Consider the following 68,676-nt stretch of genomic DNA (forward strand, 5'->3'; position numbering starts at 1 on the left):
TTGATGCGTCGTGTTAAAAAAGGAATTGAAACCATCTTGAATAGGAACATAATAGAGCATAATCCTGTGGGCAGTGTTCAAAGGAAATCGATGTGATTGCTTTGGTCGTGCAGGTTAGGATCAATTCCTTTGCCAAAGATCAAACGGATGTTTGTGGTTAATCCTTTGGAAAATGTATAAAGAAGCAATATAAATGTATCGGTGACATTCTTTCTTTGATATTGTTATCTTGCAACAGTTGACCCATAAAAGATCGGAATAGAAAATTATTTTACTTGTAACATATTTGACCTTTTTCCTGATCGAAAATTTCCTACAGCATAACCCGACCAAAACATTCAGCTTAATTTACAAAACACATGTTTAATTCCTTTTCACACTCTCGCTTAAAAGTTTCCAACTGTATTTATCCAAATTCCATTGTTTACCACATTTCGAAACCGATGCCCAAAAGCGTATTCGCTACCAGTGAATAAAAATAGCAAGTCAAATATTTGGCAGCACGTTACAAAAACAAACATTTTCCACCCCATTTTCCACCGGAAAATTATGCAAAAGAAACTAAGGGATGGAATTTTTATTTCCACTTTCGCGACCGCGAAAACGTTTAACAACAGTGCGCACACGGACCTGGAATGAGCTTGGAAGATTTTCTTGTTTTAAATAAATGCTCACTCCAAAGTTCCCGAATTTTTCAGCATAAATAACATAATAGGAATTATTTGAACCACACACGTACCTTTTTGTTGTTTTGCTTTCCATTTCCACTCCAAACAACATACCGGAGGAAGCTAAATACTCTCCAACCACAATCCATCCACCGGCCAGTGGCGCGTAACAGTGAGAAAGAAAAACCATTTCCCAACAAAAATGTTTGAATTTGCTTACCCTGTTTTTCGTCTTTCATTTACCCTAATGTAGTTTCGTTGCCTTTTATTGTTTCATTTTTAAAACAAAAAATGCTGAATCCTTGGCTTCGTTCTCGCGCCTTTTCGCCAGTTATTTATGTGATCGGTTTCACAAAAGCCACCGTCGTAGCGGTAAACACAGCGAGGGAAAATTCGTTTTCATCGAAATCGAAAGAATCCTTTCCGTGCCGGTGGTATTTTTGCACGCATCACCTTATTTTAACCGAGTCAAAACAAATTTCAGAAATGTTTCCTTTACCACGAGGCTGGCGAATGTAGTTTTAGGGAATTTTTGCCCACTCCCTTATCGATGGCTGCCCTTTGTGGAGGAATTTCGGAATAAAAATGGCAAATAGAATATGTTGTTAAAATATTTATTTTCTGTGGCGTTTAGGGATTGTCTCGGAGAGATTGTGACTTTATGGGAATCCTGTATTGTACGAAAACTAAATATCCTCGTTAGTTTATCATAACGGGTTGTTTTATTTTTTTTCGTATCATTATACATTCCTTGTGTAATTTAAGCGCTAAGAAAAGATCGGAATAATACTAACTAATAGTTTTTTATTCATTTTTTTATTATTATACGATATAAATGTACGGAAAAGGAAAATTATTATTCCTCAGTGTCTATCCTGAGCAATTTCTGCGAGTTTTGAAGCCAATAAAAATGATGTGAATGTTATTTGAATGATGATTTTTTTTGTTTTTATAATTTTAAGCAACGTAAAGATGCTTGGATCAAAAGCAAAGACATAATTAAATACCTAAACATACACGTTGAATATGTTGCATAGTTGGCTGGTTTATGTCTTGAAATATTTGATTATTTTAATTAATTAACTAATTTATATATTTCAATTCCGAATAAAATAAATTATCCTAAAAGCTCAAATTCAAAATCCTTCGTAATCTGTGTCGATGGTTTCAAATAATAATATTTCAATGTTATTTGATCAGATCTGAATTGCATCAATGTATCATCAAGTGAATGTAATATTTGGCAAAATTTCACTATATTACTTTGAAACACAATTCATTTTGAATGATTAAGTATTTTGCATGTTTTCCTACGAAAGTTTGCCAACCACTGCCCTATATTATATACGCCTAAATGTATGCAATTATTTTTGCTGTTGCTGTATGTGCTGTATATGCTGGTACTTAGCTACCGTGCGGTATTAAAATTTAACGTGTATATTATCAATTGTAAAATATTATACACCTTTCCAGTATTTGATGCTCTTAAGCGTATTTTCCCCATATCATCGCAAAACATCAAACCGTGTACCACTTCATTCGAAAAGCCATGCACAAAACGAACTCAACGCAATCAACGTAGGCAGCGCACCGAGAATGTGCACACTCCCCAAGATCTGCTGTTGCACGGGTAAAGATATTTCACTCCACCCGGATCCACTTGATTTTTCATTTAAAATGTCCCGCTTTACAAACCGCTTAAAGACGACAGCAAACAGTGACAAAACTGGAAACGATCTTTATTCGAACCCGACCAACCGTTCGTGAAGCACTTGCAGAATCATTGCAAACGACACTGCCGAATGTTTTATTTTTACTCGAGGGGACAAAATAGTGTATTTCCCTGGGAAAAGCCATGGAAGAACTCGGTGGAAGGATGTGTGAAAAGGGGAGTGCATAGTTAAGTGGATTTAAACGAACGGAGTCAAACCAGGCATGCACACGTTAAAAAGCATCGTAAGTATTTGTTTATCTCATCTGCTCGGAAGGTGCCTGGTGCCTGGTTGGATAGTTTTTCGTGAAGGCAGTTTTGTGTCCTTTTTTTTTTGTTCCCGAAACTGATAGTGCGTCCCCACGTATTGTGGGTGCAACTCTCAAAGCCCCTTTGCTACGGTGGGTGAGCAACAAGGCGGAAAAACACACACACACACACACACCACCCGAGTATCCAGTTCTCATTCCGAGCACATTTCACAGGATTTATAGCCCAAAGAGATAGGAAACGTTAAGCTTCACTGGCATCACAGGAACCGCAGAATACTTTTCCTTGCTATTTCGGTACACATCCGGCCAGAACGTATACATCGAGCCCACCGTACGGCAAAAGCAGCATCAGGTGAAAATTTGATAGAGTGATTTTTACCGAAACTAAATAAACATTAATGATGTGTGTTTTTTCGAGCATTCACGCCACTGGCGCGTACCATCAAGCATACTCGTGCAGTGAAAGGCACACGTGCTGATGATGCTCGAACTAAATCGCGCGCGGCCTTTCAGGGTAGTCGCAGCGTAACAGGAAGCACTTTTCAAAGGCAACCCCAAAAACTTATTTGCCTGCACACACACACACACAGAAACGGGGATGGGGATCTGTTTTGTTAGTCGAAAGCGACTTTTGCAGCAGCCAGTGGAACAGATAGTCTTAATGAGGATCAAATGCTGCCTCGGAACAAACAAGGCAGGCGGCTAGGCTCTAGTGTCTGACGAGATCCGGCTCCAAGGGCGGATGTTCTTCTGGTGTGGTTTTGTGGTGCTAGTGAATTTGATTTTTCTAGTTTTAAATTATTTATTCTCGCACGCGCGGCTTCATTTGAACGTGGACCTGCATCTTGGGGGAGTTTAATGGATTGATAAGTTACCTACATTGATGGGGAGAAGAACAACTTGTTGGAAAATAGGATTGGGAAAGGAGTTAGTTGGGTGTTGGTTGGTACTTTTGCAGTGTATTACTTAAATTCAATAACTCAATAACCCATTATGCCGAAAATCACACAAAATTCTCAATCCTCATCATGTAATCCTGTGTGCTGGAAATCATAACCATTCTTTCATAATTAAAAGCATTTTGCTTGTTGAAAGGATTCCTCCATTAATCGCACATTCTTTCCATTCAGCCCAAAAACTAGCTTCGTGCTGAAAGTTGAATAGAAACACGCCCCCTCTCTGTACGACTTCACGTTCGCTACCCAACATCCGATTATAAATCTTCACAATCAAACAGCACACCGGTATGGTGGCTTTTCACTACAAAATTCGGCAACCAAGACGAGATCTGTTCGTGAGATGCGAAAATGCTTTACCTTATTCCTTTTTACAGAACAAATTCGGAGGAATGGCTTTCATTAGCGAAGCGATTCAAATCCGGACGAGTTTGTGCACAGCCTGTAAAGTGGAGTTGTGATTGCGACTGGCAGCATGTGGAATTGACGTTTATGGAGTAAATAATTGGATGTGTAGTAAACGTTGCACGGAAATCCGTTTGATGGAAGGAATTAAACTTCAACTCGTCTTTAACTTATAAAAATAATTTAAACTTTAAATTAAGTACAAGTTATATAAAGTGGATACTATTATACAAAGAGTTTAAGCCTCCTAAATTGATCTAAATGAATAAAAATATTACAATAATCATCCAATAAGCCAAGTCTTTTACATTGAAAATGTACTCTCAATCTCTACAAAAAAATCACTACATTTTTATATCTAATTCGTACTCTCATTTGTCCCCAACATTTGCGTCCAGAATCTCAATAATTTGTCCACCACATTTAATTTGTGTTCTTTGTTTCAGCAAAAATCCTTTACATTTAACATGTACTGTGATTTTCTCCAAAAAAACCCCTTCACATTTAATTCATATTCTGTATTTCTCCAAAATTCTAGACTGAAATTCACTTTCTTTCTGATCAAAACTGTACTTTTAATTTCTCCAAAGCTCCTTTCACATTTAATTTGTATGCTCAATGTCTCCAAAAGTCTTTCCACTTCACCAACAATACCTTCACTCCAGCCGCTGCTGCATCCCTTACGTTAAATTTACGCATCTCAAACAGACAGGCCGGACAAACGGTTAACGGTTAGTGTAAATAATTTTGTGTATAAATTTTATTTTATTCCCCCAACCCCCAAATGTGCCGTTTCTCGGTATTTTTTCGGGTTTCTCCCATAAACCAAATAAGGTCTCCTCGCGTCGAGTGTTATAGAATGCAGCGCTTGTTTGAAGCGTTTCGGGTTTTTTTTATGCAGGAAGTGGTGCTAAAATCTGCGCCAAGAGAGAGAAAGAGTTCACTGTTTAAAAAAAATCAAGGAAAAAGGAAAATGACCCACCTCGCCCAGGTCAACAGGCAACGGTCTTGGCATGTTTCACTCATGCTTCCGACATGCCTGATCCTTTCATGCGGTAGAGATCTCCCGTCCCAAATGGAAACCCCTCATGGGTGAAAGCGGTCAAAGATAAATCGAGAAAAAGTCCGCCCGTTCTCACACACACACACATATGTGTGTAGCCGTTTAATTAAATATTTAACCTTTTTTTGAACCATGGCCATCCATGGCGTATTATTTTATTCCATTTATTTTTTTTTCACCTTAACTCCTTAACCAAGCTCCACACTACGGGCACGGGTGGTGTGTCTCACATTCTAATAAAGTACAGGCGCTCAAAACCCCCAACCGGGACCGGAATAAGCACCCGGACGAAAATGCCGAAACGCCCCACATGTGGGTGTAATTTTCCGGATGAAAGGCCACCCTGGCCGCGACCTCGTCAGTACGGCCAGCGTACGATTTGCGGCGCAGGTGAAGTGAATGAGATTTTGAGCACATATTTGCATATCATTATGAGAAAATAAATTGTATACATTTTATTCACACATTTTTATTACTGAAAACCGTGTGCCCCGTGGAAATGCTGAAGCGCCCTTTGAAAGTTATGCGAGGCAACGATCGACTGCAGCGTGCAAAACAATAAACCCACCAGAGTGGTCCACTCCGTTGCTATGCGTTTGTACGGATTCGGGAACACTTATGCTCAGGAAATACAATCCCATCCGGATTACAAAAGGTACCACGCGCTTATACTTTTGGAGGTCCGGAAGCCTTGCTAGAGTTCGTCCAGGTCAACATTGACATTGCGGAATGCGATAATTAGTCTTGCGGTGAATATGAAAGGCATTCTCGGCAGCATATAATAGACCAAAAGTAATACAAAATCTACTTGGGAATTCCAAATATTCCCAATCTCCCAAACACTGCATATGTTTACATTCATTAGCTTATTCTCTAATTTTTGCAGACTCTTTCTTCGTTTTGACGATTTTACCAGTGTTCCAAATAAATGTTTAACTTCCATAAATAAACTTTTCATAAAAATAGGAAATCAATTTTAACTTTCCAATGCGAAACGAAACAATTATACGCCATGTAAAACGATGATAGTTCCAAAAGAAGCCCATAAATTAATACCATTTTAGTCATCATAGTTTAGCCGACCCTATTCAATTACATCTCCAAGGTAGTGGCCATGCACCAAGGCCAACCAACCAAGTGCAGCAACATTTTCCTCGTTGTACCTACTACAAAGGATGAATTATCACCAGCGCTAGCGAAAGCTCCGACAACAGTCTCTAAACGGTTGTGCATTGTTTTCTGCCACACCATTTCCCAAAAGTTCCGTCGTGTATCAAACTGTACTGGCACAACCGGAAGCCATGCGACACATCAGTAGCCGTCGGAGTAGCGGACGGAAAACTGAGAGGATGAAAGTTTTATTCCATAATATGCTTACAACTGCTTGCCCATGCTTTTGGGTTAGTTTTTTCCCTCCTCCCAAAACTCCATCGCACTACGCTGGCAGCCTTCGGTAGGAACTAATGAAAAATCGCAACAACCCAACGTTGCATAACTCTCACATCCTGCTGCAGCTTTTTGCACTAGCCGGCACATGGCACGTTTCGGGCAGGATTCTTCCGGTCCAAAATGTTCTGTGACCCAAACACTACCGACCCGAAACTTTGCTTCCCGAACCGAAAAGTCTTATATGTTTTATAGTTTTGTACGAGATTGTTGATATAAAACAATATTTTCCTTTATCTGGAAACTAATACGCTTACTTGCTTAATCGTGCGATCGAGGAGTCCTCAAAATCTCTGGAAATCCGACTTCAAGACTTTGTTTCATATTATTAAAGCGAATTAATTCTAGCAAATTTGTGATACGTATACATGAGCACCCCCAAACTATAAGACTGTCACTATCAAATACCTAAGGAGCTACTGAGGATCCTAGTTGAGTCCTAGTTGAATAATGATATTCCTTCTATTACTAGGAGGAATCAGAGGAGCGTTCTATATCGCACCTTCGCACTGACCTTTTAATCACCAAGCATTCTTATATTCAATAAGAAAATAGATTTATTCGAAGTATTCTTCCACTGAACAGAGGTAGATTATCCTTTCTTCACCGTATGACGGTATGCAAAGCTTTTGAAATGCAATTCAATCCTGTCGACGAACAAACTTTCATGTTGTGTATCACAGATATTGTAATGTTTCATGAAGACGACAGCAAATAAAGCAATGCATGATCGCTCTAAAAACAAACGGGTTTCACGTGCTTTGTAATTTGGGTTGATTTTTTTCCCAAATAAATATATCCGTTGCTGTGCACAATATGTAACAACTAGACACGTTTTATCTCGGGAGACTGTTATGCTGTTACTAGCAATGTTTACAGTGTTTTCGTAACAGGTCTATTGTTTTGATGTTGAATGTCCATTTCGTTCATTCGCTGTCGCATTAGGAGTATTGCTTCCAACTGGAACATTCGTTTGAGCTTGCATTTCTGCGTTGAAAGTTGAAGGGGTTTTGTTCGCCGTACCATAGTAACTGAACGACTCCCGTGGTAAATATCGATGAATGACGGGTGAGATGAGTTCCGGATCGATTTGCCGAAGGTCCCGAGGTCCTGTGATGAACGAGACGATCGTTCCGACGATCACGACCGTTGTGACACCGATCGGTGTGATCCAGTGGTAAGACAACCGATACAACGGGAACACACCACTCTCATCGGGGTAGACTGGATTCACGTTCGTCGTGTTGGTGATAAGCTCCGCGATGCATCCGTCCACCGAGACAGGAAGCTTGTGTGGGACTACCTTACCAGCTGCGCTTGCAAATTGACTTCCAAGCGATATCCAACCGGACAAAAGCGCCCCTGCTATACCACCAAACAACGCGCCTTTGGTGGTGCTCCATGGGACCAACATTCCCAAGGTAAAGAGACCGCCCGTCGTACCATTACCAATTGCCGCCAAAGTTGCGGATACAATCAAAATTCCATCCAATTTGTCGACGATAAACAAACATCCCATAGCGGCAAGGCCAAGCACAACTACACTACCACGAACTACTACATTTGCTACGAACGAGCTTGGCGTGACCCGGAACAATCCTTTCAGTATGTCTTCCAGCAATACTCCGGAGGTGGTGTTGAGAATAACTGACAGCGAACTTAGTGCAGCACCAAACACACCGGCAATGAACAGTCCCGGCATGCCCCGAAGATGTCCGACCGACTCCATCACATAGTGAGGGAATAGTTGATCGCTCGTATTGACCAGTTCTACCGAGGCCGGATCACAGTCGAAGTACTTGCCGTACAGTAGCAGTCCGGTGTAGCAGCAAACCGACACGAAGATGGCCGTTCCAATGACAAACATGTAGATGGATCTGAAAAAAATGTGAGAAGAATGGGAATTATTATTTAACGGAATGGAAGATGTAACATTACGCACATTTTCGCTGTCCGTAGGTTCGGTAGTGACATGTATCGTTGTACCATGGTTTGGTTAACTGCATTGTAAGACGTCCAGTAGAAGAAGCCACCAATAAGAACTGCCCAGAAGGTTTGGCGTTCATACATGGAGGGATTGAAGCTGTGTCATGAAGTATTACAAGAATATAAATAGAACATTAAAAATCTAACTCCACTCATCATTTATTTCTAACATACGAAACGTCAAAAAATGTCTTGTTCTTCTCTAAAGGCTCCTCAAACTATCCACATGAGGGGGAAATGATAGACAGTTCAATGGATGCCATTTGCTACCGATCATCGTCGCGACAGTACTTTGTCTTATCGTGACGCTTTTTGTCTACATTTCAAACATTACATTCCCTGATGCACACGGGAGAATTAGAGATAATGTGGAGCAGAATCTTCCGCATCTGTTAACTGCCTGCCACAGGTCAAGTATAAATGAATGACTTACTTGAAGAAATCGATCCGGCCACCTTCTATCGACCGATCCCAGATAACGTCTGGACCACCAAGTGCAATCGTGCCGATAATTACAACCACAACCACTGAGATGAACATCACCACCACCTGCCAGGCATCGGTGAACACGACCGCCTTGATACCACCCTATAGTGTGTTGGAAATAGAACATGAATGATTTAAACTCTCTTTAACTAAGTGCATTGGAAATAGTTTACCAGAAGCGTGTAGAATATGCAGACGACACAAACGATTGCTCCAATTACGTAGAGATTAAAGCCAGTTACTAAATTCAGAGGAGAAAGTTGGGTTAAAAGTAAATCTAAGTTTGGTTTTTGGAGGTTGAGATGATCCGTCCTTACCTTGATTAAAAGCTAGCGCAGGAACATAAATAACCATCGGTAGAAAGAGCATCTGGAAATTGAGTCAAAACGTCTACATTGTGTATTACATGCACACGAGCTTCAAGCTCCACATCATCTTACCTGATTAATTACAAACATAACTGAAGCCATCGATCGGACGTACGGATTAAATCGTAGCTCCAGATATTCGTACGAGGAATTCAGCTTTAAGGAACAAAACACCGGCAGATACACACTGCACACGGCGACTCCCATCAACAGGATCGGTACTACGATCAACCAATATTGTGTGCCAAAGTTGTAAATCTCGGCCGGGGTTCCAAGTATCGTCACACCGGATATGTATCCCGCCAACAGGCTCATTGCCACCGGGAATGCTTTCAGTCTGCGTGATCCAAGCAGGTACTCATCGATCGTGGCTGATCCGAACGAATTCGAAGGCTGTTTTGTTGCAGTAACAGCTGCAGGTAGATGGTCCTGTTCGTCTTCCGGGTCGCTGGTGCTATTACTAGCAGTAGTTCGTTTAAAGAATCCGAAATAGATCCCACAGGCGGCCGACAGGATCAGCATGCCGCCGAACATGCAATAATCGACCACACCGAACTGATACATCTCACGAATCGAGTCGGACATTGTGCTTCTCGGAGAGGACATCTAAGTGGAACAATGGATGTTTAGTAGCAGATATTATTTTGAAAACAATTTGAGTTGGAACTTTGGTGTCTGAAAAGCCAGATCTGCCAAATCGAGTTTCCGACAAAGTGGCAAAAGTCTTTTAGAATCTAGAGATAGAAATTGACGTTAACTGATGTTTCTATTCCCTTTTTTGCCTTTTACAAAAAGCTACTTCCTATGCACATCAGTGATCTTCTGTTCAATCTTTAAGAGCCGTCAATTGCGTTAGTTTCGATGTACATTTCTTTATTATGTATCAATGCTTTATAAAGTATCGCGGGTTCCTTTGAAGTAGATCAAAAGATGAACGAAAATCTGGAGGTACTGTCCTTATCCGACAGGTTCCCTTCATCCTTCATCACCCTTTAGCGTCACATGCTCAAGCATGGAGTTACAGAGATGAATATATCCAGCGCGGTCTTGGTAACTCACATCACAAAAGCGTTTATGACTATCATGGCATGTCTTGCGCGAAGGACGCATTCGTATTGAACTAAAATGTCTTAAGGCCGGTCTAGAGTTCTAACCGTGCATGTTACCATTGGCTTGTTCTGCTCTAAAGTACAACGGCAGACATTAGACAATTAGCGAAGCTTGAGCCTCTTTAGATGAAACTGGAATACGTATTTTCTTGCAATCTCTAGCTCAACTGGTTCTAGGCTACGAAGAATATTCGGCAAACGCCCTCATCAACTGATTGACAGAAATAACATTAAAAAAAAAAACAAGTTTACTCTCTTTTCATTGACCTTCTTCTTTTTTACTAGCACAATATCCTCAATTGGTCTACGCCTGCCTTTGCTGGCCTTCTTAGATTTTATTTACCCGCTGCTGGATAGTCAACCCCTTGTAGGGGCGATTGGACCGAATGGAATTTTGAACCGGTCCTGTTGTGCAAAAACTGGCCCCGCTATCAAATACACCCTTATGATCAAGGATCAAACATAATAAAATGATCGTAGAACAAAAATATCTTAATTCCACCTCTCATTAACATCTACCTTTAATGAGCTACTTGTACTAAACTTCTGTTTTTATCAGGCTATTATAGGTTATTATCAACCTTACATAACTTTGAAAAACCCGTCACCGATTGTACCTTGCCAAATCTATAATGAAGCGCTAAAATTCTTGTCCACACGAGTGGTACCGGGCTTAAAAGGAATATATCGTGTGTTTCACATTAGTACTTTCTAATGGCGGCACACGGTTGAAGGTGGTAGAGAGAAAAACCTTTGATTACAAAAAATTATTCAGGAAACTGTTGCCCTAATAAATAAAACCCAATATATTCCAGTTAAAAAATTGTTAAGCATTCTTCGTTGAGAATCACATCAATCCTAGTTTAATGTAATATTCAATCTTTCATTCAAAATAAAACAATCAACTGGCCAGTTTCTATGACCTACAGGCCCACTGTACAATTATTCCATGTTGTGAAATAATTGGAAATGCTTACAAAAAATCCATGTTCCCTAATGACCACAGCGCTGTTTGTGATAAAATTAACCTCAACTCATACATCCCACCTGCATTCGGCACTACACGATCAGTGTTTGGTTCGATGGATTGAACTCGCACTTATTGTTTCTTAATGTTACTAGTACTAGTACAACATGGCATGCGCATTTATCCGTACCAGCATCCGTTAGTGGGTCACATTTCTGAAACTAAACCATTTTCTAATTATATCCACTTTTTTGCTATGTTTCCTATAGTCTCCAAGATTGCGCATGTTGTACAGGAACGCCTACAGGCACACACACCACACACTTATCCATCAGTCCATCCATCACATATTGGCGTTTTAGTCTGCTTTATTTGATTTTTTATTTATACCACAAAAATAAACAAACATTAGCTTAAAACGATATAGACCAAAAACATTCTTCACTCATTGTCATATCTCCAGTACCTTCCCTTTTATTATAAATTACTGTTTAGCTACAACAAAATCGCCTTCTCGCGTTAATATTGCGCGATCCTCCCGGCTCAACAGCACAATTAACACTGAAAAGGGAGCGTGCATTGAGCGATCACAGACCATTCCACGTCACTGTAGCGATCCAATTCGTCGCCTACCCAGCATCTTAACCGTGACGAGTTTTTAGTTTCCTCTCTTTTCGGCTATCTTTCCCGTTCAATGGTAATGGTAAGCCCTACACTGCTGTAGTTGCGTATGGGAACCGGAATCGTTTGGCAACAGTCGACGTTACTTTGCAGTTTGGACAAATCAACCAAATCAAGACAGGCCAGAACTGCATAACGTGTTAAGTGCAGGTTCGTCATTTTGTCTTTCGGTGTTTCGTGTTTTCTTTTACGGCGGAGAATGTTGCAGCAGCATTTGACTGATGGATTCGGCGTCTCATCTTCTAACAAAACAGGACACTGCAGTATTGTGCAATTCGATTTCTGAGAGTGATATCAACCGAAACCGCTATCTTATCACCTTTTAAACAGATGAGTATGTTGCTCAATTCGTTATTCATTTACAGTGAAGAATATCTTTATATATGGGCCTTTCACTTCCCGCTGAAATCTGAAAATCTGAAATCTAAAAATAAATTATAACCAAATATAACACTTAAAAAATCAGATCAAAATTGCAACAATCACACATTTTCTAATAAAAAAAAAACACTTTGATCATCTTTGAACCTTTCGTTGCAGTGTACAAAAACCTGACACTGACCGATATCACTCACCGATACTGCTGCAGCTATACCAATCAAGAACAGGATGGATCACACTAGTACGTACCGCCCGTTTAAAAGAGCCATTCCAATTGCATGTACGCGAACAGATAGCTCACGTGTACAAGGCGCCCCCATTATCCTGTCATTTATTTTGACACGTTTTTTTCTTATGCTGATAGACAAGCTGTGTATGTCTTATCGGCGAGACTGCGCAAAGCTCGCACCAGTTACAATAAAATTCACAAACATTATTATTTATTATTCATTTACTCATTTTTATTTATTTGTTATTGGCTATTAAAGTATCTAAAACGATCTAAATACATCACCTTTATTCTTAGTATTTGCCTTTAGAAGAATAGTGTACAAATTATTACAATAGCACTAATCTTAAGCTCGATAAGTAAGTAGGTTTTTAGAGACATTTGTGAAATCAGGAATAAAAATACTCAAAGGACAGAATGTCTATTCCAGCATTTCGCAATATTGGCACCTCATTAGGTTATGGTTTTAACTATCTATTCGTTGTGGTTGATTGGTGAGCCATTTGGCATATTATTACCATTTTGAACATTGGTTTGAGCTTGCATTTCATCGCTAAAAATTGTGGAGTTCTTGTTCGCCGTACCATAGTAGCTGAACGATTCCCTCGGTAAATATCGATGAATGACGGGTGAGTTGAGTGCCGGATCGATTTGCCGAAGTTCCCGAGGTACTTTCTTCAGAGGCCCCTTGTGATACACTTCGGAGCCCCTCTAGTATCCGGAGAGGGTTACAGCGACGCTTTTCGGGCCCATTTCTGACACAATTCATGGACAAGGACACAAGGAGCCCTCATACGGCAAGGCCCTAGGCGGCCGCCTACTCCGCCTATCATTAAATCCGCCACCGGATGTTGGCCTTTACCGAACTTAGAATCACACCGAACAAACCCCATAGAATATCTTCCAACAGAACGGCAGAGACAGAGTTCAGTATGACGGACATCGAGCTGAGGGCAGCCCCGAACACACCGGCAATGAACAGTCCCTGCATGCACCGAAGATGTCCAACCGACTTCATCACGGAAACAGCTGATCGTTTGTCGTCACCAGTCCTAACGCAGCTGGATAACAGTCGTAGTACATACCGTACAGCAACAGTCCAGCATAACAGCAAACCGACACGAACACGCCGATCGGTACGGTAAACTTTGCAATAGACCCAAACCGGAGGGAAACAATTAAATTATCATACGACAACGTACTGATAACCGGCATCTACAACTTAGAGCTTCGCTGTCTTTAAATTCGGCAGTGACATGTACCGCTGCACCATCGTTTGATTGACGGAGTTGAATGATGTCCAGTAGAAGAAGCCACCAATCAAGACGGCCCAGAACGTTTAGGCTGTAAACGAATAACGTTTGTATTGCACAACATTCGAAATTCAGAAAGTGTAACTAAACGTGTGAGTTATTGGGTTTTTAGCGATCTGTCCCGATTATGAGTGACAAGTTAGCTTTTGCCTACTTTAAAGAAGATCTACCATACCATATCAACCGATCATTTATCTCTATAAACGTAGTTGTAAATCAAGCCCGATAATGTTGAGTTGGGCAACAACATTTCACAACGAGAATAAATATCATCTTAGCAACTCCTTATCGAAAGTTTCTTGAATGTTGTGGACATCCATGATATCCATGATATTTGTACTTGAAGAAATACAAATACATATTTCAGGACACTATTCTATGCCTTTTTGTACCTAACAAATATCATACTTGCAGAAATCTATTCGTCCACCTTCCACCAACCGGTTCTAGATTACACCAGGACCACCGATCGTGATCATGCCAATATTGACGACAACAACTACCGAGAGAAACATTGCTACCACCTGCCAATAATGCGTTCGATTAGTTCCAACAGTGTGTTCAAGTATTATTTTATCTTCACCTTGATTAAAAGCCAACGCAGGAACATAGATGACCATCGGTAGAAAAAGCATCTATAAACAGTAGCGCACATTACGCTAGATATGAGAACGTATTAAATCTATTCACCACGATCTTACCTGATCGATAAAGAACATCAAGGAAACGATCGAACGGACGTACGAGTTGAACCTTAGCTCCAGATATTCATATGAAGAATTCAGCTTAACCAGCAGATAGACGGTGCAGACGGGCGAAAACAGTTGTCAGGATCGGTACTGCAATCAACCAATACTGTGTTCCGAAGTTGTAGATTTCGGCCGGAGTTCCAAGTATAGTCACACCCGATATGTATCCCTCCCCAAGGCTCATTGCAACTGGAAATGGCTTCAGCTTTCGCGATGCTAGCAAATACTCATCCATTGTGGACGAACCAATCGGACTGGTGATCTTGTTCTCTACCGGTTCTACCGTCGGTTGGTTATCACCAGCGGCATCAGTACTTGGTTTCAGAATGTCACCACCTTTAGCACGCTTAAAGAATCCAAAATAGATCCCACAGGCGGCGGAAAGGATAAACATTGTGGCAAACATACAGTAGTCTGTCACGCCGAACTGATACAACTCAGACGTAGACTGTCGAGCTGAGTGCTTTTGTCAGGAGGCATCTGGAAGGGGACAAAAAACAGATTGAATGTAGGAATTTTAAAAGCATTCTCAAGCCGTGGGCATTGAGATAATCACATCGCTACACAGAAAACTGCAATTTTAAGGCAACTTACCTTTGCAAAAACCTAAGAGTTAATACCTCCAACATGCGAGGATGGAGCCTGCAACAACAAAATAAAATATTTATTTTAAATCAAATTAGAATTAGAACGTTGTCAACCTAGTTTTAGTTATATTAAGGTCAAAACAATACAAAGGACTAACTCTGCTGTTACATTTGGGTATCTGCGATCCCGCTCGAATCACATAACGTGTATGTCAGAGACTGCCTGAACACGTGAGATCATTTCGGCGTCGTTTTCTCCCGAAAACACGCTACCGTTGAGCTAACAATGCTGAACATAGGGAGCGCAAAGAGTTGTGATTTCTTGCCTCAAATTAGCATGACACCATGCGTGACTCCTTGATGCCACGTTGTCACGGTAATAAATTGAACACGTTTTACATCGCTGCTCTGTTCTTTTACAGGTGAACGGTTTTACGATTCTGATCTGCATTTATTCTCTTTTGCACGCTAATTTATTTTGTTCGTATTTGATTCTCCAAGAAGGGAAAAAACATATCTTTAGAACAATACTACGATTTTACCTTTGACGGTTTCATCTGCAAAACTTCACAATATTCCGAAGTTCAACAATATTACGATATTAATTTTAAAGCTATGAAATAAACGGTTATACGGTTCTGCTTGGTATACGAGATGCTGTTGGACAAGGAGTTACGTGGAAAAATTATTTAAAAAGCTTTCGAGATTTCCTCGGAAGATCTTTGGAAGTTGACTGACAATTTTTGGAATCTTTCATACAACTTTTGCTGATAAATTCGCGAAGAACTCACTAAAAAATCGTTAATAGTGTTATAAATATACGCCAACGAAGACAATGAGAAACTTCAAAGGCAGAAATATTCCGGGAAAACTGCAAACCTTGAGAAAACCTCAAATAAAAACTAAGCAATATTGAAGGAATGTTCATTGGGAGAAATTTTGGAAGAATTGTAAAAGGACTCATATAGAAATATATTATTTAAAACAACGAATGATAACTGGAAAAAGGTTTTATGAAAGTACAGGGAAATTCATGTCAATGTTTGAATGTGATAAAACACGTGTGATAAACCTATTTGGAAACCCGTGGAAATAGGATATCTTTCGTTAATATCTAATGGTAGTCTATAAACTGAAGATTTTACGGAATCTAACAAAAGATCTTTTTGAATTAAGAATCTTCTGAATTAATCGGCGATACTCCTCAGATATTGAATGATGTACTGAATATTTCAGAGTATTTGGAGTCTCTTACAGTCCGGAGCAATCGGAGCAGTCCGTTGTAATCGAAGCGATTTGGTGCAGTTCGAAGCAATTCGAGTAGCTCGGGGTAATCTGAGTAATCGGAGCACTCCCTTCACTAGGGCTTGTGACGTTATAGCGTTTCTGCAAGTGATATGACTTAACCTCGAAAATAACCGCCCGCTAATCATGTTCATAAATTTGATTTATTTTATTCGTTTTCGTACATACTACTATCGTCCATTTTAAGCACTCAACATCAATAAATTTCCACTAAGCACATCATTTACACTAGACAGCCCCAACTTGCAACTACTTCCATGGCAATCAAACACCAATAATAACAACAACGATAACAAACAAACAAAAAACAGTACTCAGCCAACGCGCTGTTTTTCATTCACATTTTGCACCAAGGTCTATCACAGATTGTGTAACGATATGGTGGGACCCCGAGGAGGAAGAGTGGTTGATTAGAGGGGTTCGTTTGTGTTTGTTGTATACATTACGCTTACAATCTCGTAAATCTTACACATGTAAAACAAAGAGCAAAATACAAGTACAAAGCCTTACAAACTCTTTGCAAACTACATAATAATTTTTGTTTCCAGCGTCCCACCAAAAGCCCCAACTCACTATAGGAAGCTGATTAGACACACGATTGTTTTGTACACAGTCTTTCTAGTGCCAAAGGTAAACTACTCCTGGAACGGGTTCAATAACCGTGCCCTACGCCCTAGTGTGGTTGTCTTTGCGCTGCTTCAATACTCTCACTTCTAAGTCAGTAGTGGAAAAGATCCATTTGGTGACCAAATTTGGCACGGAGCTGCCGCGGATATCCCGGGCACCGCAGCGGGAATCTCGTCGGGATATGTGTGTTTTTCGATTACGAGTCATTTGCAACACGATCTACAGCTTCATCATCGAGATTTCATTACCTAGAAAGAATGAAGACAGGTTTAGTTTTCCTTTCAATTCGAAGCACACCCGTACATACCTGTCCATTTCGTTCCACCGTCGAACCGTATGGGACTGAACCCGTTGATGGGGACAAATTTGTGTGTGGTTGCATTTCTTCACTGAAAACCGCTGGTCCCGCCGTTGAGTTCTTGCTTGCCGTTCCGAAGTTACCGAATGATTCCTGTGGCAAGAATCGATGGATCACGGGTGAGATGAGTTCCGGGTCGATGTGCCGCAAATCCCGAGGTCCCGTGATGAACGATACGGCTGTGCCAACGACTAGCACCGTCAGTACACCGATCGGAGTAATCCAGTGGTAGGAAAGCCGATACAGCGGAAAAACATCCCTTTCGTCGGGATAGATCGGATTTACCAAGGTAACGTTTGTGATCAAATCCTCGATACATCCGCTCACCGAAACGGGCAGCTTGTGTGGTACGATCTCACCCGCTGCACCAGCAAATTGACTACCAAGCGAAACCCAACCGGACAGCAGCGCACCCGACACACCTCCGAACAGTGCGCCTTTCGTATTGCTCCATGGAATTAACATTCCCAGTGTGAATATTCCACACGTCGTCCCAGCTGCAATCGCCGACAGGGAGGTAGCCACACTCAGTATACCACCCAGCTTCTCGATGATGAACAAGCATCCCATAGCGGCTAGTCCAAGTACAACCACACTGCCGCGCACGAAAACATTCGCCACAAACGGGGAGGGATTAACCCGAAACAGTCCTTTTAAAATGTCCTCTAGCAGGACAGCTGAGGTAGAATTCAGTACAACGGAAAGTGAACTAAGTGCAGCTCCAAATACACCAGCAATAAACAGTCCCGGGATGCCTTTCAACTTTCCAACCGATTCCATCACGTAGTGGGGAAACAGTTGATCGTCCGTCGTCACAAGGCCAACCGTGGCCGGGTCACATTCGAAGTACTTGCCATACAGCAGCAAACCAGCGTAGCAACAGACGGACACAAACACGCCCATTCCAACCGTAAACATCGCAATGGAACTGGAAGATGCACACCAAAGGGAGACGATATAAATTAATTGCACTCAGTAAAAGATAAGCCGAAGATCACGTACAGCTTTGCTTTCTTCAAATTTGGTAGCGACATGTACCGTTGAACCATCGTTTGGTTTACGGAGTTGAATGACGTCCAGTAAAAGAAGCCACCGATCAGCACAGCCCAAAATGTTTGACGCTCGTACATGGAGGGATTGAAACTGTGGAAGAAAAAAACAATATAAGAAAAAGATAATTATTGTCAGCTAACTAGCAAGATAGATACAAACAGTTGTATGGGCTTTCATCGTGATCATTATGAACTATTTACAAACACTATAGTAACAATAGACTAAGGAGTAGCCTCTACAATGACGAACTCTAAAAGTTATATGGTGAACTCTAAAGAAATACGAGATCAGGTTCATTGCGATCCGATAGGCTGACAATGTCATTAGAATGACACCGGACAACCCAGTCCGTACAGCTTTTTTACACCGAAACGGGATCGTAGGTCTAAATTAAGATGGAATGATGGCGTTGATATACAAAAAAAAAAACAAGATAATGAATTTGCAGACTTGAACGTAAGAAGATTCCTGCAGTAGGCCACGACCAAGAAGCGAGTGTAACGCCTGATAAGTAAGTAAGTATACAAGCTAATCTTTATACACCGTACCGCAATAAATGCAGAACCGAATGATAATCGCATCATAAAAATATCATGCTCTTCTTTAACTAGCTGTTGTACTTTACACCGTGACTGTTTCGCGAATTCTAGACATTGTCAACAATAAACATCGCTGAACGTTTCTTGCAGCGTAGCTGGTTCTATCGGTCATTTAAAATTAATTATTTGCAAATGTACCTATCATATCGTCTCATCTGTAAGATTAGTTATACAGCATCTAATCTAACATACTCTTTAACAAGATTCATTTAGGTCTGTATGTATGAAGCTGAATTCTTAAAATGCTTACTTGAAAAAATCTATCCGTCCGCCTTCCACCGACCGGTCCCATATGACATCCGGACCACCGATCGCGATTGTGCCGATAATGACGACGACAACGACGGAGATGAACATCACCACTACCTGCCACGCGTCGGTAAATACCACAGCCTTAATACCTCCCTGAAAATTAAAATTACAAAAACAAAAGCATTAAAATATATCTGTAGCCGACTAATTACGATCGATATGACTTACCAGAAGGGTGTAAAATATACAAACGACGCACACGATCGCGCCAATCACGTACAGATTGAAGCCGGTCACTAAAAGAACGACAATTTATTAAGTTTTAAAGCTCTTGCTACTTGCCGGAAACTGCGACGAAAAGTCACTCACCTTGATTGAATGCTAACGCCGGTACGTAGATGATCATCGGGAGGAAAAGAAGCTGAAACAAGCGACCAGATGCATGAGTAAGCTACCCCGTGTTGAATACTGTTATCAGTTCGAATTCGCTACCTCATCAATGACAAACATGATCGATGCTATCGACCGGACGTACGAGTTGAACCTCAGCTCCAGATATTCATATGAAGAATTCAGCTTAAGCGAGCAGAACACCGGCAGATAGACGGTGCAGACGGCGACACCCATCAGCAGAATCGGTATCACGATCAGCCAATATTGTGTACCGAAGTTGTAGATTTCGGCCGGAGTTCCAAGTATCGTCACACCCGATATGTATCCCGCCACAAGGCTCATTGCCACTGGGAATGCCTTCAACTTCCGTGATCCCAGCAGATACTCATCCATGGTCGATGATCCGAAGGTGGTCTTTGCCTTATTCTTCCCCGTACCGGACACTACCGTACGATGCCCACTTTCATCATCGCTGCTGCTGCTTTCGGGCGTTTCCGCCTCTTCGCTTTTGTTTCTTTTGAAGAAGCCAAAGTATATTCCACAGCTGGCCGAAAGGATTAGCATCGCACCGAACATGCAGTAATCCACCACGCTGAACTGGTACAGCTCACGGAGACTTTCGGCTAGTGTGCTTCTCCCGGACGCCATCTGGAAACGAAATACGGACATCGGTTTTCATTTTCAGTTTGCAACGATGACTAATGCGTGTTGCTATCAAACAAACAAAAAACGGTGGCGATTGCCTTCATCGCCTCCCACCTTAAGACACCTTTCAAAATTTAAAAGATAAAGTACGCTTCCATTGCGCCCCACCGTGATATCTTACATCCGTATCGCTCAGGATGACAATCGAAAGCGCCATTGATTTAATTCCTGGACGCACTGAACGCACACACACGTCAGGGAGCGATTTTAAGGAACTTTGCCTGAACTTTGAGGAATAGCGAGGAATTGGGACTTTGAACTCGCGTCGTAGACACGCGATAACACGGCGGCGGTGGCGGTAATAAAAAAATAAAACAAAAACATCGTGAGTGTTTATAAAGCGCCTGTGATAAAGTGCCATCATTGCCCACGATTGGGGGCACTCGGTGTACGGGGAGATTTGGAATGACTGGGCGAATTGCACCGAACACCACAAACGGCTTCCGGGAGCAATCAAGAGTTCCGAGATCAGTAAACGAGATGGAACTTCAAGCTTTTAGAGTACCAATAACACAGCCGTGCTACAATCCAGTGTAGCTGACTGACGCAAACCGCATCGGACAGCACGAGATACCAGCTTTAGCTAATTGTTTGTGGTTGTTGCGAGAATTCCATTCTCGATGTGTTTGCGCTTTAGCAACTTCAACTGCTTGACGGAATTTAGTTTATGGATATGGAAGACTTCCACAAACCTCTTCACTCATTCAACAACAATTACAAGTGATGTCTTGTTCTCAGCAATTTTTTTCCAAGTTTCTTAGAACACGCGAATTGCAAACCTTACAAATGGTACGGTTGTATTATTAAAATTAATTTACATAACACACATCGACCGGTTACTTTTAAAACAAACAACACGCTAACGACGACCAGCCACAGTGGTGAACCACACTGGAAATCGGGGTGTCTCGAGTGCCATGTTTGTGGTGCGACGGGGCTCGAACGTCTGGACTTTGACCCGCAAACCTCGGGAGGCGCGTGTGCGCGTTTCTATTAGCACGCGTTAAGTCCGAGGTGACGTTGCGCAGGCTGTCGATTGATTCGCGTCTCCAATACAGATTAATGTGCCCACTTCTCACGGGACCCCATTAACACATCTCCCAGTGGCCCTACAAACGGGAGGATGGATGGTATGCTTCGCGCGTTGTTGTTTAGTCGGACCGCGCTAACTAAAGTGCACTTTCAAGCGATAAACAAACGACGCTGCGCGTCCCATTATAGCGTGTACAAGAGGCGGCGATGTTGTTGTTTTTTGTTTCTTCATTTGGTTGGCCTGCCTTCGCTAAAGTACGATCGGCACGAGCAAGAAGTTACACTTTTTCTTCGGTTACGCATGCATTGATACCGTCACGGGGTCAAACCCGTTGCCCAAGTGAAGGTTGTCGCTGTTTCAAATAGATGCCTTGTGTCGGTATGTGTTACGATTTGCGTTTTCAGCTATTGAATTCGATTGTCTCTTGCTCGTCACCGATCCATAGGTGTTTTTGTTTCTAATGAATTGCTGCACTAAATCAGGGGTATTTATAGTGGAGGCACCTCACATCGGCAAACGAATAAGGAAAATAATAGAATCCACCGCTACCACGAAGGAATGCAAAAGCTTCTGAATACGATCACTTTGAGCGCTGTAACCTACGGTGATCTTCACCGATCACACTATTTAAACACAATGTAAGGAATGCAAAACAGGCCTGAGGATCATGCTAACTGCTTGATCATGCACTAGCCCTAGACTTCTGTTCCATGCACTGCATATACGACGATATCGAACTTTATCACAATATTAATTTAAATCCGTCCATCGGTGTGACGCACCGGTTCGATGGATAAATCACGCCACTCAACCGCAACTCCACCTTCACCTTTCCGTGGAAGATTATAAGATAAGTCAGAAACACGCCAACGCGTTGGTGTAATATATTCCACGCGGAATGAGCGTAACCCTCTCACGCTAGATAACGCAACGATCAAAAGCGACACAGCGAGACATCATTATGTTATGCTCGTTTTGTTGCAATAAACGATTTCGATATCAAAGCTGCACATCTACGACGCAACGAGTGACGTACGGGAGTGTAATTCAATTTAAGCTATTTAAAAAAAGGCTAACAACCACTTCATAATTACTTTCACTAATCAACAACTGTGAGTAGTGCGGACACCTCGCTACTAATCGAATTAATAAATTGTCCGTGTACAATTAGAACAAGCCTTACATTTCAATGTTTCCCCTTTCAATGAATGCACTTCAATGAATATTGCCCAAGGACACACGTTTTGTGTTCCACTCTTTTCCGGGTGCGATAACGCAGTTCGCGAGATTCGATCGTACTACCGCACACTGACCGCGTTCGAAAGTACACTACCTTGAGAGCACGATAAGCGCGAATCGCGACCTTTACCTCCGCTCAACGTTTCGTACTCGGTTGAGTCGAGCCGGTGTGTTTTGTTCGTCAACTGACTGGCTCGGCAGCACAATCAACAATAGCGCGTTAAACGACGCGCGGACATCGATCGCCGTCCCGTTCGTGGGCGCGTAACGTTCGCAGTTGACGCGTTTCGCCACGTGCTCTGGTAGTAGTGATGTGAGGAGGCCCGATGCCGCGTATTACCTTGCATCGCAACATTCGTGTGCTTCACCGTACGGGACACAGATTATGCAACGTACAACGCAAACCATGGACAACACACGGTGCTTGCGGGGACAATTATATGTTGGGCAGCGTGCATGGATTTCGAAAACAAATTGCTTTTTTTTACAGAAATCCCTAAAATTAAACACAGTACAACCTTCAAACAGACCGCTGTGATGTGGCATCACCACTTGCTGGAACGAGAAGTAAACTTCGATACACTCCGGTACTTACGCCAATATAATTGTGATGAGCCGCAATTATCCTCTTCGATCAACGGATCGTTTGCCAATATTTACACCTGAATAACGACAATGAATTTCATTACATTCGATAGAAACGGTCACAAAAGCGAGCAATCAAAACCGTGCTACCAATTTTGGAAAATCTAGCCAAAACAAACAAACCGCAGATGTTTTGACAGGTTGTACTTTTGCACTATGGAACAGATGCTGTCTTCAGCGGGACAAAAACCGTATTCTAGCAGTTACGGCACAAAATCAACAAATCCATCTGAAAAATATCGTCTAGTAGGAAAATTTTAGCTTTTTTATAAAATGCATAGGAAAACTTCCCCCACCGAGTAAGCTTTTGAAATTCGGTGTTAACGGAGAGAGAACCAAACAAAACAATGGGAGTTTGTGCTGTTTTCTCAAAAAACTGCTCGACAAAAAAATATTGCACGAATTTATGCCTGCACGACACGACTGCTCTATGCGCAATGCCGAAAAACTAGAAAACCTCTTTTTCTATTCAAAAAATAGCCTTAACTATAAAAAGTGTTATTTATGTGCCTTAAGCAACGAAGCACGAAATGCTCACAACTCAAAACATAATTAGAAAAAATCATTCTTACTGCATTTGGGCAGCCAAAGGCGATCGCAAGCTTTGACGAGAAAATTGTTCGCGGTCGCAGCTAGGAGTGTGAATTATTCGTTCAGCATTCATTTCTTTCATGATCTATTTCCACACTCCATTGAAATTTCATTAATTAAAATATATATTTATTTATTGTAGTTATCTGATGCATAAAACAAAAAAAAACACTCATCGGAACGCTAATGCGCTCTAAGCGAGATCTGGAGGCTTCCTTATCACCTTTATTATTTGTTTCCTGTTTTCTGCATGTAGTACACTTCAGTTCAATGGATAAACTAATACGTGTGTTTGTTTTTTTTTGCATTTTCGATACCTCATGCAACCATTTTGTTTCTTAAGTGAAACCTCTATGGTACACTATGTACAGTTCAAAGTACTTTTCTTAGCAGATCACACATGTTCTATAGCGACACAACTAGCCAATCCAAACCGCTAACCGAGCATCGATTAGGTGAAGTTGAAAGGAACGCAATAAATACTATTTTGAACATTGTTTTTAACTCAATCATTCAAGGGTTTATATTCGCTAATCTCCAAAGTATTGCCTCTAGCCAAAGTCTGTGTGAATATGTTACATGCTAAACATACTATTTCCCACTTGCGCAAAGTTTACAATGACTTTCATGGCTTAAACATTGCATTTAATTTTACAACTCTCTGTCGGACGGTCGGTTCCATCAAATATTTATCCGAATTGTGTGGCATATTAAGCAGCGAACACGAAAATACATTAACAACAACAAAAATCTACACCGTCGAAATCTGTCGAATGCAATTATAGAACACAATACAAACACTTATATTACCATCAGTTCAGTAAACAATGCTATGCAATTCAAACACACTAATTGCACTGTTCAAATTCCTCTGCGCTGGACCGTTATCCCTTTGAAACAATTCTAAATTCAAAGCTTAAAGCAAGCATCAAAGGAACGCATGCCAACCGACCGTCCTAAAAGCCTCTGGTTTATCGTTTACCTTCTTCCACCATGTACTCATCGATCGTCTTAACAGTAAGGAATTGATCGCTCAAAAACACCAAATCACGTCCACCGTTCCAGTGGCCTGCGTTCAGTATGCGTTCGCGCGGGCGGTATAGATCACTGCCACCGTCGTTACTGCGCAGTCGGCTGTAAATGTGTAGTGATCCATTTTCCGCACGCTGCAGATCCTTGTGCAATCGTTGATGGTTCGTCCAGCAAACGGTAGGATCATTCAGACTGACCATCAGCAATTCTCCACTGTCGAACGTTAAACATTGTCGATGACAGCCATTGTTTTCGTCCAGTGCCCACTGTTGGCTTTCACTGGTAATACTGAAAAGTTATAGAAAGTTAATTACATTTGTTGCTTTTTACAGGATTGTAGACGTTAAAAGGTTAAGATAGAATCATTCCTGGATTCTGGTTAAGTTGAGTTCAGAAAAGCGTCTAATTCTTAATGGAAAGAGTTAGATTCGAACCCCTATATTACTCCATTAAGCAACAACTTACCTCTTCGATGCCAGTGCAATCTCATAGCTGTGCGCAATGTACCATGTCACTTTGTACAGGTTGAGGGCAATCACTTTCAGCAGTCTGCGATTATGGCTCGTTCCAGGATCATCCGACTGGTGCATTTGCAGCATTAATAGCGTATTGTCATTGTTCTTTGAAACGAAGAATCATATTGGTAAAAACGAATTCAATTTTGTACTGCTAAAGATTCGGCAGAGAGACCTTACCTCTTCAATGTGTAGGAAACAACAAATGTTTATTCCCAGCTCCAGCTTCAAATCGACCGTGTGAAGGATGAAACCGCTCTCGTAACACCAGATGTGTATCGTGGTGTGTCCCATTCCGACCAGCTTTTTGTCGTTGATGCATTTAATTGTAGTTAGCTTTTGCTTGACGGGCATAAAATCTCGGATGCAGGCCAACGTTTGCAGATCCGCTGTCAGACTATACTTGCACAGTCCCGTGCGTGATTCTAGCTGTGACACGTGCTCGTGCCAACTGATGAGAAAGTCGCGGGTGTTCGGTAATGGCAAAAACCGAATATCATCCAATGAGCTTGAAAAAAGAGGAAATATTGAACGGTGAAGTTTTCGAATTGGTTTTTTGAGCGGAATAAGTACCTTTTGACTGTATCTAACTGAAATGATTTCAACCGCAACAGTTCGTCGAATTCATCTGCACCATTCTCGTCGACATTATCGTCTCCAGCTGCGATTGGAACGTTACCATCACTAACCTTTGTCACCTTTGGTACGGCCACGGTATCAAGAAAGTACGCATTCACGTAGATCGACGCTAGCGGGCATATGCGAGACTTGTCTTCACTCAAATTCCTCGCCCTTGGTTCGAGGTAAATGGGATCTTGCTTGTTTAACACGATACGACGAGCATTCTGCATATCCACCTCCGTATCTGTAGAAGGAAGGAAAATAGACAAAAAAGCGATCTTTAACATAATTATAACCCAAATAAGGGGGACAAACGTACCATGATTCCAGCGTCGAATTTGAGCGCGACGTTGCCATTCCTGCTTCACGCCCAGAAATAAGCACAGTCGCGAATAGCGCCAAAAGCTGACGAGTTCCTTCTGCACCACAACGAGCTGCTCGCCGAGCAGGAACAGGTGCAGCACGTCACCTTCCGCCCGATTCAGAGGGTTTCGCATGCGCTTGCCTTCGTTGATAATGGGTACGGGGGCCGGTGCCTGGTCCGGTGGGATGGTTTCGATCGTTTGACATTCTTTCGATCGGTTACCCACCGGCTGTTGCTGTTCGGCATGCATTTCGGCACTGGTAGAGCTGCTGACCGCACTATCCACGGAACAGCGGTTGCGTTGCGTTGCACTTTTCCCCTTCTTGCCCATCAATGTGGAAGATGACGTCGAAGGTAGTGAAGCAGCGACCTGCTGCTGCTGATCAATTTTGCCATCCGGATGGCACTTTTCCTGATTTTCCACATCTTTCTCAGTAGAAAGAGAAGGTTGGGTTTGCTTCTTCTGAACGGACGGAACGCTGGAGATACTCTTCGGTATTGGCCTTCTTCTCGATTTGGCGACATGTCGTTCATGTGAACGGTTGTTTCTGTAGCGTATTACTTTTCCGCTACGCAGCGAACTACTGAGAACGAGCCGCCGAACACCTCGCAGCCCACTGCTGGCAATTATCGACGGATGGGCTCTATGTTTGGAGGTTGGTTTCCTCTTGGTTTGTTTCACTTTCGGCCGCGATTTCGTCTTTGGTTTCGACGAGCTGACGACATTGGTGGGGTTTATCATGTTTGCGTTGGATTCATTCGTCCCGGTCACTCCAGCAGCACTACATTTCTCCACCGGGCCTCTGATTCGCGTTCCAGTCGCCACCTGCTCATCCGTACGAAACACTGGACTAATGCGTAGATACTGCAAAAATTTCTCTCGTTCCTCCTCATCCCGACTCAGCAGATAGGCGTACGGGTTGGCTTTGTAGGACGGCAAGCTGGTGCCAGCAAGGTCCGATTCTTCTATCTGATCACCCTCCCGCTCGCGCTCCATACTAGCACGATAGCGCGTAGGTAGTTTGTAATAATTTTTCCGTACCAAAACTTGACTTGAATCCGGCGCTACTCCGTTCTGTTTGGTTGGTTTATCAATTTCCGGATTAACTTGACTTTTCCGAAAATCCAAACCTTTACCGTCATTGTGCCCAGCGCCGTTCCAAAGCTGCAATGTTGCCGACATCGGGTTAGCTATGGCAGTGTTGGGTGATTCTAACGGTGCGCCACCATCATCAATCGGACGTCTCTTTTTAACGCTTCTCGCTTGCAGTCCCGCACTGGTGCAAGGTCCTCCGGATGCACCAGCCGCTCCAGCAGTATCTTCCAGTGTGTCCGAATCTTCATCGCTCGATCCGTTGGTGGCATCGTAATAGTAGGGACGCTTGGCACACGACCAAGAGGAGCTGGTTTCAATCTGAGCCTTGGTCGGGATCGAATGTAGCAAATCTTCCGGCGTTACGCGCCACTGGTCGATACGATCCAGGTGCGACATGGGTGGTACGCTTTGGTTGATCTTTTGCAACATTAGATCAAACTCGCTGAGTGACGTCGGTTGACCATCGTCCGCCGACGCATGGCGACGGTGTGCCATACTGTGTCGGGTGGAGAAATGCTTTGACCAACCGGAACTATCTTCATCACCGTACGAGTTGGCCATTGAGCTGGCCTCGACCGCTTCTTCTGCATTGTACGTTACAAATTCTTGGCCTACCGGTTCTTCACCAATCTCCATATCTTCGGCGGAAGGTTGTTCGCATTGAACTGTTCCGCTTTCTGAGTTAAACGTTAGTTGCGTCACCGGGCGATCCTTCTTACCGTAAGAATAACTGACACGTTTGCGACTTCCATCTTTACCACCGTCCGAGCGCGACGCATCCTGCTCTAGACGAATCTTGGCAATGCCACACGACATGAGGCTTTCCTTGTGAAACGACCTCCGAATGATGCAAGACTGAGAATTGTTGATTCGACTGATCGGGCCGTCGTCGGTATGGCTTGCTAAAAGATACAAAGTAAAACAATATCAGAACACCGCCACCAACAACTCGAACAACATCATCCAACTTACAGACGTCAGATCGAAAGAGCACGTTACCATGGCGATTCGGCAAACCAATACGCAATCGAATATCCTCGACACAAATCACAGGACGCCGTGCCGTCGCTGACAGTTGCCCTGGGTAATTTTCTAGCGCTTTTTCGCGAGACACCACCTGGGAGGATTTTTTATTGTAGGTGCGATGAAAAATTATGTTGCTCTGTGGAGAACCAGCTGTCGGTGTTTCTCGCTTCATTTCTGGCTCTTTTAGCGATGAGGATGGACCGGGAGAGCTTAACACGGAGGAAGATTTTCGCTCCGACATCCGATCCGTCCTGTGGAATATTCGGTCATACGCTGATGAGCTCATTTGGATAATGCGTTGGCTTTTGCTGCTGTTATCATTCTCATCCGTTTCGTCCAGTCTTTCTTCACGCGTGGGTTCACCGTCCTCGACCGGGGAGAGATTGCTTCTCGTCGGGTTCGCCAATCCTTCCCCTTCACAGTTGTCCAGGTTGATCGAATGCATGGACGCTGCTAAATACTGTACCGGCAACTGCTGTCAGTCAGGCGAAGATGTCCAATCTTTATCTATTATACGCACCGCGACACGTAAACAATTGATAAGCTTACAGCGAAATTAAGACTTGCCACAAATTGTTAGTATCGAAAACATGGCACAGCGTCAAACGAGACGGACGGGTGTAACATCCACCATACACACATTGCTCAATTCTCACACACATACGCACCTTCACCGACACAAAGCTTGATTCTTTTCCGTGCCAGCGAAATTCTGTGTTCGTAATGCAGCACACGCTTTGGGTTGACAAAATTCCACACAACACCTCCGCGACTTTTGCACAACGCAATCACAATTAATTGTACGCTATAGGCGTTTCGATATTCAGAACGCTATATGGGGAAGAATTTTCCGCATCTGTATACAGCTTAGGTATTCGCTTTACGCTCCTGCGTCTTCCATTGCCAGAACTACCTATCGCACGTAGACATTTTGTCAAAACACTCTAAATGTTAATCACTTTTAATCTGCGGTCCCGCACACGCGTACACTTTAGTTATACCATTCTTCCTTACTCACGTAGTTACCAAAAATAAACGAATTCACAAAGGCAAACAGTCGGAAAAAGCGCTACCAGTTTGACCACCCTACTTTTTCCACCATGATTATGGGAGCATACACACGCGTTACGATAAGTTGCAATCGGTCGCTATATTTCATTCTTTCCAACGAAAGAGCTGCGCTCAATGAGACGATGGTTAATGCAGTACATTCAGAAGAATGAAAATATGAATTTAAAATATTAAGTAATTACATTCGCTTGCCTATAAGCTATTTTTAGGTCAAAGAACCGTTTCCAAAATGCTACAAATTGCTCAACAACAAAATTGAATAGAAATGAAACCAGTGTGCGACTCGCCAATTTCTTGCGCCAGGGTTGAATCGTACCGCGCTGTCATGAACGTCAATGCCGCACGATCAAAACGATATATCAATGCCAGATGTCATCATTGGACGTTGCGTTTCTCTGCGTTTTGTGCACAATTAAAATTAGAAATGTATTTTCTGGTTTTAATTGATTATGTTTCATGCTCTAACTACGCTAATCGAGCAAACACAAACGTGTGGTAAATTATTTGCGCTCTTTCTGCGCTGTTTCAAAACATTTTCTGGCGATGGCTAACAAACGATAAGTTTTCCAAACGACGGTACAATTTGAAAGCTCTATGCGAGCAAGACGCAGTGCGAATTGAGCGCATTTTCTGTTGTTTCGTTGTGCGATAAAGGTAGCATTTCTCGAAAAGTTTTGCTAGCGTTTGTGGAACAAAGGAACCATTTCTGAACACTGCACTTTAGCTAAGTGCCGTCCAAGCGTTGAAACATATCGCAAAGATGCCAAGAGGTATCATTACGTTGCAGCTGGGTCAGTGCGGAAATCAGAGTAAGTACCGGTAAATCCGGACCAACAAACCGCGATGTACCTTATTGCCATTGCGTTCGTTTTAGTTGGGTTTGAGTTTTGGAAGCGACTGTGTCTGGAACATGGCATCTCACCGTCGGGAATGTTGCGAGAGTTTGCCAGCGATGGTATCGATCGGAAGGATGTGTTTTTCTATCAAGCGGATGATGACCACTACATTCCTCGGGCGGTTCTGCTGGATTTGGAACCGCGTGTGATTCATTCGATCATGACTTCACCGTACGCGAAGGTACGCCTGTAAGGGTACGAGGCTTGAATTGCCGGTCAATAAGAACATCTTCCTCATACTTCCTTTTAGCTGTACAATCCGGAAAACGTATACCTGTCGAAGGATGGTGGCGGTGCTGGAAACAACTGGGCTTCCGGGTTTAGTCAGGGTGAAAAACTGCACGAGGAAGTCTTCGACATCATTGACCGGGAAGCGGACGGAAGTGACAGTTTGGAGGGATTCGTGCTGTGTCACTCGATTGCTGGCGGTACCGGATCCGGTATGGGATCTTACATCATGGAACGGCTTTCGGATCATTTCCCAAAGAAGCTCATCCAGACGTACAGTGTGTTCCCGAATCAGGACGAAATCAGCGATGTGGTGGTGCAACCGTACAACAGTCTGCTGACGCTGCGCCGACTGACCAGCTGTGCCGACTGTGTGGTCGTGCTGGACAATACCGCGCTGAATCGCATCGCGACCGATTGGCTGCATCTGGAGAATCCCAGCTTCGCCCAAATCAACACGCTCGTGTCGACCATCATGTCCGTCAGTACGACCACCCTTCGCTACCCGTCCTACATGAACAACAACCTGATCGAGCTGATCGCACCGCTTATTCCCACGTCCCAGCTACACTTCCTCATGACCGGCTACACACCACTCACGACCGAATCGGACACCCAATCGGTGCAGAAAACGACCGTGCTGGATGTGATGAGACGCTTGCTGCAGCCGAAAAACATGATGGTTTCGACCGGGCCGGACAAAACCAACCATCATCGGTACATTTCCATCCTGAACATCATCCAGGGCGAGGTGAACCCTTCGCAGGTGCATCAGTCGATACAGCGTATCCGGGAGCGCAAGCTGGCCCAGTTCATACCGTGGGGTCCGGCCAGTATTCAGGTGGCATTGTCACGCAGCAGTCCGTATGTGCAGAGCAGCCACCGAGTGACGGGTTTGATGTTGGCCAATCATACCAGCATCTGCTCGCTGTTCGAACGGGCACTGGGACAGTACGACAAGCTGCGTAAGCGTGGTGCCTTCCTGGATCAATTCAAGAAGGAGGACAAGTTTAAGGACGATCTGAGCGAAATGGACGAGGCGCGTGATGTTGTGGATGCGCTCGTGCAGGAGTACGAGGTGGCAACGAAGGAGAATTACCTCAGCTGGCATGGAAGCCGTGCAGCTGGTGGCGCAGGAACAAACCAGTAAGCTTCCGCGACTTGTGTGTAAGCAAGCAAACCGAGACGGAGAAGCACCAGTTTACTCACTGTTTTTAATTATATCGTTACTGGAAGAGGCGTTTGTTGGACGAGGTGGAATGGTATTAGTAGAATCGAATAAGTATAGGAATGGATGGGATGAATAGAAACACGGTTGCTCTCTAAAAGCGGAATAGAATCTCGAATGAGAAAAGAGATAGAAAGAGAGAGCGAAAGGGATATGAATTGTTGAGTAGCATACTTAATTATTAGTGCCAATAAATGCACCATTATATCTTACACGTGTACTAATGTGTATTTCATTTATTCTTCGATCATGATGTGTTATTTCCAGTGTTGAGATAACTAATGAATCTTTTAACAATAGTCATTCCCATGGATCTTCGATAAAGGAGTAAGGAGCATCTCAAACACGTTGAGATCTTTTAGGATTCTTGGGTCTTAAGAATAGCGTTTTGGAATCATTCTTTCGGTCATCAGATTCACCCATTATTAGTTGCTTCTACTTTTCTAAAGCCACACAAGAAACTTTGTCTTTACATTGCTATAGATCTAGATAATTGATTTATTTTACTTATTATGTTCCATTTTCTACACCGTTTCCGCTTCTGCTATTTTTTCGCTTTTTCATACAATAAAATTTGGTTAACATCTTCTCACACCTATCCCGTGTGCCCGAGTGCATTATTTATCCCAACAAAAGTAAGGTGGAGTTTTTGCTACATTGGAGTATAAAGAAACAAAACATAACTTCTACAAATCTGAAAAACAAACAATGGAATAGTTGCACAAATTCAGCTAATAAATTCCTCTTTTTTATATCGATCACTTTCTACCTCACATTTAATGTGCATTGTTTCGATGAAATTGTATGTTAAACATCTCCGAAGATGTGGAATGTGACTTGATTTGGTTGGGAGAAAGGCCTTCTTAATCCGGTGCTGGAATATAGGGGAATAAAGGGGAGGCATAATAAATGGATATACATGCTTCATTCAAATTCAATTTCCTTTATCTGACTAGATAACAATAGCATAAGCGGTAGGCAGTTAACAATGATGATCATGGTTTGCGGGAGTACATATTTGATGCCGCTCCAACCACACCCTAGCAAAAATTCTGCGCTGTTTGTTCAATTATTCTTTCCGCTATATGTTATAAATTGCATATACACCTAATAATACCAAAAAACTCGAAACCCCGGAATTAAGAGGATTCTCAATCGTTTTATGCCCGGCTGCCGTAGATGTTCCGTGTTTCACGAATCGGCTAACAAATCCGCCAACGGATCATCACCCGTTTGAGTGGTGGTCGTAAGGGGTCTAGTTATGATCGGAACGGATCTACTTCCCGCCTTGGTTTGATCCAATTGCAGCTGATGGTTGTTAACTTTGGCGGTTGTTCCTGATGAATGACAAAATAACCAAATAAGTATTAAGTAAATGTTAGTTCGTACAAATAATTGTGACTTACTGGATTTACTACCGAACAGATCATCATCATCGTCCATGCCATCATCGTCATCGTCGAACAGACCCTTCCGTTCCGTTTTAGCTCCCAAACGCGACGCGGACGCCTCCACACCTTTAGATTTTAGCTGACCAGCAATGGATGATACTTTCGTACCAAAAAGATCATCTTCACCGTCACCAGCATTGTCGTCTTCGTCATCGGAAACGAAAATACTTCGGCTACCAACATTCGGTGGTTGTTTGGTCGGTGCTTCTTGTACCGGAGCTGGTTTCTTAATAGGAACCGCCTTGGATGGTAGTTTGCTGGTGAACACATCGTTATCCTCACCGTTACTATCACTATCGTCAAAAATGGATTTGGTCGAAGGCTTTGCCACTGTTTTCTGAACCGAAACGACTGCCACCGGTTTAGCACCTTCAGTACCATCAGGTAGCACCGATCGTTTCGTTGGGTTTCGTACACTAGCACTCAAACGATCAACGAATGGATCATCATTGCGCTTCGGTACGCTTTGCTGTACCACTTTGGGCGACGAAGATAGATGATTCTGCGGAGAGAAATTCGTTTGCGGTAGGCCAGCTTCAATGTGCTCTATTTTTCCTTCCGATCCAACGACAATACGATCATCTGCTGTTGGTTTCTCAGCATCGTTTTGAATGTGTTCTTCTTCCCTGGGGGAACTCAGCAGTGAGGAACTTCCCGTTCCAGTTCCTGCGCGAAGATTCTGCCGAGAAGGAGGTTTACGTTTGGTAGGTATTCTTGCTCTGCCCTTGTTTAAGCCTGTTAATTTTTCACTAGTTGATACATCTCCGGAGTGTGTCGATTTCATTTGGTTAGCAGTGATCGCATCATTATTCACATCATTAAGGACCTTCTCCGACGAACTGCTAACATTACCGCTCGATCTTTTTGCACCGGGTAACAGGGCTGCAACGTTGATATTAATTTTAGTGTTCAATTTGTTAACCTTTAGACGGCCAGGTTTGGTAGAATCTACACGATTGCTGTCCTCCACCATCGGAGGTAACGAGGCAGGAGCGACGTTATCAAACGGCCCTTTACTAACTGAGCTGCCCATCCGACCGGCAGACAGATCATCAAAATTAGACTTTGGCCTGGCATTATCTGCTTCATCCGGTGGTGGTTCATCGTCAAAGAGATACCGTGAACGGTTACCACCAATTCCACTATTCGGTATGAAGTTAAGCGATTGTGACTCTGTTGGGTAGCTAGCTGTATCGTCCATGATCGATGGCATCGCTGGCTCGCCGGATACGGTGTTGTGCGGGTGTTGCCGATGTTGTGTTGCATCGTCCGTTTCGTCACCATCATCCGGTGGTGGTACGTCATCGAACAAACCAATTGGGCTGAATGTTAAGGCACTTTTTGGTTCAGACTTTGCTGAAGGAGGCGTCAGAGGTGCTGTTGGTGATGTTTGTTCAAATACTGAGCCATTTATAGCCAGTTTACTGCTCTCGTCTTTAGTAGTTTCATTCGTGTGCAGATAATAATCTATATCATTTGCTATCATCATTCCCGTATTTGATTCGTCCACTCCGTGTTCGTTGTGATTCTTTTCGATATTCTCTGATCTTTCAACCGCAAAGAGTTCACTATGCTCGGTATCCACTTGGACATTATTACTGGGAATCACAATTTCTAAGGTTGGTCTACAATTTTCCACTTCATCACATGGTTTGGTGTGAGGAAATTCATCCTTTTCTTCGATACTATACGTCCTACCATCGCTAGAAGGTTCGTTACCACTCTTAGACGTCGATCCCTCAAAAGGAGTTTGATCAACTGGCATTTGAACTACGCCATTATACTCGTTCTGTACGGCGTTTTTTATAGATTGTGAAGAATTTTCTTCATTTTGTTCATCAGTTGATTTCGTATCCTCTTCAACATTTGCTTTTATCTCAACTGATGGCACCTCCACATCGTTTGGTGGTGTATCTTGCATCTGGCTCGATTCTTCCTGTTCTGGGAATAATTCCCTCTCGCCTACCATTACATTAGCATCCGGTGGAGTCGCTGTATTCTTCATAATTGTCGCACTTTTTGGTACGGTATCAAAAATAGAATCATCCTCTTCGCTTTCCGAATCCGAATTAAAAATGGATTTCTTCAAAATCAAACTTCGAATATTAGTTGAATCGACGGGAGCTTCTTTGCGAGCGGGTTGAGATTTGATCGATTCCAGTAACTGTTTTGGGACACTCTCATCAGATTGAGTCCCAGCGAAAAGTTCATCCTTTGAAACAGCTTGTTGTTGAACTTCATTATTCCGAATATCAGTTTCTTCCGATTTTGGTTTGTTTAAGACTACAGCTTTGTTCGGTTTGTCCTCAACACGATCCAATCGAGGTTGGGAAATTGCTTTACTTGTAGCACTTTTGCCAAACAGTGCATCTTCGTCGTCAGACGGTGGTTCATCATCAAATAAAGACACTCTCGGAGCGTTTTTCGTAGTTTTAACAGGCTCCAACACGGCTGCTGGTTTTGATAAGCTTCCGACCAATGGTTGATCATTTGGGACAAGTTGGTCATTGTCGGAATCTTCGTCAAAAAGTGATTTACTTTTGCTGGAAAGGTTATTTTCCATCTTACTCGGTGGAATTTGTTCTGTATGTGCACCCACTGTACCAACGTTCCGTTTCAATGCATCTAATTTATCCTTCAAGATACTTGAGGATTTTCCAAACAGCGCCTCATCATCGTCATCTTCCGCTTCGGAGCTATCACTGAATATAGACTTGATCACTTTTGGTGTAGCTTTTGGTATTGTTGACCCAACCGGATTCACATTCCCGGAACCTCCAAACAAAACGGCCTCAGCATCCTCCTCTGATTCCGATTCATCAAAGATAGATTTCTTCTTTCCCACGGGCAACCGGTCTACCGGTTTGGGTGGCATGATACGACCAGAAATATTTTGTGTTCCTTGTTGGGGTGATTTTGTTGGCGATTTTGTTTCATTGCTACCCACCACAATACCACCATAATCGTCCTCGTCATCTTCGGCGAATAGATTTACGATTATTTTATCTCTCACCGCACTTGTGGTCATCTGTGGTGCCGGTGGGTCTATAAGTCGAACAGCTTGCTTAGCGGAAACTTTTGCCGCATTAAACAACTGATCGAACGTATCTAATGGTGGTTCATCGTCGAAAAGATTCGTTTCTGGCCGTTGCTTATTTGCTAGCACGGGACGATGTCGATTGCTTTCTGTCGAGACAACTCGCGACAGTTCTGGCCCAGCAGAAGGTTCATGTTGCTTTCGCAAATTGTTGTTAAGTTCATCAATCAATTCCGGCATCGGTTTGGGACTCGTTAGTGCCGATCCACGATGTTTCGGTACCTGATTCAATATCGGTTGCTTCGGGTCGATCGCCGATGTACGATTATTGTTGCGAACATTCTCCAGAACCTCGTCCTCATCATCGTCACTCTCGATAAAGAGGTTAATAGTTTTCTTTCGTTCCGGTAACACTGACGGGTCTTGCAACGGTTCCGGTGGTTCATCATCGAACAGATTAACCAGCTTTCGCGCAGCTGGTTGGGTGTTGCCTTTAAAGAAGGCTTTTGTGGTGTCATTTACCGGCACTGTTTGACGCGGCTGTGGTGTTGGTGTTGGCATTGGTTCGTCCACCTCTGGCGAATCATCAAACAGTCCGCGTTCACTTTTCGATGGCCGGCCATCTTCTGGCGGTGGTTCTTCTGGGAATAAGCTTGGGGGTTTCAGCCTTGAACTGTCCGACCGTCCAACCACGACTTGCTTGGTTGGCAACGTACGAGGAACCTTCGACGAACTAGCAAACGAATAAATGGACGATCCATCGTCCCCAGTGATGCTGGGATCGAGGGAAGGTGCCCGTTTTCGACCCTCCGTACCCCAGATTGAGCTTTCCGATTCGGACGGAGTGTGCTGTTTGCTGTTCGGTTGAGATGGAAACATTCCTCCGTCATCCGTTTCACTCGGTGAGTCAGAGTACTCTTCTTTTCGATCCGAATCTGATCCGTATCCAGCGTTCAATCCTACGTGCCAACTGTTATGCCAATTTTGCGTACCAATCACAAGCGGCAAGAGTCGTTCCGATGCGTAGGTCGTTGGTACGGCTTGCATTATTGTTCGCCTTGCAGGTGCGGGATAATCCTCATCGCTCGATTCAGTGTCCGATAGCGGAAGCGGAAATTTCTCGTACGATTGATACATTCGTTCTGTAGATCGTTCCACTGCTAGCTGGATCAGATCGTCTAGTGTCCGTTCGTCGACTTGCTCCTGTTCTGCTTCTTTTCGCGGTTCATCTACTTGCTGACGGCGCCGGCGCAATCCGTAGAAACTTTCATCGTCTTCTTCGACACGGTTTTCAACAAATTTCACCTGTTCCACGGCAGAAAACTGATTCGTTGCGTTCGCTAATGCCAGTTCCGAGTGTTTTACATTTAGCATCAAGCTGTCTAAGTTTTCTCTAGTTCTGCTGCATAAATTTTCCACGTTCTAGAATGGAAATAATAGTCGGATGATCAACTTTAGTTAGGCAACATAATCTCACAAGACACTGTGCAAAAAAGACGATCTTACCTTCGCGATCGAAACCATGTACTGCAACAGTTGGCCGTCCGATTCAAGAGACCAATTCGGAATACGTTTGCGAAGCTCTTCCGGCGTGAGTGCCTGTAAGGAAACAGATTGGCTATCATGAATCTGCGCAAATCATCGCTATCGTTGGTTCAATTAAAAAGCCGTGGGTATTTTTTTTTGTCTTGCCCACAAACTTTCGTGCACTTCCAAGTCAAATTTCGCTTGAAATCAAATCGTAAATCAAAGCTCCGAAAATGGGTGTGAGATGGGAAGGAAAACCGTTTCATAAAAATTTCCTCCACGCTCCAAGACACAATTGGAATACGGAATAGCCACTCACGGTGTCCGGTATTGGCCGTGGGCTAGCGTATGGCAACGAATGTGTAGTAAATAAGTCATCACTTCATACCGAAATCAGTACATGATTTGGTCGAGTAGGGGGATGCCAGGGCGGCAGTTTCTAAATGATAATGATTGAATGAGTTAACGGGCGTTGTGTATTTACCACCCCGTTGCAATGCACACATAAGTTTCGGTAAAGAAGCAAAACATATCAGTCAACCAACGAGTGCAAGGCCAACTGCGATTTGGTACTTTGCAGTGAATCATAACGAATGCTGCGTAGGAAGATCAAATCCACACACAGCGGACAATGTTTCTTATCACATCCACGGACGGTATATACACAAAGTACCATTGCAAAAGGCAAGATTCTTCAAGCCCCATTGCCCTTTTGCCAGATCAATATATCATACCATTTTGTTTGGTCACCACTCCGATGGATCTGCAATGCACGAAAATCCAATTCGAACGAGCACGAATGATTTGTTCCACAGTTTAACACACGATCACGATAGTTTGCCCTTTTTTGTACTGCCTCCAACGCTATCAGATAACCATTTCGGCTGCAGTTGAAAGGTTGCCTGCCCTACAATTGCATATCATCTCCCATTTCGGTTCGGTCTGCATCAAGATCACTGTAACTGTTTCAACGATGAATAACTCTCCGGGTTTAACCACACCGAAAGCGAATTTTAAAACAAAAAGTAATATCACCAGCGTATTGTAATAACCATAAACTTGGATGTTACTTCTAAAAATACGAGGGATTTTTTTGTTACTACACTGTTTTGTTTTTTCGTTGCTTATTTGCCACTTTGTAATGCTGTCAAACAGACGCAGTAGTGTGAGTGAGCGTGTTTATATCGTAAGGTTGAGATGCTCCGGGCGTTTTAAACACATTGGACAAAAGCGGGTACAATTTCTGTCATCAGAAGATAGTGAGATATCAGAAATACAGCAATCAGGTCATTTTCGTGATCTATATCTGTAAATGTTAGTATAAATAAAGTCTGAAGCGGGAAATTTATCTCAGGCGAATGTTTCAAACAGATCTAGCCAGAAACACGTGTGTCACTGATTCATACGTCAATTTACTATACAAATTGTTGCGCATGATCCGTACCGTACATGCGTGTTTTGTCAACGGCATCGATCGATTCCAACAAGTACACTTGTCTCGTTAGTTCAGATTTCGCTTGCCCAAACAACCAGTGGTACCAGTGCCGGAAATAATTATCTACCCCCCAACATGTTGCAGGACTGCGACTATGACTACTTCTACGAGGAGGACAAAATGTAAGCTAAACAAGAGAACACAAAGCCCGCACTGATTTATATCATCAGCTGATATGAATTTTATGTGAATAGCAGGTTTTTGGTTGCTTTCGTTACTTACCCATTTCCGTTCCGGCCAATTGTGTTTTGCATAAATGTTAATGTTATTTTTCCGTTCGAGAGTGTCCAGAAAGCCGGCCCAATAATGTGTCGTGGACGAAACACTAGATCAAGAAGCATTTCTGGTATTTCCTCCGTCTAGAAAACGTGCTCCGAATCATTTTGAAAGCAACCAAAACATATGTTTCTACTTGTTTGCATACGCAGCTGGTGAAAGGCTGGTATCCTTTGGCGCATTTTACGCATGCTCGCCCGTTGTGTCGTTATCGTTCGATGTTTGTACTGTTTGTAATGTTGTGTGCATTTCATTTGAGTGTGGTTTTTCAATTTTCATTGGTGTAAGTGTGTTTCATTGATTCCAACCCTCCACTTTTCAATGTGCACCGTGGAAGATTCCCTTAAAGTGCTGTTTCTTAAATTTGTGCCTATATTCGACAAACGCTTCACTTCGCGAACGTGTAGTTAAACCTCAACAATGGATTGTAGCAAGGATACTGAACCGTGGTGTGAAGAGACAACGGCACTGTTAACATTCGACCAGGAGGACGACAAGTGAGTAGCAGCGGAAGGCATCCGCGTCAGAGCTGCGAAGCTTTAAAAACATCCAGCAATGCCGTACGCAACGTTGGGGCGTTGGATACTTTAATTCATGGTTTTGCGACTAACTTCCTACCTTTCTGCTGCCGAAAACGATTGCGCAAAATGGAAACTCCCTTTCCAGTACGGCTAGCAAACAATTCCGTCCAGCAAACAAGATTGTGGTGGAGGAGGAACCGATTCGTGATGACCAAGACGCGACGCTAATTGCCATCGGTTCACCAGGGCCGGGATCCAGGCTAATTCGCACGGACCGACGGAAGGAGTCGAAAAAGCATGCAAATGAAAAAGATGAAACAAAATCTGACCAGGGCGGCAAGCGCATGGATGAGATCGCATTCGCGTCGAATGATGATCTTCCGGATCCGGTACTGTACGCGGACGGTTGCGTGGACGATAACAAGATCATAATGCTCTGCCAGCGCCAGGAAATGGAGCGCCTGTAAGTGTGCTGTGTGTCGTATTGGCTTTTGATTGTACTAGCGTTCGTGTTGCGTTTGCTCGTGTGAGAATGTGCTTGAAGGGTGTGAAAAAATCGGGGGTTGATATGAGAGGGTAGTTTGTAGCTTTTGCAGGATGCGATTAGGTGCTACGGGATTCCAATCAGAACAACTCTTGAAAGAGTAGACAAATAAGACACATTGATAAAAATGGATTGTTACACAAATTCTAGATCGGTCGTGTGATGAATGCGCAAGTTGCTATTTTGTGCTTATGTTTTATGCAAAAGAATGTTTGAACAGTAAGCTTAATGATTTATTTTGCTATATTTATTTTAGAACCCTGTCCAATACTCTTCAATGGGAGATGGTCAATCCCCAAATCTATACAACACACAAAGAAATTAATCAAAAAGCATTTATTTTGCATTACTCAGGGGTATGACGGTCAGCTCTGGTACGGTGGTGATCAAAAAGGATACCAGCAACTTGATCGGAATAAGCATCGGAGGGGGTGCACCTCTGTGTCCATGTTTGTACATTGTCCAGGTATGTTGCCCGATATTTCTCTTTAATTGACAAAATATGTCTTGTAATGGCTTAATTATCTAATCAACTGAAAAAGGTTTTCGACGGCACTCCTGCGGCTCGTGAAGGAACTCTGCAAAGTGGCGATGAGCTACTGGGCGTGAATGGCGTTTCCGTGAAGGGCAAAACTAAAGTGGAAGTGGCGAAAATGATACAATCGGCCACGGAGGAGGTGATGATACACTACAACAAGCTGCACGCGGATCCGACCCAGGGCGAAACGCTTGACATTGTGCTAAAGAAGATGAAGCATCGCTTGGTGGAACGGATGTCCAGCAGCACGGCCGACACACTGGGACTTTCACGGGCCATCCTTTGCAACGATTCGTTGGTGAAACGTTTGCAGGAACTGGAACGAACGGAAACGATGTACAAGGGGCTGGTGGATCACGCTAGAAGGTGAGTTCTACGTCATCTTTGCTGAAGTAGCCACTACTAACGGACGTTTTCTAATGCGCACGCAGGATGCTGAAGGCGCACTTTGATGTGTTGCAGACGTACCAGGCGTTCGGGAATATGTTTGCCTCGATCAGTGTCCGAGAGCCACAGCCGCGTGCATCGGAAGCGTTCCGCATTTTCGGTGAGCTGCACCGGAACATGGAGAAGGATGGCATCAAGATGATCAAATCGCTAAAGCCGATACTAGCCGACATGGGCACCTATCTGCATAAGGCCATCCCGGACACAAAGCTCACCGTCAAGCGGTATGCGGACGCAAAGTTCAGCTATCTGTCCTACTGTCTCAAGATAAAGGAGATGGATGACGAAGAGCATGGATATGCGGCGATCCAGGAGCCACTGTATCGTGTGGAGACGGGCAACTATGAATACCGGTTAATTCTACGCTGCCGGCAGGATGCGCGGTTAAAGTTCGCCAAGCTACGTAGCGATGTGCTGGAGAAGATCGAGCTGCTGGAGTGCAAACATGCCCGAGATCTGGCGGGTCAGCTTCGCAAGTTCATCGAGGGGTTAGCTACGCTTGCGTCGGAAACGGTCGAACGATTGGAAGGCATTCCAAATCTATTCCCCATCGAGGTAGACCTGAAGGCGAGTGCGTTTCAGTACAAATCGGCTATTAAGTTTCAGGCAGAAGAGTACACAGACGAGGATGTAGCACAGGCGGAAGAAGCTATCGAACAACTGGAAACGCCGAAATCGGGTGAACTGAATGCAGCGAGAGATTTGGAGCGGTCCAATGGAGCGGATGACAGTGGACAACTGTTGGGAGGTTTTGAGGACATAGACCTCAGCAAGGGATCGACGACGGAACCCTCGGAGAATGATCTGCTGAACGAACTGGGACTTGCGGGTATTGATCTATCCGTAGGAAGCAAACCTCTCAGTAGTCACAATCTCATGGATGATCTACTCGTGCCGGAGTTATATAAGTAGACGGAAAGGATCACATTTGCGTTTTTGGGGAAAACTTCATGCTGGGATTTCTTCGCAGACGATCAGCAATATTCGGTATTGCAATAGTATCGGACGAATTTTAGCAACCAGTAAGATTGAAAAATCTTCTTTCCACAATGTGAACCAACTCTTCTACCTTTTATAGAGGTTGGAGATTGAAAGGTGAAAAAACTTTTAACGATTTTAGTTGTACCCAACTGACCATGAATAAAGCTGCACTGAAAATTGTAATTCGAGGATTTTGTATGATGCACTTCCAGCTCATTCAGATTTCGAAGTATACTTGGGAAAGAAATGGAACACAAGTTACTGCTCGTTTCGTAGTTTAATGCGTTACTTACACTAACGTACAATAAATAACATTCTTTAAACAACAAGGTGTAAGCGGCTTTACATCCCAAGCTCACACGAGGTCTTCGTGGACTGCAGTGAAGTAAACGTAGCAAACGTCACCCTGCTAAACCATCTTATGTATGTTTCTATTTCATTATTTATACTTGAGGTAACTCAGTCGATGTGTTCGTGTTTTTGTGTCGTTATTGTCTTATCCCGTAATCCTACCATCTTTTGCATCTGAGTATTTCGACTATATCTACCTTGCCTACTATTGCTTGATCCCTTAGTTTGACTGATAACAGTTGCTATCTCATACGCAAGTTGGTAATCAATGCTCCGCTACTATAGTGCCACATCGCGATACTTTCGAAAATCGTCCGACTCATTACCGAGCGACTGTCGACTGTCGGTGGCACCGTTCAGATACAGGTTGTTGCCATAACCGTAACTTGCTATTTGGGAGTGACTCTTGCCGTAGCTCACAGGTCCACCGTGAAGTCCAGCATGGGGATGCCCTGCGAAGTAGCCGCCGGGAGGCATCGCACCACCAGCTCCACCGTAGTTACCATGGTGCTGGAGCTGATAAAGATGGTACGGGTTCATCAGGTGATAGTGGTAATAGGCCGCCGGATAGGCACTGTAGGCTGGATTGTAGGCGAGCACATTCCACGGATTCATGGCGTAGTTTTTGAGCAGATTCTGTCCGTACCGGTAATGCGGTTGGTCGTGTTTCTTTGCGGGTAGTGGCGATTCCGAGAATGTAATGTTACCCAAATTCTCGAGCGACACACAGTTACGGCCCAATATTTTGTTGTTCTTGGTCGATTCGATCGTGTAGTAGATCGGATCGTTTACAGCAGCTGCTGGTCCGTCACTGGCCAGTGTCGCTATCGTGCCTGTGTGATCGATCGAAGCATTCGTGTCCTTCTCCCGTGCTTGTCGCAATGTGCCGTTCTCTGGCACGTCGTGCAGTTTGTTGTGGATTTGGTTCTTTAGATTGTTGTGCAGTATACTGTCCGGTTCGTCGGCCGCCGGGGATGAGTCTTTGGATTTCTTCTCACTGATCGTCGCGTGCGTCGAGAGAAACTTTGGTGGAAAGATAAAGCGCAAATCGAGCAGTGACTGTGTCTTCTTGCACTCGGTCACGAGCGGTGGCGGACCGGTAGGCATCGCGGGCGATAACCCGAAAATGCTGGCGTTGAATTCGCTCTGTGACCCGTACAGGTTGTTGTACGCCGTGTACTGCTGTACGATGTCCAGGGAATTGTTTTCGTGCGGCACGTACCCGGGATTATCGAAACCCGTCGAAGGCCTTCGACTAGGACCGTTCGGTGCACCCTGAGTGCTTCGCTTGCTCGCTCGCAGTGAGTTCATGCCGGTGGTGGCGTTGAAAGGCGTAGTGGGAGTTGGTGTTGTCAGCTGCAGTCGGGAGGCAAGTGATTCGAGCTGGGATAATACTTTCTTCTCCTGTCGCCATCTAAAACGAAACGAATTGGAATGACATTAAAATATGATCTTCAACAGGTGATCGTTTGATGATGAGTGATGGTTGATATTTAAATTGATTTGCTGCTATTAAGATGCTGGATCCTAGTGTGCTGCTTTGGTGATGCGATCAAGATCTCTTGCTGTTATTGAAGGTAATTAGCCAGAAGTATTAATTAGGGTATACGATGAATATGAACTAATTGATAAAACATATTCAATATTCAAAGATCAACCAGCCATTAAAACGGCGATACATAATTAATGATGAAATAATTTTAAATTGATTGAGGCGGTTAGTTAAAACGAATGGATTCATATAGATCTATATTTTATTCAACTTTCATACTAAAATGGCTAGAAAAAACAGAAAAGGGCAATGTTATGTGCATTGATAATGCGCAATAATGAAATTTTTCTCACGCAAGTCAATGAAAACTCGCTGGAGTTAAGGCAGCTTTTAAGGAAGTTTTGACTGATTTTTACTCTCTATCTATCTCAATGGCTCTTCACATTTGTTGAGGCACCCTCACGCACCACCACAATACCACTGACGTTATCGTATCACGTTGCTATGTTTTGATTTCGATTTCCATTAACCAACTGTTTAACAAATACCTATTGGCTACTCATAACTTACCTCAATGCTGTCGGAATAACGCACAACAGTGCTAAGCAGTTGACTATTAAACGTATTAAATATCCAATTAATTCCGTTAGCCCGTGCGCCGATTGTAGACCCTGCAAATGAGAGGATAGAGTTGAAAGCAAACCGAGTGAAACCATGGATCATAGTGACCACCGGAACCACAACCCGCAGACCCCATGCTTACCCAATATTGTATGGTCATGTACATGACTAGTGCCAGTTCCGGAACCGACAGCACACCGATTATAATCGACCAGCTGAGAAGACCCCACGAAATGCCCTGTGGGTGGGTAAACAAGTTGGATAGCAAAGTGTAAGCTTAACGGTGAAGAATTCTGATTGGATTTTGGTGCATGGTTTGGAATGGTTAATGGTTAAACATTGCGTACACCTACCGTGGACAGTCCATGGATCAAGATCGCGGACGAGATGAAGAGTATGAAGAACTGGGCGCACAACAGATAGGCCGGTATGGGCAGGTCACCGCGGGCCTCCAATATCCAGGAGATTTCGCAAGAGAACGCCACCAGATAGGTAAGCTGCGAAGGAAATCATAAAAAAAATGTCAATAGGTGACTTGAAAATATGTCGGTTGAAGGGGCCAGGAAATGATCATTTCCATGGGCAGAAATCGAACCAAGAAAAAATACAATAAGCACAGCAAAAATTAAAACCTAAAGGCACAATACACACCCAAGGGAAACTGTGCAACCGGAAAGCGAAAGGAACACACGGGGTTTGCCTCGATGCTTGCATTATGGGCATGGATGTAGTACACACCGGAGATCAGTAGCATTCGCAGCGATGGTGTTGCTAATACACCACCCCGAACGTGTGTTGGTGGTTATGGATAAGATTGTTTTCTGCTGGAATGTTCGGTCGTGTACCCTGTACCGTGTGCCACCCTTAGCGCCAAATAGCGCGGGGCATGGAGCAAACGTGCGTAATGGGCTCAATGTTGCAACCGCCCTCCCATAGTCATTGCCTTTCGGTTCGATTTTACTTTCGGTCTACGGTGTGCCGGTGTTGTCTGTATAGGTCCGTATGCCTGCTACCGTGGTCGTCGTCGTTGACCTCAAACTGTGGCGGCGAACTTGAGTGGTTCGCATGTTAAATTGCTAACCGAATGAGTTTGAACTTGAAGAAGCGTGCTAATGGCAAGTGTACGTTTCGTACATAGTTTCGCGCCACAACGCATACCACATCGAGCTAATGAAAAAGGGAAACTTGCTGATCAGAATGGAAAACACAACAGCTAAATCATCTCTTAGACGATACAAATATTAGGTATTGACCTACAAGGAATAGCTAGTTGTCTCACAGACACTTGAAGTCAGGTCGTTCAAATTAAATATCGGATTATCTCGAGGATCGACGCACAAACCTCGGAAGCTTTCTGGGAACTCGGAAACCTCAAGAGCTGCGAATTCAATTGCGGTATCTGACGACTAGTCAAAAATGGACACTCAAGCACTCACCGTTCTTGCTGAACGATTGAACTACACGGCTTTTATTGACGTGTCAGTGTTATGAAGCCTAGTTTTGCTTGCAGATATACCCATAGTAGACGATACCATACGAGACCGTACAAATGGAATGGGGTGAAGCTGTTTTTCCTTTAGCCACAGTAGCGGTTTGTTAACTGGATAGTAATTTCTAAAGGTATTATTTAATTTGTTTTTCTCGCTTATAGATTGGATCGAGCAGATCGCCAAGAGATCGGCAAACATCTTCATTTTAAATATTAGGGAAATTTCTTCTTGCTTGCTCAATACTATGCATTTCACAAATGGAGTAGCGGTAGCGAATATCTAATTAGACAAAAAAGCTTCTGCACCGCGCTAAAGTGAGCTGTATCCTTTTTTCCCCCTCTTCGTGATTAAGCAAAACGTTCATGATTAGGGAAATTGCACGAAATTGCGGTCGCGGTAATTTGAGCGTACTCTAATGATGGTCGTTTCCCGGCAATATTCAAAGGAGACGGGTACGATTCCAGTAACAGTTCGTTAATTTTGAACTGGAACAGCATGATCAACCATGGTTCAGCGAAGATTCAGTGATGGTTTAAGTGAACATATTCACTCAAAAGCTGGAAAAAGGAAAAATGGTAATCTGGAGTATTTTTAAGAGAAAGTGTACGCAATTCAGAGAATGTGAAAAAAAACACTTGAATTGAAATGTTTATAGGACTTTCTTTGGAGCACTGATCAGATATGGAGTATAGTGATACCGACTGAAAGATGATTCTATAAACGAAAACATTGTCATATCATCATCATTTTGAATCTGTCATTCAAAGTATTTCTAAAGAAATTTGGAATTTCTGGACTTTGTAAATAGTGATTTCGAGGCACTTCGTTCACTGTTACATTTGGTATATTGGTTTGATTTTTATTAGATATTCTTAAGGCCCTGAGCTTCTCGAAAGTGACCACTTTTTCTTGGGCATGTTGACTGTGTATCGCCATGATAAGCGAACTTCCCTTGTAGTGCTATTCTCTATTGTTTACAAATTTTTGCCTCAAACAAACAACAAGTTATCCTATGTATGTTCATACATTTTCCTCAAAAAAGGCTAAATAACTACTCAAATTAAACATTTTATTATGTTTAGCCTTTTCCTACATTTACATTTTAATTGGACACATTATCAGCAGGGAATCATCTGCTGACCCTGTCCGGTGTGAAAATGCCACCCGTTGATACAGTTGGTGACCGGTGACCGGAATAGCAGCGCAACTGTAACATACAATCGACCTCCGTACGCTTCTTTCACTAATTTGTCCCCCTTATCTGCGCTGCGGAAACGAAGGAAGCATATACACATTTTCTTCGCATGCTCGGGTTAGGGGATGATACTCGCGATGAAACCCATACATCTCATCTCCACGGAAACCTTGGGCACTTATTAAGGTCAGTCAGTCGGTGGTCAATCGCTACCAACAATTAAGTGGAGCTCCCTGACGCCGAGAGGGAATGCTCGCGCATCGTAAACCACAGTCCGGGTAATGTTGCGTATATTTACGCGAAGGAAAAAAGGGGCCACATTCGCACATGTGAGCACATCACGGTGCGCACGCGCTTCTGTACGTGGTCCGCGGTACGTCATCGTGCGCCGGTAAGGGTTGAGCGGGCTACCAGATGCGGGCTTAGCTTCGGTGAAGGCGAGCATTGCGGTCAGAAGTGAAATTTTTGACGGTTTTGCACCGGTCCAGTGAATCAGCATCGCCCGTACGGATGATGGCATTGTGCCGCTACGTTTAGGGAACACTGAAAAAAAATGTTAAGCGTAGCCAAAACATAGTCAAACGAATAACATCTCCGCTTCAAGCGTTGCCTACCAGAAGCTGTACTTCCGTCACGATACAACACTTTTGAGAAACCGCAAGGAAATGGCCACCTTTCTCCTTCTGCCAGAACAATGGAGCAGTTAACAAACACGCATAGCTAATGTACACCATTAAGAATGAAGCTTACTGCATGGTTCAGGCCCCCGCATAAGAACCAGAACTCGCGTAAGAGTTTAATATCTTTCCCGCTTTCGATATCCCTTACGAAACCATTGTGGGAGCTTTAAACTAACTTCAAATCACGCAAAAAGCTTGTCGCGCAGTGAAGTCCGTGTGGGTGGTAGACTTTTGTTATAAGATCCCGCACATTCCGCGGTCAGTGAACCCGCGCTTTGACCGATGGTCGCGTTGAGCGTTCGCGAGCGATGACGACTTAATTGGACGGGCAGGTTCGAAGTACTCCGGGAGCATCGTCATGCGTTTTGCGCTCCACCCTTCAGTCATGATGAATTAAGTTCACAGACGAATAATCACCGAAACAGACGACGATAAAGATTGGGCTTTTATTGCGGATACGTTTGGGCGCGATTAATGCTAAGTAGTGAGATTAGATAATGCTTAAACTTATCCGCCAGCCGGAACATATTGAGCATTTAATTTCGAGTAGAATTTTCAAATACTAATAGCTGAGTTGATGCTTTTCAGCATTTTGAGATGAGAAGGTAAAACAGTAACCATTCCTTCTTTTCAAGTTAAAGTGGATTATGTACAGGTAGAAGTCGAATCTATCCTCCTCTTTCAAACGAAGAATTTAGAAAGAATTTAGAAGGAGACGACTTTGTTAAGTAAATATTCTTGATCTTCCAGTAAACAGTCTACTTCCTCTAGAAAAGAATGGAAAATTCAACAAGACATAAAACAACATAAGAAAACCGTGACTTACCAATGATAAGCATGCCGATATGCAGCAGTAGATGAATATGTTTCGTTTGGAAAAGTATCCCATAGTTGCAGTTTCCGTTCGTTGGTTTCGCGTTTGATAGCGTTCGGCTCAGCCCGACGTCTAGTTTGACATTTAAATATCACTCCAATTGTTGACCCCGTCAATCACGGCTGTTGCACAATAAGTACGTCGGTTGTTCTACACCGTACCCATCGCGATCACTTCCACCAAACAGCCAATCCGTGTCAGACGATCGTTTACCATGGTGTGCCGTAAACGTTGTGTCCCGAATGAAATAATGTTGTTCGAAACGATTGCTTCGAGGATGCGATGGTTGGCGTTCCCGTAACCAATTTACGACCTGTGAAGACACAAACGGGTAGAAGAGTACATAAGAAGACGATAAAAATTAAAAAAATGTGCTAAATGATGGCATCCCAGAAGAAAATGGCTAACGAATTGAGCTTAATGCGCAAAATAACAGGAAACCTTTCGAACACAACGCAAAATAAACCCCGAAAAAAACAGCAAATTAAGGATTAAGAAAATCTCGGCCGACTCGTACAGCTGTGGGGTGATTCGCGGTGAGGTGAGTTATTCGCGCATAGTTTTGTTGTTTCCTTTTTCATCGCTCCGCATCGATCAAAATATGTGTGTTAGGTGAGCTAAGCCTCCCGCGAGCAAGAAGATCGTCTCTTGGAACTCGTCTGGGTATTAGTAAAAAACCGGGAAAACTCGTTTGCACAGGCCTTGGTCTTGGATGCCTTGTACAGCTCGGGCTCGGTTGCATGAGTGAATCTCTTGGGCACTCAGCCGCTGATAACACATGGCAATATCCGGTTTTTTCGGCCTCCCGATCTGAAGCTTACGCGGGGACTTACTTGGCGTGCGTTTTGCGAAATCGAAAGTCACCCATCAACCATTGTGTAATCGTGTTGTTGCGCCGTGGATTCTGCTGTTGTCACCCGCATTGTCAGACGACTTTCTTGGGGGAACGAACGTCTTCTGGTTGTGTCGATGCAAATGCGTAGCTTTATTACACCCAATTGTCCGGATGAATGGAAATATTATCCCGGCGCGGGAAACCCGTTTAATCGTTTTACAATACAACGGAATTGTGCTTATGCAAATTAGCAAATCATTAACTTTCTTAATAATATTCCGCCAGTTGGTGGAATATTTCCTTATGAAGTCGTTTGGTCGTTATTTAACGCCGATTGTTAGACGAAGCGAAAGCATACCAATTTGCTTTTAATGATTGCATTCTGCTGGCCCATCCAGCATTGTTATGCAAAGCTGGTACCTTTAAGATTGTGATGATTGGGACGACAGAGCAAAACCATGGAACGAAAGTGAGCGTATACATTCAATTTTAATCAAAGACGAACACTGTTGCTTTCGTTTCAAACTATTTCTCGTCCCAATTTGCGCACCCCCTTTTTCCTGAATGTTGTCTCACTCATCGACAACGGTGGAACGTACTTTCCCATCAAGCGATGACTTAATTTTCGGTTAATAACTCTGCTTTGCTGCTCCCTTTTTTCTATTTGAAAAGCTTTCGATTTGGCGCGTCGTCACTTTCTTCTTATCAGCGATAACCCATCAACAGCTACGAGATGCAGCTTGCTAATGGTTTTCACGCGGCTTTCGGAATACAAAGCCTAACCTTAAAACGGAGTTTGCCGCCATAGTTCGAGCACAACAGCAAAAAATACAGTGATTCTGAAACAAAGAAATAACATATCGAAAGATGCAAGATTTCGTTCGTACGGTTGTGAAAAATACCCTCCACAATACCTTTTTACCATCGAGAAGGGTGGCGACTGGTGAGAAATAATAAAACATTTATTTTCTGCTCGATCATGGTTGGCAAAATTGAAATGAAAATCACTTTCCACGAAGTTAAAAACATAAACGCTCGAATGTGAAACCATTCCCAGGAGTTAGTCTAGAGAAAACATTGACCGATTTCAAACGGTAAGTGCGACGAAAGTATCAACTAAAACAATATTATTTATTGCTCTGCTTCTATTGAATCAAAGAAGAAAAAAAACCTTTCTGCAGCGTTCCCTATTGCGTCAACAAAACAATAAATATAAAACGAAGGAAAAATAATGACAGTGTTTGTTGTGCGTGGGTTCACCATATCTTTTCCCACCACCCAAGAGGGAATCTGCACCCATGCGCGGGATATGCGGTAACAACGCATCTGCCATTTGGTGAATGATTATTTTTGCACAATAGCCGTGTTTGCTTTTTGTAGTTTCACAAACTCGTCCAGGCGCCAGTTGCACCGTTCTTAGTACAAAACCGTGTAAGCTTAATGACGGGCTCTCACTTGCTGTCTCGCGTACAGTGCACTCCAGTTCATCTTTGGCCTAGCACCACCATCATGGTATGCGAAATTGTGCGTTACATTTGCTCTGCAACCATGGAACAATGGAAGTGTGTGCACATTGCACAGATGCAGGCTGAAAGCATCTTCACTTTCCAAAACAGCGCTGGGGTCGGTGGAATGCGTTGCACTCGGCGCAATGCATACATGCACGGTGTGTATTGTAAGGTATTATTGATGTGTATTACCGGTGCATTTCACATGGTGTTACAGTTACAGACTCAATCGTACTTGTTTGATAAATATGAACAAGATGTTTCGATCACAATTTATTCATAGGTTGAGCGAAACATTAGAAGCATAAGATGGAGCTTTAATGTTGCCGCTTTGTATATCAGTTTATGGTCTTTAAGAGAACTTTACAAATCTCTATACAATATTGTTCTTGATGTCTATACTTCTTCTCAAGACATAGCAACCTCTGGAGGCAACCTTTTCTGTCGGTTTTGGTTTTCCTTCACTAAATTAATAGTAAAGATATGATAGTAGGCCAGCAAATCATACGGAGGATAGTCTGAATACGATTTGATCCCGACCCCGTCATTACTACAGTACGTCACATAATTGGTTTACGTCATTTGTTCCTTGAGATATCACAAATAATTCCTAAAACGTCCTATGAAGTCTTGCTTTCATTCTAAGCCTGCTTGTGTGCAAAGAAGACTTGTTTTAAGTCAAAAATATAAAAAAGCCTAGTAATCCTTCACCATGGCACAGCATTAGTTAATTTTGACACATTGGTTTATGAAGATCATGATGCATCCAGAGCGATTTACAGGATAATTTTGCTTTGGGTTTATCCAAATGTCTTGTGGGTGCTCTATCGCCAATTTGTCTACACTATTTTAAAGTTCAATATTTTAACAAAATGATTGAATAAACAAACAAAATGGTTGAATCAGCTTTTTTTTTTTAACTATATATTCGAAATTTCATATAATGATTCTGTAGTTTTCTTGATTTTTCGAACCATACAACTTTTATTCGAAGTGGTTGTAAATTCATGTTACGCACTGTAGTATCCGAAAAAATGTAGAAAAATTCTGCAAAAATGTACTTTTTGGCGAATGCGTCATATTGATAACCTTGAAATGCTCTTTCAGTGCATTTCGTTAGTCCAGTCACTCCATTTGTGTCTCAGTGTGTCTTTGTTTTGAAGAAGATGTGTGTAATGTAATTAATTATATGCTTCTCATGGCACCATGAGAATAGTGGATTTTTAATTGTACAAACAAATTAAATGTAATTTAACACACCGCTCACAATTTTCTTGTGTTTTGTTGTATTTTTACACATCTTTATTTCATCCCAAAGTCTCCAGTTGAAAGCTCTTCATATGACTGTTTTATGCTTAGCCAATGCAGCTCCACGACTAAAGTAATTAGCTTGGACCTAGTCCACTATAAAGCGCGGGGAAATTCCAATCAACACAACATTTCATTTTCCACCCAATTGCACACAGCTCGCGCTGGGTAGATTTATTCGATTTAGATTAGTGAAAACTTTACATCGGTCTGAAGCTAATGTGTTCATTTCCACTGTGTCGCAAAAAACACACACTGCCACAGCTCATTAAGCTGCTGCAGTTAAATTAAAGTGATAATGTTTTTCTTATGCTCTGTTGAAACGAGAGCAAATTAACGAACTCTGGTACGTATATGCAGCTCGCATCTATCTGTACATGTCGCTGACAAAACAAACGAAAAACGAAACACACACCGAATCGTGTTTGCTTGTTTCTTATGCAGCTAACAAAATGGGTTTCGAAACCGGCTGCTTACCAGTCCCAGACATGAATGAATTTGGAAAATTATATCAAGAAATACACATTTCCACACGACAGGTTCAACCACAGTACCGTCGCGACACTCGTTAGGGTATGGCAGTTTTTGTTTTTCACCAAACCCTTGCCAGAGTCAGAGTAAAGTATACGAGAAAAACACAGTATGACTGTCGCCATGTTTTTGTTTTTCACATACACTCAATACGCTGCTTGAGTGGTATGTTGAGATACATTACTTTTTTGTGTATTTCGCCAAAGTGTGGGAAACAATGGTCCAGCAATGAGCGTTCGCCACCATGAATACGGTTTTGGTTGGCTTGATTTCATTCGCTCGAACATTACCGTCGGTGGTCGATTTTCCGAAGCAGTACGATTAAAGTCATGTGTCAGGCCGCCCGAAGAGATCTTTTGTTTTTCTTTTTAGCGCCCAAAAGTGGGAGTGCTGGATCTTCCTACCTTCGAAAAGAAGGCGTTTTGATGTAAGAATGGATTGTTTCATTGAAATGCACACCAGAAGTGTACGGTCAGATCGTATACCGCCCGGGGCTGCATAGCCGGATGACACACCGGTACGGTGCGAAGGTTAAAAGCGTGGGTAAAAACGGATGGTGTAACCTCAAGAGGAATCTTTGAGACGCTGAGCATCTTCTTAAGTTGCATTAGCGTGATGAATGGAAAGAGACCCTATGCAGACCGGGTGGGTTTAAACGATCAGTTAACACACAATGTGAATCTACAGATGCATAAATATGGGCTCTTTCTTTGTCATCCCAGAATGGCTTTGCCAAAATGAAGCAATCATCTTCTTAAAACAGAAAAAAAGCGAAGGCAAAGCATTGAGATTGTGAACCATCCAAAGGTTAAAATTAGCAACTTTAACGATGGAAAACAACGGTGAAGGTCAGAATTGAAATTTGTATTCTTTATTGTTCATCCAACATCTTCATGGTAGTTACAAAAGGAAACAATTAGTATCTGTCGTCTGTTATGCTGCTGCTCCCAACACGATCTGTCTGATACGATTGCGATTCGTTCACTTTCCCTTGGTTGGTTCCTGATCGTATGATTATTACGATATGCATGACAAACGTGTGCACGGCGAGCACGAACTTCCTAATGAGCCGCATCGAGCATCAAATCCGTCTGTAAAACCAGGCCCCGTTTGGACAATCTGCATCGGAAAAGAAATCAAAATGCAAACACACAACGATGGTGTTGAGTGGAAAAGCGGAAAAAAGCACCAAACCACCAGTCAGTTCCAAAAAGAAATTGATGAAACAAAACACAACAAACAACGCTTAATGATACCGCTATGCCGGCTTAATTATGATCAGCCGTATTAACTAGTTTTTGCGTTTCACTGCAGAGTTAAACATTTTGTTTAGTTTTCTAGTGGCTGAAATGCAAACGCTTTGTTTGCTAGATGCTTCTCTAGTTTTTGTCACCCTGCGTCATGCAGCACACCATTATCGATGGGCAGATTAAAGTTAGTGCAGCAAAGTTGCCCGAAGAAAACCCAAACACATGTTTCGTGTGTTTGAGAAAAGCTTTCCTCCGCGCATTTGCTCGTTGTGTGTGAGTAATCCAACCGTATCCAAGTAGGCCAGCAAAAAGTTCAAGAAACTTTCCATCCATGCTCCCCCGGTAGGATGCGTACTAATGACGGGTGATAAATCGTCCAACGGTGGAGAAACCAAGCATAATAGGACATTGACTTAACCGTTGGCTCGTATGGGAAGCTGAGCATAATAATCCCGAGCCGCATGCGCTAAACAAAAGCGAAATTGCTTTGAGACGCATTAGCAGCTAATCAGATTTTCCCGTGAAACGCGTGAAATCATAATTAACCATTACCTCGTTCTAGCGAGATGGGAGCTGCGTAAAAAAAGGAGAAACAAAAGGGAAATTCACGTACGAAATTAATCATTACATTGGGTCGGAAATCGGGTAACCGCGGCACCGGAAGCGATGCCGGCGATGCTACAACGATGACACAACAAATCGCTTTCCGGCTATTGGCGCGTGAGACGAAAGAATACACCACCAATCGCAACCAAACGTAGAACGCATGTGGTGCGGTAATAAAACAGTGTGGAAAGCATTAATCAGCTAGCGTGACCTAGCTATCCGCACAGACAGCCGAAATGGAAACGAAATCCATAGGGAGGATCGGATTGGAATTATGGGCATTTTGTTTTTATCTCGTTTCGATTCGAATCAATAATGGGTCAGTGGAACGATCATTTCCTGGAGTTGATCAAGGCTAGTGCTAGCATTGAAAATGAGCCTGCAGCGTTACACTGATTGAGTTCAACATTGTTTCCCTGCAGGATCGATTTTTAAGCGGGGGTTCGTCGCTTGAAGTCTTTCGTTCTTGTATGAGCGATGGTGACGGAAGTCATACGCTTCGGGTGTTAGTAAAGGCCCGCTTGGTGTAAATCTTAAGAAAGCACCAACAAAACGGAAACCCATGACATCGTCCACAACACACAAGCACGCACACCCGAATCCACGGGAAGCCCCAAGAAACGGCACAGTACCGTACTCGAAACCCTCCAACAATTTCGATGGTGTGATTGCATATTGTTGACGGGTGGGTTACCAAATTGATTTCCAACCTTGTACCAAAACCGCCCCCCGCCAACAATACATACACAGGCGCAACAAGAAAACGTTCGCTCATGACGGATGTCATACCAAAGCTGGATAAGTAAAGGCCCACCATAGGTCTCGTGCCGTTCCTTCGAGCTGATTGTACGTGATCGACTCTTGGCGAGCGAAAAGTAACTGTAACTGACGATCAAGCGGTGAAATGATAATGCTGCTTGACACCGAATTTGGCACATTTTCAGCTGACCGCTCAAGTGTGAGTGTGTGCGCAGTGGGTACATCCGGAAGAACACAAAAAAAATCTCGACAAAACCCTCAGACAATGAAGGGAACTGATGGGCTATCGTTGCGAATTTTTCATGCTGGTTTTGAGCATGTGACGCAAACGAACCTATTGCCGATTTGTTTTTATTGAATCAATCTAATGGAACTGATCGAAAATGAAGAGTGAAAATAAACAAAAAACAGTGGATTTTTTTTTTGCATTTGAAGCAGACTTCATAGTTTGCTTGTTTGAAATATGGTAATGGCAATTGTGGCTTTAGCAGAAATTAAACCATATAAAAATATTAATCCTCTACCAAAAATCAATAATATTTTCACTCCAGAAGTACGGCGATATTTTTGAAATTAATCATAAACTTTGTTACTACTTTATTTTGTGTATTTGCCATAATTTTGCCATAAAGATATACTTTTTTGGTATATAATCACAACAAGAACATTTATGGTAAAATGACAGGAACAGTGTCATTTTGGCCAGTGATAGATAAAATAAACAATGTTCAAGCTCTACATATCTTAAGCTTCTGGATAAATCGTCATACCATATGTCCATATATCAATTTTCTACAGTAACATTATTCACGTTACTTATTCAAAGACAATTTTCACCTTGTACATTCGGAGCAGTTTCTGATTAAGTTTTGAAGCACAACTGTCGTACCAATTTCAGCGTCCCATGTCCAAACGCGATTAACTTGTCACATTTATCTTTGTAAGCCTTTTTTTGCAGTGCTCAATCGCTGCCCTTACGGATTACGATCCGATCCATTTCTGCGATCTAATAATCTATTTGGTCGATTATTTTTGGTACCGTATCGTACCAAATCGTATTGAATCGAATTGCGTCGATCCTTTTTCCAAGAAGTGGGTGTACGCGGTCGCACGCGAGTCGCTACTTTCCCTTTCGCCCTTTTTTCCAGCACTGGTCGCTGGTTTCGGCTGATTTCCGGATCCAGCAATCCGGTTCCGAATGCGATTTGGCTCGAAACCGGATTTTTTTACGCATGGCATATGGGGGGAAAACATTACCACCACCGCAGCACAGCACACTTACATGGCGTGGCACAAAGGTGTGGGCCAGCGTGCCAAACTGCAATTGCTTCATCTATTGTTAGCGATCGGTCCGATCGCGCGGCAATAAAAACACAAACGAGCACGCAAACGAGATCACCGATTGCATCGTATCGCCGTGCCGCGATCGTACGGAGGGAAATGGATGTCGGGAAAGTGTTGCCTTGCCGTACATAAACAAGCGCCCGTCTGACACACCGGCACACCGGAATTTACCGATTTCGAGCATGCTTGTGCGTGGAACACCTTCAACTCGATCTGAATATTTTGGAAGGTAACAAACCTTTAACGCGGTCCGCCTCATGCGAACAGAAATGCGCTCGGCCGAACACAGTAAAGTGCTCCACTTTTTATATAGTGTTGTGTATTTTTTTTGTTTCCATGTGCCAAGTAGTTCGGCGGTTCGATTGGTCCAGTTTTTGAGCGTGAAACGAGTCTGTCCACACAGCTGTCCACGCGCTATCGGAAAAACCGATGGGGATACGAACGGTTGGCGTTGTAAATGGTAGCCAAGCTGAATGAATTTTAATCGTTCGGTCAATCTAACAGCTGCGATTGCGTGCCATTGCGAGCACATTGGTTAGAGTGCCAATGATCTCTAATATCATGTAATCATTGCTGATGGTAACGGGTAATGTATCGTTGGGTACATAAAATGAACGAATGTGACGATTAAAAATAAATTGCCATGCAAGATTCCCTTCGTATACGTTGTTTTCATCAAATTATAGCATCGATACTAAAGGGTTTCTATTTAACGCAGCATTTCATTACATATTTGCCATTCAAGCGAATGAAGTTAAACTTTTAACTTCACTATTAAATGAAAATATATTCTAGAAATTATACATTTATTCCATTATATTCCATTAGAAATTATGCTATGCTAAAAACTGTCCAAAAAACTCTCTGTACCAAAAGATACTTGTACTAAAAATCATTCAACTCCAGGGACTCATAAGAATTTCTATTTTATAGCAACGCGATTATATTATAGATAAGTGCAATGAACTTACAATAAAACCATCTATAAACAGCTGCTTAAAATGTGCAAACAAATAATAAAACTACGAACGCTTAATGCGATCAGCACATCCATCTTCTTCTTCGGCTACTCGCAATATATAAATTTCAATCGTAAGCGCGAAAACCATCCAAGTTGATGATCTTTGTTTTTCCTTTTTTTAGTTGGTTTCTCCAGTTTGGCTTCAAACATGCGCAGCGGGTTCATTGCAATAGCGTAATGTCGTTCGTGCCTCGCGATGAGTCATGCGCAAAGTTCCGCAAATAAACTCACCAAACCCCTCCGTTCGCTGGTGTCTGCGTCGCTGTATGCTCGTTAACTTCATTCATTCCCCACGTTGGAAGCTGTCTGGATGTTTGGTTTGGTCGACGAGGTTTAGCTGGTCGTAGCGATAGCCGTGATGCACGTTCGATGGTTGTGAGCATCGTCCGTGTGTTTATTTGCTCAAACAGTAGCAAAGCCTTGTTACCCATGTGTACTCTGTGAGGGTAATCTGCTTCGATGTAGTCGCTGTGTACACAGTGTTACCTCATAAAAAAAGCCTTAGGCAAATGGTGAACCAAACAGCTGGACGAACTGACAGAGATTAGCCTCGAGACACGTGCGTATGCGCCGCCCGGGATTCCATTGCGGGTGGTAATCCATGTTACCGCGCAGGCCTTCAAAACAGGCCGAAATCAGTGATTGCTTTTAGCAGAAAAGACCCCGCCGAGAGGTGTTCATGGTTTGGACTGTGCCGAACGATCGTTTTATTTCCAAAACAGTGCTCAACGATTCCACGCCCCATTGCTTATGCTAATCTGGTTGACATTGAACAACAACAGCACACTGTTTCTGATGCCGTTCAAATTAAAAGTTCTCGGCTGAACATGTTGTGTTCAATGTGTCAGTCATTACCACATTCCACTCAAAATAGGAGGGCCTGTTCTTGGACCTTTTGTTACAGTTGGCAGAGATGTCAGGATAATGTTAGGAATGGATTACTATTGGAATATTTTTGTAAGACAATGTTTTGACCAACAACTAATAGTATGCTGATTCAAAATGTATAAATTTGTACGAAAACCCCACATTGTTCAAATACTTTCTCGCCATAAAAGTCATAGTAGATCATCTGAAATATCAGTCCTTAGGTATACTTGACATTGAGCATGTCAGCGTGTCGTTTGCCGGCAGTTCGTCAGCTAAAATGGCACCGGAACCGAAATGCTAGCGCGTTGAAATCTTTTGTCGCTACTAGCCACCCATGCACACACAACTACCCCGTTCCGGTTCATTGTGTTGAGGTGGCAAACAGCACTCGAGATGGACAAATGTCAAGGATGTATACGGCGCGGAAACGGCAACGGTAAATGCGTTACGCTTCCGCAAAAATGGGCTGTACCCTCTGCTATTCGTGTGATGGTGGAGGCGTTTTGAGCATTGAATAAGCAAATATTATTGAAACACGTTTTCTGATCATTAAAAATATGCACAAGTTCTATTCCCACTATTTGAAGCTTCTCCCACAAGACTGATGAAACAGACTCTTTGAGCAATTGATCATCAAATGCCACACTTTTGAGCTTGCGTCTCGAACATTCGTTACATTCCGTCCAATGACGTCTAACCGGTACGCAAAACACCCCGAACAGACTAAGATCAGCCTCACAGGCGTGTGCTTGAGACGGTAAGAAACGCGGTACGGTAAGAAATACCTTAACGCTGTGCGATTTATTCTTCCAGCACTTTTATGCGAACTTCTCTAACGGGCCCTACGTTTGATGTTGAAATGGCGCGTAGAAGGCTTTAGAGGTGAGGCATGGTCGGGGGCGAGCGAATGGAAGAAATATTGTAGCAGGAATTGTGCTCTCAAGCAGAACGAACACGATTACACAGCCGGCACACGGGCAAGGGACGCGAGGAAGCTGTGATTAAAGACGGTAAACATTCTGTAGCAGTCCGTGCGAAATTGAACCATGCATGGAAGCACCAACGGCAAAGTTGGTGCATATAATCTGGCGCTCTGCGAAGCGGACAGGTTCCGGAGGTACCTTATGCTCCGCAGTTCCACGACGTGAAGAAAACAAACGCTCCATTTCATATTTTGCCATTCAAGCGCTGGTAGATGTATCGTTTATACGTAAACCATGGGTAACGTAATCCGTACGGCAAACATCTTCATAACTTAACGGTGAAGTTTGTGTATGAATAAATGATGAGCCCAATAGTACTGCATCGCTGCCAATAACTCTTCATGCAAATGTTTCTATCAATCTTACAAAGCTGACGTGACGCGAACGAAAAACCCGCATCATGTTCAGTAGGTCGTTTTAAAGCGCGATGATGCTCAACGATGATGTCATGCGAATTAGCACATCTCCGGAACCCCTGGTTGATTGACACCCAACGGTACGACGAATTTCTTGACAAGATCTTGGTGAGATATAGACGAAAAGAATGCTTAGGTTCTAGAACACATAGCCACCGCAGCTTACTGACAGAAAATACCACACCCTAGGCCATGAATGGATTGGGAAGGAGCGAAACCCACCGATCGAGACACGCTACGGATACCACGGCAAGGTGCCCGACAAGTCTGACACCTTTACGCTTCATTTCATATTCATACCGCGTATCGGCGGTGCTACAGGCTGTCGAGTCAAATCATTTTAAGAAGAAAGAAGCAACAAACGGATTGAAATGAAGGGAAATTCTATTGGATGGGATCGTATTATCTGGTGGGGCGAGGCGAGATTTGCTTTCCTTTATGTTATTGATTTGGAGACCGATATGATACCCTGTGTTAAAGCGAAGCGCTTAAGCTTCTGCGGTAGTAGGTGAAAAAAGAGGTTATCAAGATTTTAACCTTCAGATAACCACCCTCGACGGACTCACTCACCTTCTGGTGACGCACAAACACACCTTGGAGTATTTAAATTGGTGATCTTTTTAATTCGTACGCGATGGCTGATGACACTCTTTGGTTCCCAATGGAGGTGACTGCTATTGTGGTTCTTTCGAGCAGCGTCGTAGGTATTTCTTAATCGCACCTTTTATAATGGTTTTCTACGAACTATCGCCGTGCGTTAAGGTAAAGAAATAAACACACGTACACCACCCTCTATGCAACAGGCCGATCTTAACGTGGAATTTATTGCACTATGAAGCGCGATAATCATGATGAATCAGTGGAGTTGCAAGAAGCAAAACATTTCTCCCTGCTGTTACACTTCATCTACACATACACGTGCGAAATGTTGGCACGATCCATACACAATGCACGATCACTTGCATCGACAATGGGAATGTCGTTCAAAATTCATCGATCTTCACGCACCCTCCGCAATAAGCGCGTCTACACTTTACCACTAAGCACTATCGTTATTCGATTCGGCGTTGTTGAGTTTCGTTTCGTATATGTTGTTGTGTATTTTTTGATAGTAACTTCTGTGCCCAACTGCTTTACAAACACCCGCACTGTTAGTTGGGAAAAGCGCACCACGAACAACCAAACGACGCGAACGAAAGACTGCAACTGATCGTGGTTCACCAGGCGACGAACCATGTCGGACCAGCGGATGAACGGTGGATCGTGTATTGCAGCGATCGTTTCCACGAGCGTTATAAGATTCGAGATCACCCCCCCCTTCTTTAGGTGGCGAACCAAGTCGGATCAGTCGATGAACGTTTGAATCGTGCTCTGCAGAGACCGGATCCACGAACGATGAATTATTCGACAAAGACGCAAAGCAATGGACATGAAGCAGCTAACAGGCGCCGTAAAGTATGCAATACGGGAAGCGTTTTTTTAAAATATTTCTGCACAGTGCAACGTGGGTGACTTCAATGGAACACCGAGGAAAAAATATACTTACAATTACTATCTTTAATGGCAATATTCCATTAAATTGTGTTAATCAAGTACATTGTATAACTAGTTTTCCTTTTAGCTACATGGTGGCACGAGAAAAAAAATAGTGGGTTTGATGAAGAAAGGATACTAATACAAGATTTTTTAAATGATTTTTTTTTATTCAATAAGAACGGCCAGGCCGTATTGCTTACAACTAATGGGGAAGCTTAATCTAAGATACAGTTCACAAACGTTTGAAGACATTTCCTTCTCCAAACCGTGAAAGGTCACCTTATCCCGGGTGTACTCGGCCAGATTTTTTAAATGATTGTCAAAAAAAATAAGAAAAAAAATTACACGTGGGGTCGCCTTGTACCTAGTGCCATAAATTTTGACTCTGATAGACTCGTCCACAGAAAACATAAAAAAGGTAAAGAATCTTTGCAGAAGTTTTTAAACTTTTTTACCGGTTAATGTCCAATGAGCAGTTAGTTAAACGCACAACAAGCATGATGCATTCGAGTGAAATTTACCTAATGTTTAAGAATAAAAAGTTGTTTTTAACAAATTTTATTAACTATTTGTTCGTAGGCGCTTTTCATAGGTCAAAACATTTTGTGGCATTTCGTGCGGGTAACGCGTCCATACTAACGAGCGTTATTTTCTCTCTCATTGGTTTCTGCGAAGGGTGACCGTACAAAATTCTCTCTTGTTTGTTGCACGCGGAACAAAAGGTCTCTCCCATCATTTTCGCTCTAATACGCTGATTGTTTTTCGCCCGATACAACAATGGTAACGGCTAGGTGCGATTTGTCCATTTATTTAATTTTGGGTTACGATGATAAAATAATCATCACTGTTTCTGCAGAAGAAGTTAAGGACGATAAAATTGAAACAAAACTGCCGATTATTAATAGTCACGAATACATTATCAATTGCTTCTCTACAAGTCTAGACGTCTAGGTACCATATTATTTCGCCCCTTAAGCATCGTTTATACTGTATTGTTATTTCAAATCTCTCCCAAAACAAAATTCGATATCCGAACAAACTTATTGAAATACATCCTTAAATAAATACCTTCTATTGATTGTTTCAAAATTTTGAAATAATAAGTACTTAACACACTTTTGCTACAAAACCTTAGATTTGATCGGGGATTTGAATCTTTGATCAATCATAATCAATCATTTATCATTTATAATTAGGAAATGTTCAAAACTATTTTACTAATTAAAATAGAACATTCACTAATTCTAATTTTAACTTTAAAGAGATAGAATTATAACTTCGCTTTTAATGTCAGAACTATGAAATTACATTATGTTTGATTAAATGGTCCAATATTTAATCCTTCATACAGATTTATTTTTAAAACTATTCTTTTTCGTATTGGCTAGCTTCTGGAGAAAAGACGTTAAATTCTTTGGTGATTTTCAATTTATGGCATTATTATAGTAACACTATGAATATGTTGATCGAGTTTGAATACTAGCTTTGGTGAATCAAATCATGAAATCGTTTAAACAGTTCGCTTATTAATGAATTAATGAATAACGCAGCATTGCGAGTCGCAAGCTGGACAACAAAAGTCTATTTATTGAATGCACCCTACTTACTATTTTTAAACGCAATCTATTCTTTCCCTCAGACGCTACATTACAGCATCCTGTACCTTGGCTCGTTACTCTCATTCTCTGCAGTTCGCTTGGCGCAAATGGCTAGTGGTTGTTAGCATTGACCACAGTCTCGATGTTTTCTATGCTCAGCCATTCACTACTTTACTTTATCAAACCGCGCTCAAACTTTCGCGTTCTCACGGAGCCCGGTAACGGGTTGTGAGGCAAAGCCTGGCGTTACACCAACACCACCAAAACCCGATCACCCCTAAGACTCCTGCCACACGCATATCTCCTACACCGGACAGTCGGCGTGATCGCGGGTTCTGTGGAATGCAGGCCACAAGACACGGACGATCATGCTTGGGTGTACAAGGGGTTCGATTTACGATTTCATTCGTACCAGTTTTTTGGTTGGTCCTACTTGGCCGGATCGAGAGAGAATCGAAACGGCCCAAGAAAAAGAGAGAGAGAGAGAGAGTAAGCGCAAAGCTGAGACGTTGAGGACGCGCGATACCTGTTGAGCAAGCCAGTGCCCTCGCTACGCATTCGCAGCTTTGCGTCTTTTGTTCGTTCTCGCGCACACACATTCGCCAACTGGCAGTCGAGCAGTTTGTGTGTCGCGTCTGGCCCCGGTCGAAGCGTTACGGTGTATTTATTGTATTTTTCTTGCGCGGCTGCTGGTGATTGCGCGCAGCCAAAAGGGTTCGTCGTCTCTTGCCAGAAGCTTGCGTTGCTGTCTTTCGTGGGTACGATCGATCGTCGCTGGTGGTGAGTTCGTTGTCGTCGCACTGGCGTTGCCCTTTCGAGTGCGGTGAGGTGTTCAAGAACTTGTGGTGCCTGCATTGGATGTGTACGTTGTAGGGCTGAAGTAGGCGCGCTTGTGACTAACCTGCCCGTTTCGTTGCCGTGTTGGTGCTGTTTGAGGTTTGTTTAACTGTACTAATCCCCATTGGTGGTTGACTTGTTTAGTGGTGGCTTGTGACAAACGCGGTGTACGGTTACGGTTTTTCTAGGTGCATTACGATCGCTGGAAGTGAATGTAACACCCAGCTTGTGCGACAGAAGTTTGGTGCAGTAGATGTGTGCAGTTCATACAGAATGCGTTGTTTTTAGTGTTGGATCTAAAATATCACCAGAAAAAGCTACAAATACGTACGTATTTCAGCTAAGCCAGAGTTGTACAGCATCTCGTAACTGCAAGAAGCAGTGGCAAAGAAGTAAGTAACAGACCATTCTGTCTTATCACACCAAACAGTTATCAACAACACGTCAAAATGCATCAAATCATGCACTGTCAGCTATAGTTTGCTGTGTGAGAGTGTTCCTTTTTGCTCACGCAAACGTTGGCGTTGAGTTTCAAAAAAATATTGTACGCACCATGATCAGCCGTCAGCAAATTTATTGTTGCCTTCCGCAACGGCCTATCGGGCTCGACCTGCAGAGAACGAAGTAGGATATCCGAAAATGGAGGAAAGTCGATACGCTTGCGCACATATTTGCCTTCAGCGTGTGTGCTGGTGTGCGTTCGTTTTTTTTTCGTCCGAAATGTGCATCGGTGTTGGTGGTTGTGAAATCTTGCACGATCAAAGGAGAGTACGAGATGAGGGCCCGTCTTGTGAATAAATCCGGAAGATGGAACTAAAAGTGGCTTTTCGTCTTCTTAAGGAGAGCTCGGGCTCTCGCTTTCTCGCGCTGGCTAGAATGTGGTTTTCCAAAGGCGAAGCGAAGCGGAGAGGTTGTTTCATTCGCGATCTTGTGCAGAGGATCACCAGCTTATGATCTATGGGCAGAGCTCGGTCAGGTTCAGCAAAACGATACATCCTCAAGAAGTCGACAAAGAAATAGGGAACAAACAAACAAACCAGTAAAGTAAGAGCATTCCAATTCAGAACGGGCGTATGATTATCTTATAAATAGCAGCACCATTAGAGCAAATCAGTTTGTTTAGTGGCACAACAAGATCGCACGATGAGTGTCTGCTTGCTGTCCTGAAGCATGTTTTGCCCATGTTTGTGCTGAATCATGACCCACAACCCCGCAACGGTAAACAAGGTGCAGTAGGATGTTTTGCGGACTCGACTCAACACCAAACGTCTCGTAGGCAAATACTTTCTTGTTCTCCCGTGCTGCTAAGCTGTCGCAAGCTTTACGCACCGGTAATTAAATGTAAAACCTCTCAAAGCATTCGCTCTAGCCCACCGTAAATCGTGTAAGTAAAATCCCTCTTGATGACGTGTGTTCGAAAAACAAGTTTCAACGATCATGTGCTGGGATTGCTACAGCAGCCAAAAACATACCCGCACTCACACACAGAGAGAGTGAGAGAGAATCGTCCAGACGGTAGTCAGTGTCCATGGTTGTTTTCTTGTTGGCCGCGGGCTTAAGACCTCATTGTTCGTTCTTTTGCAGCTTTACCAGCTGTGGGATCCCTTCTAAACGGGTGGCTATTTGGGCATCGCATGAAACGCCTCGGGGGAAAGTAGATGTTGTCTTTGCGATAGAGCCCAAAAATCCGGGAAGCACTTTTACTGGAAAGTTGTCCGATCCCGGGGCAACGGATCAGCTTCAAATTGAATCAGTTTTTGGTTGCCTTCCCTGACTGTTGGTTGACCTCTCTCGGAAGGGTTGGCCCTGAAACAGACACCCTTGCCGGTGCTGATGAGGATGTGTTAATCTTTCCCACATCCCTTTGCTTTCTTTTCACCTGCGCGAATGTTTTGCTTTCGTCGGCTTTGCCAAATAGCAATCCTTTCGTTTTGTTGGTGTTGAACATGAAATTATTTTCCTATCTATGACTATTGGAGTATTCAAATAAATCAGGGAAAATTTCTTGAAACAAAGGTGGAAACATTTAACATGTTTATTGAAGTTATTTATCTCCTTTTTGTTCGATGTTCGACGTTGTTGTTTTGGAATTAAGAAAGATTGCAATTTTACAAATCCAATCTACGGAAGGATTCACCTTTCCTCGACATGGAATGGAATTCCCTAATGTTTTTAATCTGTTTTTGTAAATTAATGCTCTATTCGACCAGTTGTTAAGCCTGTGTGACATTTAAAAACAAACATTTCAATCATTCTTTGTTTGTGTTACCCATATGAAACACCTTAAAAGCTATGTTAATTTTGTTTCTCGAAGTTATTAAAGTTTGTGATCTATTGTGATCTAAATTGATACTAAAAGTAAATCAATATTTTATTTAAAGTTGTATTCACTATTATAAAACTTTGGAATTCTAAACTAAATGCTGCATAGAAATTTTAAATATTAAATTTTAAAGAAGATGAAATAGGTTTGTTATAAAGCTTTTTTTTATAAATATTTATTAGCACATTTCACGTAAAAAAGTATATGTTTTTAATCTTTCTTCAAACCATGTCATCACATAAATAAACTTCCTCTATCGCTTACTTTTTCTCATAAATCTATCGTAGATCATAAATATCCGACCGAGTTGATGCATTTCTTTGCCAGAGAACGTCCTATCAACTGTCCTATTTTTCAGTTTTATGTTTCACATCTAAGGAAAGGCACACAGGCAATTTAATGATCATCTCGTTTTCAGGTTTGGAATGTTCTATCGTTAGAATCACGATGGAACCGCACACATCCGATCTCTTTGAACTCTGGACCGCATAACGAACGGATGCATGAAAACAACCTCATTTCTCGGTGACTGTCACTGGCCAAAAGGACTGTTGCGTCCCGTTCACGCTGTACGGGTGGTCAATTGGTTCGAGAGCATAAAGAGAGCAATAGGAACAACGAAAACGAAAAACGCTTTCAGACGGAGAGAACCAACCGTCATCCACCCGAAAAACACACGGTCCGGGTTTGTGATTTTCGCTAGATCGTTCCGTTTGATTCGGTGGTTCTTGTGTGGTTCGTTTTCCGCTCCGTTTGTGCTTGGTTCTGTCCGGTGGTGGTACGTCAAGACACATTTCCCTCATCTATCACGGTGCCGATGGCGATGGCATATTGCTTCCCTTTCTTTAAATACCAGTCTACCTGCGCCGGAAGAAACTAATGGACCGGACGAACGAAATCTGCTATCCCAATCGGCCGGGATTCTGTTTGAAAACCCGCCCTCTGAGTGTATTTGTGCTGCTGCTACCACTGAGGGGATATTATTACAACGGTGGGGATGCTGGGGACGACATGTCGAATGAATTCTTTAGATAAGATCAGGGTCACCGGAATGGTAGTGTTGGTAGCTAGAAGGAAAAAGACAAAGTCGCGATAGAAGGAAGGAAATCTCATTCGATTTGTCATTTCAAATCCCTTCTAATGATAGGGCGGGATGGTTTTTCTTACCGTGCAGTTA

At 43.0% G+C, this 68,676-nt stretch overlaps 7 protein-coding genes and 1 pseudogene across 7 annotated transcripts; 2 read left to right on the forward strand and 6 right to left on the reverse strand.

The window, feature by feature from the left end:
- Window positions 1–7,416: 7,416 nt before the first annotated feature.
- Window positions 7,417–9,967, reverse strand: LOC128712396 (sodium-coupled monocarboxylate transporter 1-like). Its single transcript, XM_053807290.1, has 6 exons — window positions 9,434–9,967; window positions 9,311–9,362; window positions 9,167–9,234; window positions 8,941–9,095; window positions 8,464–8,604; window positions 7,417–8,398 (listed from the first exon to the last, which is right to left on the reverse strand). Exons 1-6 carry the CDS (start codon window positions 9,965–9,967, stop codon window positions 7,417–7,419), a joined length of 1,932 nt encoding a protein of 643 aa, XP_053663265.1.
- A 3,235-nt stretch (window positions 9,968–13,202) lies between these two features.
- Window positions 13,203–15,934, reverse strand: LOC128712397 (sodium-coupled monocarboxylate transporter 1-like; annotated as a pseudogene).
- Window positions 15,935–17,539: 1,605 nt separating this feature from the next.
- On the reverse strand, window positions 17,540–20,612 carry LOC128711236 (sodium-coupled monocarboxylate transporter 1-like). The gene is made up of 7 exons (XM_053806103.1): window positions 20,064–20,612; window positions 19,941–19,992; window positions 19,800–19,867; window positions 19,570–19,724; window positions 18,670–18,810; window positions 17,617–18,595; window positions 17,540–17,557 (listed from the first exon to the last, which is right to left on the reverse strand). Exons 1-7 carry the CDS (start codon window positions 20,610–20,612, stop codon window positions 17,540–17,542), a joined length of 1,962 nt encoding a protein of 653 aa, XP_053662078.1.
- A 4,536-nt stretch (window positions 20,613–25,148) lies between these two features.
- On the reverse strand, window positions 25,149–29,276 carry LOC128714625 (uncharacterized). Its single transcript, XM_053809498.1, has 6 exons — window positions 28,778–29,276; window positions 26,665–28,707; window positions 26,298–26,589; window positions 25,905–26,232; window positions 25,675–25,829; window positions 25,149–25,497 (listed from the first exon to the last, which is right to left on the reverse strand). Exons 1-6 carry the CDS (start codon window positions 29,274–29,276, stop codon window positions 25,149–25,151), a joined length of 3,666 nt encoding a protein of 1,221 aa, XP_053665473.1.
- A 1,386-nt stretch (window positions 29,277–30,662) lies between these two features.
- Window positions 30,663–32,176, forward strand: LOC128712398 (tubulin gamma-1 chain). The gene is made up of 3 exons (XM_053807291.1): window positions 30,663–30,711; window positions 30,777–30,979; window positions 31,049–32,176. The coding sequence occupies exons 1-3, from the start codon at window positions 30,663–30,665 to the stop codon at window positions 32,174–32,176; spliced, it is 1,380 nt and encodes a 459-aa protein (XP_053663266.1).
- Window positions 32,177–33,445: 1,269 nt separating this feature from the next.
- Window positions 33,446–38,974, reverse strand: LOC128712399 (WASH complex subunit 2). The gene is made up of 7 exons (XM_053807292.1): window positions 38,915–38,974; window positions 38,249–38,341; window positions 36,049–38,164; window positions 35,131–35,964; window positions 34,212–35,082; window positions 33,661–34,169; window positions 33,446–33,591 (listed from the first exon to the last, which is right to left on the reverse strand). The coding sequence occupies exons 1-7, from the start codon at window positions 38,972–38,974 to the stop codon at window positions 33,446–33,448; spliced, it is 4,629 nt and encodes a 1,542-aa protein (XP_053663267.1).
- Window positions 38,975–40,460: 1,486 nt separating this feature from the next.
- LOC128711523 (PRKCA-binding protein) lies at window positions 40,461–43,002 on the forward strand. The gene is made up of 5 exons (XM_053806403.1): window positions 40,461–40,537; window positions 40,707–41,024; window positions 41,460–41,571; window positions 41,648–42,009; window positions 42,075–43,002. The coding sequence occupies exons 1-5, from the start codon at window positions 40,461–40,463 to the stop codon at window positions 43,000–43,002; spliced, it is 1,797 nt and encodes a 598-aa protein (XP_053662378.1).
- Window positions 43,003–43,701: 699 nt separating this feature from the next.
- Window positions 43,702–49,789, reverse strand: LOC128714215 (uncharacterized). The gene is made up of 5 exons (XM_053809091.1): window positions 49,727–49,789; window positions 45,889–46,032; window positions 45,678–45,773; window positions 45,485–45,585; window positions 43,702–44,836 (listed from the first exon to the last, which is right to left on the reverse strand). Exons 1-5 carry the CDS (start codon window positions 49,787–49,789, stop codon window positions 43,702–43,704), a joined length of 1,539 nt encoding a protein of 512 aa, XP_053665066.1.
- Window positions 49,790–68,676: the final 18,887 nt, after the last annotated feature.

The sequence above is a fragment of the Anopheles marshallii genome, chromosome 3 (assembly GCF_943734725.1).
Source record: "Anopheles marshallii chromosome 3, idAnoMarsDA_429_01, whole genome shotgun sequence".
Classification (NCBI taxonomy): domain Eukaryota; kingdom Metazoa; phylum Arthropoda; class Insecta; order Diptera; family Culicidae; genus Anopheles; species Anopheles marshallii.

Bases quoted from the DNA above. Each gene is read 5' to 3' on its own strand.
- LOC128712396 (XM_053807290.1), bottom strand. From the start codon at position 9,967: ATGTCCTCTCCGAGAAGCACAATGTCCGACTCGATTCGTGAGATGTAT. The intron at 9,363-9,433 runs GTAAGATGATGT...CTCAATTTCCAG, and splicing joins TTATGTTTGTAATTAATCAG to ATGCTCTTTCTACCGATGGT. The intron at 8,399-8,463 runs GTGCGTAATGTT...CATTTTTTTCAG, and splicing joins AACCTACGGACAGCGAAAAT to ATCCATCTACATGTTTGTCA.
- LOC128711236 (XM_053806103.1), bottom strand. From the start codon at position 20,612: ATGGCGTCCGGGAGAAGCACACTAGCCGAAAGTCTCCGTGAGCTGTAC. The intron at 19,725-19,799 runs GTAAGTCATATC...TTTAATTTTCAG, and splicing joins GTATATTTTACACCCTTCTG to GGAGGTATTAAGGCTGTGGT. The intron at 18,596-18,669 runs GTACGTGATCTT...TGCATCTTCCAG, and splicing joins AATTTGAAGAAAGCAAAGCT to TTCCATTGCGATGTTTACGG.
- LOC128714625 (XM_053809498.1), bottom strand. From the start codon at position 29,276: ATGCATTCGATCAACCTGGACAACTGTGAAGGGGAAGGATTGGCGAAC. The intron at 26,590-26,664 runs GTACGTTTGTCC...TTCCTTCTACAG, and splicing joins AATTCGACGCTGGAATCATG to ATACGGAGGTGGATATGCAG. The intron at 25,498-25,674 runs GTAAGTTGTTGC...ATAACTTTTCAG, and splicing joins ATTGCACTGGCATCGAAGAG to TATTACCAGTGAAAGCCAAC.
- LOC128712398 (XM_053807291.1), top strand. From the start codon at position 30,663: ATGCCAAGAGGTATCATTACGTTGCAGCTGGGTCAGTGCGGAAATCAG. The intron at 30,712-30,776 runs GTAAGTACCGGT...CGTTCGTTTTAG, and splicing joins GGGTCAGTGCGGAAATCAGA to TTGGGTTTGAGTTTTGGAAG. The intron at 30,980-31,048 runs GTACGCCTGTAA...ACTTCCTTTTAG, and splicing joins TGACTTCACCGTACGCGAAG to CTGTACAATCCGGAAAACGT.
- LOC128712399 (XM_053807292.1), bottom strand. From the start codon at position 38,974: ATGGGGCTTGAAGAATCTTGCCTTTTGCAATGGTACTTTGTGTATATA. The intron at 38,165-38,248 runs GTAAGATCGTCT...TTTCCATTCTAG, and splicing joins ACATGGTTTCGATCGCGAAG to AACGTGGAAAATTTATGCAG. The intron at 33,592-33,660 runs GTAAGTCACAAT...GTCATTCATCAG, and splicing joins TCTGTTCGGTAGTAAATCCA to GAACAACCGCCAAAGTTAAC.
- LOC128711523 (XM_053806403.1), top strand. From the start codon at position 40,461: ATGGATTGTAGCAAGGATACTGAACCGTGGTGTGAAGAGACAACGGCA. The intron at 40,538-40,706 runs GTGAGTAGCAGC...CTCCCTTTCCAG, and splicing joins TTCGACCAGGAGGACGACAA to TACGGCTAGCAAACAATTCC. The intron at 41,572-41,647 runs GTATGTTGCCCG...CAACTGAAAAAG, and splicing joins CATGTTTGTACATTGTCCAG to GTTTTCGACGGCACTCCTGC.
- LOC128714215 (XM_053809091.1), bottom strand. From the start codon at position 49,789: ATGGGATACTTTTCCAAACGAAACATATTCATCTACTGCTGCATATCG. The intron at 46,033-49,726 runs GTAAGTCACGGT...TTTCCTTCGCAG, and splicing joins TATCGGCATGCTTATCATTG to CTTACCTATCTGGTGGCGTT. The intron at 44,837-45,484 runs GTAAGTTATGAG...GTTTCGTTTTAG, and splicing joins GTTATTCCGACAGCATTGAG to ATGGCGACAGGAGAAGAAAG.